This window comes from Lactuca serriola, chromosome 1 (assembly GCF_051521515.1).
Source record: "Lactuca serriola cultivar US96UC23 chromosome 1, Lser_US96UC23_V15, whole genome shotgun sequence".
Lineage (NCBI taxonomy): Eukaryota > Viridiplantae > Streptophyta > Magnoliopsida > Asterales > Asteraceae > Lactuca > Lactuca serriola.
In genome coordinates, this window is record NC_136408.1 from 28,789,457 (window position 1) to 28,861,545 (window position 72,089).

The 72,089-nt window shown below is 36.0% G+C and overlaps 1 protein-coding gene, 1 non-coding gene and 1 pseudogene across 2 annotated transcripts; 1 reads left to right on the plus strand and 2 right to left on the minus strand.

The window, feature by feature from the left end:
- Positions 1 to 5,389: 5,389 nt before the first annotated feature.
- On the minus strand, positions 5,390 to 5,493 carry LOC145080820 (small nucleolar RNA R71). Its single transcript, XR_013695402.1, has one exon. It is a non-coding gene; the product is annotated as a small nucleolar RNA R71 (small nucleolar RNA).
- Positions 5,494 to 49,189: 43,696 nt separating this feature from the next.
- LOC145079448 (transcription factor MYB44 pseudogene) lies at positions 49,190 to 50,352 on the plus strand (annotated as a pseudogene).
- An 11,513-nt stretch (positions 50,353 to 61,865) lies between these two features.
- LOC145052877 (uncharacterized) lies at positions 61,866 to 63,215 on the minus strand. Its single transcript, XM_079000796.1, has one exon. The coding sequence runs from the start codon at positions 63,213 to 63,215 to the stop codon at positions 61,866 to 61,868; it is 1,350 nt and encodes a 449-aa protein (XP_078856922.1).
- Positions 63,216 to 72,089: the final 8,874 nt, after the last annotated feature.

Here is a 72,089-nt window from a genome sequence, read left to right on the forward strand (position 1 = left end):
TCCAATGTTTCCATTGTCAATGTCCATGGAAGTTTGAGAAGTAGATCTTCCAATCAATTTTGCTTTACCAGTGCGTCAAATCATTATTGATTCGGCAGCAATTAGCAAATAGGTAAGATCAATAAGGGACATGTCACGGTCTGTCATATAGTAATCTTTAATGAACTCAACATATGAATCAGGAAGTGAATGAAGAACCCAGTCAATAGCCAACTTCCTTGACACAACGACTCCTAACATTCCCTGCATGTCAATGTGTGACTTCATCTCCAAGACATGTGCACACACACACCTTCCATCTTGGTGTTTGCTAGCCAATAGGGCTTGAGTGACCTTGAACTTTTCAAGTCTTTGAACTTGTGGGTTAGGGAGAACTATTGGAGGAGGTGGAGGAATTGAAGTTCCACTACAACATGAAGAAGGGAGTAATCTTTCACCTTGATTGTCTTGTGGAATATCCTCTTCATGAGGAAAGCTTTTTCCATAAGATTTGGGAAGACCATTGTTGTCTGACCTAGACATCTATAATGGGAGAAATTCAAGATAGTTGATTTAAGTCTTTAATATAACACCCAACATGAAATATTAAGGCTATGACCCAACACAATATTCTACAATTCAGAAGATGGATGTCGTAATCCAATTGTAAAATATTTGAAGGTAGGTAAATGACGGTTTACCAATTTCAACCGTGAAAAATGAAATTGATTATTAAGTTTTAAATGAATTGAAATTCCTAGATTCTTTGAGATTCATTGAACTTTTCAATGGCATGTTTAAATCTCGATTATGCCCTTCAAGTTTGTGACTGGGATGCCGAGGATAACAAATAATGTGTGAATAACCATGCAAATTAGCTTGACACACTTAATGTTACAAATCACCTAATCAATGTGTTGGTTAACCACACATGCTCCATTGATCTATGATTAACATCAAACTACCCTTTGCCACATACTGTCAGTCCCAAATTAGTGTGTCGGTTAACCACACGCGCTCCACTAACGACTTAACAAGGTGCAAAGTGCAATTTCATGGGTTAGCACCAAATTCACATATTTCCTAAGTAACTAAGATTAAGAATTTATAAGTTTTTAGTTACTTGGTATTTTCATTATACTTTTAATGAGAATTAATGTCCAATCCTACCCGTTCAGCTAACGACCATCCACCAGTCAAGGAAGCGGAGGGTGAGAGTGGACACCCATTAAACCACCATTTTATAGGCAATAACTTTATACCCCTTTATAGACCGGCTTCGTGAATGAGGCCTACTAACGGTAAGACTGACTTTTAACTTATACATATATAATATGTTAGACTTTTTTAATTTTATATAGTATAAGGGTGTATTTTAAACTTTTAAAATACTAGATGGCTTAATCTATTAATAAATTATACTCTTAATTTAATTAAACTTAAACCATGTCATTATGGAATTATTAATTCTCTTTTAATTAAACACTTTAATTAATTTAATAAAGTCCATAAGGTGCAATTGAACTATTCAAAGCAACTAGGTTATTAAAATTCAAAATTAAAATTATTTAATTAACTTTTTATGAACCCAAGAGCTGCATCTTTTGAAACCTTTCAATTACAAGAGTTAATGTTTTCATAATTTGAGACTTTTCAAATACCAAAACTTAAGGGCAAGTTTTGTAACTCTTGAAAACTTTTTATTTCCATAACTTATGAGTTTAATGACTATTAAAAATGAGACTTTTCATTTTCCATAACTTAAAGACAAGTTATGGAATTCATTAAAGGCATTAAGAACATTATTTTAAACAAACAAAATTATCTTATAATTTTCCTATGATCTAATTAAACCCATAAGTCAAGATAATTCACATCAACAATTTAGAAGAAATTAACCTATCATATAAACTATTACAAATCTTGAAATTTTGATAATTATCTTTTAATTGGATGAGGATAATCACTACCATATCATAAAAAACTGATTTTATGATATAAACAGTTTGTGGTAATGATCCTAATCCAATTCTGGCCAAAAAAAACCCAAAAAACTACCATCTGATGATCCAACTCGTCGAGCCCAACTATGGACTCGTCGAGTTCAAGACAAAATGCAACCTACTCGTCAAGTCCAAGCATGAACTAGTCAAGTACATGCTAATAGAACAGTTTTTCAGCTTTGAAAAATAAGCCATGCATCAAATATAATAGAAAACTATCATAGGCTGTGATACCATTGTTGGGTTTTGTATACTACAACATCCTATGGTGCACATACAACCCTATATGCTTTAGATCTATGTTTTCTATAATTATACATGCAATATTGTATCCAAAGCATAAAGCTTACAGCTAGCATACAATTGACATAAACAACATAAAAGTGAGTTATAGAATTACCTCTTTGTTGTAGCTTGTAGTTTTGGCCTTTAAGAACTTAGCACCTCAAATGTGATGCCTCAAATGGTTCACAAACACCATGAACAAATCCATACACTTGGGTTATGATCCATGTTTCATGTAGGCTAACTCTTCATGGATAGTTACATCAACTTAGCCTATCATGGATCAATAGCCCAAACAATATATATATATATATATATATATATATATATATATATATATATCACTGATTTACATACTCAATCCCCGTTAATTTAATTAGTCTCTTTTGATCACTAAATTAATTCCAAATTAATTCTTGATCAATACTAATTAAATAACATGATTTCATATTAATATATTAGAGCTTATAATATATTAATAAATCATAAATAACCTCTTCTCAAAAGTCCATCCTATCAAATTGCTCTAGTGAAGGCAACCTAAATGGACCATTCTACTCTCAGGTCAAGTACATATCAATTATAGTTATGGGCTTAGACACCTAATCCAACAGGAAGAACATGGGTGTGTGCGCTGTGATCAAGCCGGTCTCTTCCCTTTAGAACTGGAAGTACCTGGAACCATAAACAATAAACAGTAAAAATAAAGCTTAGTGAGTTCCCCAAATTATCGCAACCATACATACAATAGAGAATGTTATGTGGCTGATAATTGCATATTTAGTCTTATATTAAGTATAGATTTTTATCATTTATTGATTAATTAATTGCATATCATGGACAAAAGATACTTAAAAGTGTTTGAATTATGTTTTCAGTCCAAAAGCGAAGCTCGGAAGCAAAAGGAAGCATGAGAAGCGGTTGGGAGCTTGGGAGTTGAGCAAAGAAGAAAAATGCTAAAAACACAAGGTACTCGGCGAGTAGGGTCGACAACTCGGCGAGTCGCATCGAATATTTGAGAAGATAAAGACTCCTTGACTTACCGTGTACGGGAATTAAGGGATGGAATCGACAAGTCAGTCATGGACTCGGCGAGTCAGGGCGAATCTATAAAAACGACTTTTCAGATCAACACAAATTATTCTGGAACCCTTGGGGAGAAGCAAGCTGCGAATTAGAGTCAGAAGAGATCTAGAGAACGAAGATACAACCCTAAATCTAATCCCGAAGGAGAACTGAGGCAAATTTTCATCATTCTTACTTCAATCTATTGTTTTTCATCATGTTTGGACTTTTAAATTTCGTTTATGTGCTGTCAATTACCTCAATCATGAGCTAAAACCTTTAAGCTTCTGTTTGGGGAGACAATATTGAGACTATGGTTTGATTTATGGTAGGATTGATTTAATATTGGTGATTTTGTTGATTTTAGCTTGGTAAAGAACCTTATGTGTGACTGATAACTATTTTTCTGTTAATAGGAAGATAATTAAGCTGCATGAACATCTCTTAATTGTTTATCTCATATGATTTATGTGAACACTTTATTATACGATTAGGATTAGCGAATGTGAAACTAGAATTAATTAGAAAGATAGGTAAATTCATGTGTGAGCTTGTGTGATGAACCGTCAACAAGAGGTTAACTAAAGGACCAAATTAGTTAACCATTACAAGTATAAATTAACCCGAATAAATAACCTAGTGAATTGAATTAAATTAGACAACTGGCCACTGTTTGAGTTAGTTTGTTCTCTAAGGATTAATGCAGCGAACGTGAATCTAATCACTTGAATTGGTAGCCGATAGAAGAATTAATCCATTGCACTATTACCATAATATCAACCATAGGATCAATTGAGTTGAACTAAACAGAAGTTCCTTTCATTATTGAATTTAGTTGAATCTTTGTTTATCTAGTTTTTAGTTAGTTAGTCTAAGTATTAGTTAGTAAGTTTCTAGTCTTGTAAAACTAGAGAAAACCCCTTTTTATTACTTAATTTTAGATAAAATTAGTTTTTAGTTTTAATTATCCGTTCCCTATATTCGATACCCTACTTATTTAGCTTTACCGCAATTGATAGGTCCACTGCCTTTATGTGTTTATTCTATAAATAAAATTAGGATTAAAACTAGTTAAGTCAACACACATCAAGTTTTTGGCGCCGTTGCCCGGGAACGGTTCAAAAATTAAATCTAATTCCTAATTTTATCGATCCTTTGTGTTAGTTTTTCTTGCGCAAAGTTATTTTTAGTAAGTAGGTTAGGTTTTAGTATTTATTGGTTTTAATCATTTTATTTAATTCTGTCTAAATTTTTCTGTTTCATACAGCCTACTCGCCGAGTGCACTCGAAGCTACTCGGCGAGTTCACTGTTGTTTGATAGTTTTAGTTTTTATTTTATTTTTGTTCTTTTTACGCATTTTTATTGTTTTGTTTGCAGTTGTTTCATGACCAGAGGATCTAACACTCCACTGGTTCCTCCACTTGATGATCCGGAGTCTGCTTTAAAGAAGAACAAAGGAAAAATCGTTGGCGAAACCACTTCTTCAAAAAGCTCGCCTTTGAAGAATCTTAAAGCCGTTTTCAACAAGAATAAGAGCAGCAAATCAGGAGCTTCCAGCGCTTCTATAGCAATAGAAGACCCAATCAAAGAGGACACCGAATACGAAACCGAAGAAGAGGAAGAACCTACATTCGGGCACGAATCCAATTCCGGCGACGAATTAGCCATTATCATGGCTAACATCGATGAAGTCCCCATAGGGGAATGGAAGAAGAAGATGCGTGACGATACCGGCCCGGGACTTGTGCAACCCACAATTCCCACTACTACTACTTTCGAACTAAAGGGTCACATACTTGCTCAACTAAAGGAGATTCCCTTCTATGGAAAAGACCACGAAGATGCCTATAAACACTTGGATGAAGTCAATGATGTAGCTGATTACTTTAATGTTCCAAATGTGCATCGCGAGACCCAGCTACTTCGCATGCTTCCAGTTACATTCAAGGGTGCTGCAAAAGATTGGCTCAAGTCACTCCCTCCCGGATCCATCACCACATGGGCTAAGATGAAAGAAGAATTCATTGACCATTTTTGCCCACCTTCTAAAATAGCCAAGTTGAAGAAAGCTATTGCTAACTTTGAACAACCCGGAGAGTCCCTTTATGAGGCATGGGAAAGGTACAAAAGTCTACTAAGAAATTGCCCACACCATGACCTTAATAGCCAACAAGAAGTCTCCATCTTCTATGATGGGGTTAATGTTACAACAAGGCAATTACTGGACTCGCAAGGCCCGCTCACAAAGAAGGCACCCCCGGTGATCAAAAATTATTTGAAGAGTTCTCTAAACATTCTAGAAAATACCATAACCCGCAAAATGAAGTAAGTAGGGGGTAGTGAACACGGTTAACGATGACATGGCGGCAATGATGGCTAAACTAGACAATTTAGATAGGAAAATGACAAAGATGGATCAAACAATCCATGTTATTCGGGTAGGATGTGAAAATTATAGGGGACCTCACCTAACTAAAGATTGTGACTTGGATGAGAATGGAAACAAGAAGGCGCAAGTATTCTATTCAAGTGGTGACAGATACGATGAAAATTGGCGGAAACCCAAGAAGGAATGGCTCCCGTACGAAGAATACAAAAAGGCAAAGGAAGAGAAATACAAGCAAAAAGAGAGGGGTTTCTACCAAAAGGAAGAACTGGTTGTGGAAAGGAAAGCTGATTTGGAATAAATGTTTACTAGATTTATAGCTGCTTCAGAAAAGAGACATAATGATCATGATGTTGCAATCCAAGAAACAAGAACAATGCTTAGAAACCAACAAGCATCTATCCACAACATTGAGACATACTGGGGCAACTTGCTCAACAAATCAATCAAAGAAGACCGGGTGAACTTCCAAGTAAAACCGAGAATAATCCGAGAATGGAGAATGAGAATGCTATAACAACTAGTTTTGGGGAAATTTTCACTCCTCTGACCCCTGCACAAAAGGTCTCAACAAAAGAGCATGCAGAAAAGACAGAAGATTCGAGTTCAGCAAAACCCGTCACGACTCGCCGATTCCCTCTAATGGACTCGACGAGTCCAAGGTCTGAAGATAAAACTGTTGTTTCTTTAATGCCTTATAGGCTGCCTCTGCCATATCTAATTCGAGCCATACCTGATGAAAAGGATAAAGCGTAAAGAACTTTCATGGAACATGTTAAAGCCCTTCAAGTCAACATCCCATTTGCTGAAACGATGCTTCAAACACCTAAATATTTAAACTTGCTTAATGGTCTCTTTGCTGCTAGAAAAGATATGGCTGAAGTAGCGGAGTTAGTATTAGATTAGCTACCAGAAAAGAACGGCGATCCGGGAAGCATCTCGATTCCTTGTCAATTTGGAAATATACTTGCTACTCAAGCATTGACCGATTCGGGTGCAAGTATTAATCTAATGCCATACTTTTTCTTCAAGAAGCTGAATTTACCGGAGCCAAGGCCGATTAATATGAAGATCCATTTAGCAGATAAGACAATCATTCATCCAAGAGGTGTTTGTGAAGATCTTCTCATAAAAGTTGACAAATTTGTATTCCCCGTGGACTTTGTAGTGCTTGACATGGAAGAAGACCCCAAAATTCCAATTATTTTGGGGAGACCATTTTTGAATACCGCATGTGCATTGATAGATGTATGCAAGTCCACACTAACATTGAGGGTAGGAGATGAATCAATAGTGTTTAAGGCTATACAAGAGATTAAGCAAGATGAAACAAGAAAAGAAGAAGTTTCCTCTATTGATTTGGATGATGAATTGCTACAAAAGGAACTTGCACTCTTACAAGAAGAAGATCCAAATAAATTTCTACTGCCTTCTGGAGAAAATTTTGATGCTGAAAAAGACTTAGAAGAAATAGAGAAGTTGTTGGAGGGAACTGATCCGGAAGAATCAATGGAATGTGTGGAATACGCATCGACTCGCCAAGTCGCATCGACAGACTCGACGAGTCCAGTCGAAAAGTTTAGAAGTGTGGGCAACCTAGACTTGCTATTTACAAGTTCTTTCCCTGTTCTTGACATGAAGATTTTTCCAGATCCTTTGGAAGGTCCAGCAGCAAAAAGAGAAAGTGTTAAAAATTATTGTAACTTCCAAAATGTTCAAGTAGCTTGCCTTGATACGATGATACAAAGAGATGAAGAAAGGCGGCTTGATAAGGAGGCAAGCTTGGGAGAAAAGGAGAATGCAAAGGCTGGGAGTGATGATGCTAATAACTCATCCATTGAGTCACATGCAACCAAACCTCGAGCCCGAGTCTTTTCCAATTATGAAGTAATTACGTTTGAAGAAGGAGAAGTACAAAAGATGGGGCCAAAGAATGGAGTGAAGAAAAAGAAGGCGGGGAAGCGGATCAAGCAGGCAATTTAAGAAGATGCCACAGGGAAAAGGAAAGAAAAATTGAGACGGGCATATAAGAGGAAGATACACGCCTACAAGACAAAGTATAAACCGCAAAAGATTAGGCGTGCATTCCCGATGCAGGAAAATGAAGAAACGTAGATGGGAGGGAGACCAGCTAAAGACTCCTCAAAAAGAAGTGCTTGGCGGGAGGCAACCCGTTATAAGAGTTTGCTTTCTTTTATCTTTCTCGTTTTAGTTTTTGTTTGATTTTCTTAGGACTTTTCTGTTTTCATCTTCTAATTCATCAAAAATGTTTGCTTGAGGGTACGCATGGTCTGAGTGTGGGGTGGATTGAACAATATTTATTAATAGATGGCAAAATGATGTAATTTTTTAAATGTTTGCAAGTGACTCGGTGAGTTGGTACCCTGACTCGACGAGTCTATTCAAAATCCAGATAACCTTCCTTCGCGACTCGACTCGCCGAGTCTGACCCTGACTCGACGGGTCGACTTTAATTACTGAAAAAATAATAATAATAATAATTATATTTTTTACATCTGGTAAAACTAGGGTTTTTACCCTAATTTGAACATATCTCATCCATACTCGCCGTACGCCTCTTCTTGTTCTCTCTCAAGCACTCATCAAGTTCTTCCAATTTTCTTCAAATTTCTCAAATTTCATCAAGCAAGGTACTTAATTTCTTCAATATTACTGTTAAAGTCATGATTTTTAGATGATTAGAAGAGTCAATTTGATAGAACACCCGTTTTTTAAATTTTGTGAATTTTTAGGGTTTTGATTTTGGTTTAATTATGGTGTTTTGGATGGATGTTCTTGCACTAATACACCTTATGCACATTCTTGGACAAACCCTTGGACCAATTTTGAGTTTTTATGGGTGAATTTTCACTGACCCGTCGACTGACTCGCGCAGTTCATCAGACCCTCCGAGTCGGTCATGGACTCGACGAGTCCAGTCGGGAACCCAGGTAGATTCTGTTTTAAAGTGTTTCGGTGTTTTATGGATTGTTTGTTATTTTTTTTAGCAAAAACATGTTTTCACGGGGTCAAAGCTCTCGAGGAAGTCAATGAGATTTTCCTTGGTTGCATTTTCCACGAATCGACTCAAATTCATCAAGGACTAAGTGGAAGAAGAAACTTGCAGAACTCCAGCAAAAAGAGATTTGTGCCCCCAATATAATTGATTGGAAATGGTTGGGGAGAGTTCATTATGAAGAGGAGTTGGCTCCTTATATAATCAAGACGTTTGTACACAATGGAGTATCCATCACGTGTGATGGATGGAGTCGTGTCTTTCGTATTCAGGAACCGATCTATCGTGAGCTGTGCTTGGAGTTCTTTTCCACAATACATTTCCAGGGTGTGGATGATTATTATAATCCCGGAAGTATTACTTATTGTCTTGGGGGCGAAGTTCGTCATTGTTCTATGGTGGAATTGGCTTGGAGATTGGGAATATATGACTAACAATTGGTCAACACGGATGCATTTCGTACCTTTTTGGAGCATTGCCATAAAGCATTTCCGGAAGGGATCACAAGTTCAAGTTGGTGGAACACCATTTCTAACAAGGTTTGCATTCCGAAGTCGGCTTAAGAAGGGAGCATATGATCACCTACGCACCGCCTTATTCACCGTCTTATTTCAAACACCATTAACCAAAGCAAAGATGATGACAAGGTTTCTAACCATGATGTTTTCTTTCTTTGGAGCATCATTACACCTAAGAATTTTTGCAACATTCCATGGTGCATAGCTTTGTACTTGGCGGAGGGAGCGGTCAACGACCGCAAAAGTTCAAAATTTAATGGTGGCATGTTCGTGACACGTTTAGCCCACTCTTATGCGTTAATGAATAGTGGTTCTTGGAACTTGCTGACGGAGATCCCGACATCTCCCTTTAATCCTATTCTTTTTCGCAGGGCACGCATCATTGAGGATTATGGAGGGGGTCATTACGCTATCCCACATGACGATGTCATGATCGGACCCGAGGAACCAGGAAGGCGGGTTCGACCAAGACGGGAGCAAGCACGCCATGATCCACCGATTATTCCGGCCAAGGACAATGTTTCCCCGAAGTGGTTAAATGAGGAAGGGAGGAGATATTTAGATGATTTGGGTCGGATTTTAAATTTTACAAACCAATCTTTCATCCGATTATTTGAACATTTCTATATTCCACATGTAGATGGGGGGACAATTTCCATATGTTCCAAGTTGGGAAGAAAGGATAAGTGCAAGGCAAGGAGGAGCTGGTGGGAGCGGGGCTGTGCATGGCGATGATGAGGAAGAGGATGATAATTAGTTTCTTTTTTTATTTGTGTTTTGTTGAACAATTTTTATTTATTTTGTTTGGTGTGTTTTGAAGTCTTAATTAGGACTTAAAATTATGTGCTTGATGTTCTATTTGCCTTGGTTTCTTTCAGAATTTGGGTTAGGAAATGCTTGCATAAAAAGTCTAGAGAATGTGAGAAAAACATGGAAACAAGTCAAGAAAGGTCGACGTATTGAGTCTAAGTGTCGAGTCCGGTCCTAAAGGTTTTATGAGTGAATGGTTACTGAAGCAATGGGAAGTTTTTTAAGTCCACTAAAAGTTGGATTCAGGATAGAGTTTATTAATTTTCCACCCAGCAATGACTCGCCGAGTGCATTTGTCCTACTCGACGAGTCGCTGTATATTTTCACGACTTCAACATTATTGCGATATGACTCGACGAGTCGTTCATATGACTCGACGAGTTATTCATTTATCTACCACAAGGGCTGCTGAATTGATGCTGTTAGCTACACCATCTGATCACTTTATCTTTGTAATCAATTCCTGAAGACTTTACAGTATCTTTCCTGCACATTTGGAGCTACCCACATGCGATTTGATGTCCAATACATGGATGACTTGTTCCCATGTCTAAAGTCGATTGAAGTAGGAGCTTAATAGAAGATGATCAGTCTAGCGACTGCTACCCCAAGGGAGTTTGTTCCAATTCCCTCTATATTTTATTTTTATTTTTATTTTTCTTTTCATGCATTACATGCAATGAGGACATTGCATGAATTAAGTGTGGGGTAGGGGTTGGTTACATCTTAGTAAATTTAGAATCCTAATATCGTAATTTAGGTATATTTTGAAAACATTTTGCATACCAAAAAAGTTGCTTAGGACTTAATTTAGAAATTTTGGTAAAAGTAATTAGGATTCCATGTTGGAATTATGTTGATAATTGCATGAAAACTCAAATGTTTAGTTGAGCCTATATACGTTCTAGTGCATTTGTGGCTTCCTTATTCTAGTGAAATCATGGGACAAAAACACAACCTCGCTTAGCCCGAAGGATGCAATATGTTTAGCATCGTGTACCAGAAATGTATCCAAGAAAATTATTATCTTTAGCCAATAAAGGTTGAAGTTGAGCGCCCTTGCTTAAGCATGTAGGTTTTGAGTGAAAAAAAAGTGAGGTACATGTAAAAAGAGAGAGAGAGAGAGAGAGAGAGAGAGAGAGAGAGAGAGAGAATTACAAGAAAAATTGTGAGAATTTTGGAGCAATCAAAGTAAAGATCGAAACATCAAAATTCCAAAAGTTCAAAAGTAGAAGATACCAAAAATCAAACAAAGAAGGTGGTAAATTCAAAGAAATCAAGATCAAATTATCAAAGAAGTGAAGAATTCCAATAGCTCCAAAGTGGTATCGAAAAGTTGTAATTTTCTAGATTATGTATGCTTTGATTGCTCAACCAAAAATACCTTGAGAATAGGAGGTTTTCTGCGGATGGATTCGGAGGGATGCATAAAATGAGCATTGTTCGGGATAAGTGGGTGAATGTTTATGAGGATTGTAAGTATTTGAAATATTGGGGGGTTTAGGGAAATTTTAGACACAAATGAACGCATTGCGGTTTCGGCGTAATGGCTGGGTACGATTGGAGTTGTCCTATGTGATTCTAATGTACTAAAATTCAGTTTTGCATGGGGGCAAGCAAAATTCAAGTGTGGGATATTTTGATATTTGCATATTTAGTCTTATATTAAGTATAGATTTTTATCATTTATTGACTAATTAATTGCATATCATGGACAAAAGATACTTAAAAGTGTTTGGATTATGTTTTCAGTCCAAAAGCGAAGCTCGGAAGCAAAAGGAAGCAGGAGAAGCGGTTGGGAGCTTGGGAGTTGAGAAAAGAAGAAAAATGCTAAAAACACAAGGTACTCGGTGAGTAGGGTAGACTACTCGGCGAGTCGCATCGAAGATTCGAGAAGATAAAGACTCCTTGACTTACCGTGTATGGAATTAAGGGATGGACTCGGCGAGTCGGGGCGACTCTATAAAAACGACTTTTCAGATCGACACAAATTATTCTGGAACCCTTGGGGAGAAGCAAGCTGCGAATTAGAGTCAGAAGAGATCTGGAGAACGAAGATACAACCCTAAATCTAATCACGAAGGAGAATTGAGGCAAATTTTCATCATTCTTACTTTAATCTATTGTTTTTCATCATGTTTGGACTTTTAGATTTCGTTTTTGTGCTGTCAATTACCTCAATCAAGAGCTAAAACCTTTTAACCTCTGTTTGGGGAGACAATATTGAGACTATGGTTTGATTTATGGTAGGATTGATTTAATATTGGTGATTTTGTTGATTTTAGCTTGGTAAAGAACCTTATGTGTGACTGATAACTATTTTTCTGTTAATAGGAAGATAATTAAGCTGCATGAACATCTCTTAATTGTTTATCTCATATGATTTATGTGAACACTTTATTATATGACTAGGATTAGCGAATGTGAAACTAGAATTAATTAGAAAGATAGGTAAATTCATGTGTGAGCTTGTGTGATGAACCGTCAACAAGAGATTAACTAAAGGACCAAATTAGTTAACCATTACAAGTATAAATTAACCCGAATAAATAACCTAGTGAATTGAATTAAATTAGATAACTGGCCACTGTTTGAGTTAGTTTGTTCTCTAAGGATTAATGCAGCGAACGCGAATCTAATCACTTGAATCGGTAACCGATAGAAGAATTAATCCATTGCACTATTACCATAATATCAACCATAGGATCAATTGAGTTGAACTAAACAGAAGTTCCTTTCATTATTGAATTTAGTTGAATCTTTGTTTATCTAGTTTTTAGTTAGTTAGTCTAAGTATTAGTTAGTAAGTTTCTAGTCTTATAAAACTAGAGAAAACCCCTTTTTATTACTTAATTTTAGATAAAATTAGTTTTTAGTTTTAATTATCCGTTCCCTGTATTCGATACCCTACTTATTTAGCTTTACCGCAATTGATAGGTCCACTGCCTTTATGTGTTTATTCTATAAATAAAAGTAGGATTAAAACTAGTTGAGTCAACACACATCAGTGGCAGCCATAGTCTTACCATTATGCCACGAGCCATATCATGGGTCTTTCCTTCCCAAGTCGGGGCCAAAACCCTAGGTCTTATAGAAAAGTTCTGTGAGCCACTTCCTGCTCTTCCATGCAAGCATCACAAAACCACTAGCATACAATCTACCACTAATTATCTACCTAATTGCCAAGGTCCAAACCCTAGTCTTGCATATAGATTTTCTAGGAGCCACTTTCAGATATTTCATACAAATTCCAAGGGTCACCCCTTGGTCTTCCAATAATACCTAAGCCAATGGGACGGCAATGGTGCCTTCGACCCAGATTACATTGAGGAGACTCACCTAAAGCCAAGATAATCGGACACTCAAGCAGCTGCTATCGAAATCCTCTTACTAACAAGATCAAATAACATTCCTTCAATAATTTATTCTCGACCCAAACAAGAATTTTAGACCGATGCCCAAACCTTCAGGGTAAAAGTCCGTTTTAACCCTTTCCATTCTCTGCTAAAATCCAAAGTCCAATCCACTAACATCATAATTCCAAATCCCTTAAGTGGCACCACAAGGCCCAATAAGGCCTAAATATCTCAATTGAGCCCAAAACCCAACATAGACCTAACCGAGAAGGCCTAATATCCTAAAAGGCTCATAATATCCAACGGTCAACCCTGGTCAAACTTCTGGTTAATGGACAAGGCCAAAAAATTCAACACATCAAGATAACCAAACAGATTGAGTACGCCCTGCATACTCAGTTGGTACGCTCAGTGTACATCGGCTCGACTCAGTATGTGTTACGTACTAGGAGGTATGCCTCGTGTACTCACCCTGCTCCCATTCCACTTAGAAAAGGTCTTAATCCCTTAAGCCACGACGTCTAATGCCCAGATCTAGTTCCAAATCATGCCTTAATTCATAAAGTCGTTAAATTTGAGCTTTTTCATGGCTCAATGGGTCCCAAATCCAAGTTCTAACTTTACAACTTCAACAAAAGGGCTAATACACATGCATGGGTTGATATCAACTATCAAGATTACATTTTTATGCATTTGGGACACCTAAAACGTCCAGATCTGGTGTCCAAACTCTTGGGACAAGCTCAACCTGATAAAGACAAACCAAAGGGACCAAAATGTGCCATAAACCACCCCAAACTAGATCTATCCAAGGAGATGTCAAGATGAGAGCTTTTAACCTTTAATAGGATGAAAAAGTTGAATAACTTCTGGATCTCCAAGTGATGGTCCTTCAACAACCTTCAATCTCTTCAAAATGCTCAAGAACACTCCAAAATCCCTCACAAGAGCTTATGAACTCCAAGATGCTGGCTAGGGGTCGAAATTAGGGTTTAGGAGGTATGGAGGCTGATAAGAGGCAAGCCTCAATGAATAAAAGAAGCTTAAATAAGGGTAAAACTCTAGAAATTAAGGTTTCTATCTGAAGGGATTATGCCCTGCGTACCCCTTAGTATGCCCGACGTACTCAAAAGTCATCCTCGTCCCATCCAACCACTACGCCCTGCGTACTTGGTGAGTACGCCACACGTACTCGACCAAGCTCCAAAACACTTAAATGTCAATCGGTCATAACTCCTTCATTCCAAGTCCATTTTCGACGTTCTTTATATCCACAGAAAGGAAAGAGAATCTCTACACTTCTATCAACTCATCCTCGCCTTAAGACTTCCCAAACACAAACCCACATTTCATAAAGACCCTAACTATAAAATCACCAATATACTCTTGGGCTCCGAAACACAATCAAACACTCGGATCACTTAATCTATAATACCATCATCCCAAAAAGGGCTAGTTATCTCTTCCCCCAAGGTCTGAAGCCTTATGATAACTGATGATTTGATCCATGACCCCGAATAATGAAGGGATTTGAAACCGAGTGTTACACCCTTCAATCTAAACTTTTAGATTTGAAACAAAATTGGAGTGCCCTCTCCCTTAAGTCTATCATAGAGAAACAATTCCCAAACTTTGCAATTTGAAAATTGAAAACTTTGTTCCATATGAATAGTATTGCCAACACATACAATATTAGCATAACAATTATGCTCCCACTAGTATAACAATTATCCTTCCGTTAGCTTAACAATTACCCAGAAATCAACTGAACTTCTAGAAATTAATACTTTTGACTCTCTTACTAAAGTTCATATTTTTGATACGTGATGCTTCGATAGGTCTCCAACTAGACTTCTTAAGCCTATACACCTTCATTGGATAGCTTACATGTGTGCTTTGATAAGTCTCCAACTAGACTTCTTAAGCTTATACACCTTCTTAAGCTTATACACCATAACCAATAACCATGTTGATCTTTATCATATCTTTAAAATCTACTAGGAAAAGTGTTTTCTCATAATTATTCTCATAAATTAGAGCAAAATCCTTTTCCACCTATATGTGACATCCCCAAAATCTCGGCCAGAAAAGACCGATTTCATTTATGCTTTTTAAACATTTTCAGAGTAAATCCTTTTAATTTTAAAAGAGATGCGGAATTTGTTCCCAAAAACAAAACATAATAAAATAGATATTTATCAAAACATTTCACAAAGAAATATGATTTCATTTCATAATCAAAAGTCGGGATGTCATGTTCCGATACAGATCATAAAGCATAAACGATAACATTACAAGTCATTCAACAATATATATATATATATATATATATATATATATATATATATATATATATAGACTTGTAAACAAAACAAATTGATGATTCGTCCATCTTAAGCTCTTGCGCCACTTCCTGTAATACAAATAAACTGAGTGGGTCAGGCTTGGGAGCCTGGTGAGCATATAGGGTTTTCAACCCACAATAATTATTTAATTTAACAATTAACAATAAACCCGATTACCCATTCTCGTTATCCTCACTTTACGTCCCTAAAACAACATCTATTATAAGGGACCTAATCTAGGATTTTTCATCGGGACGGACATTACTGCAAAGGGGCTTCCTTAGTAATAAATATCCTAAAGGAAACCATGAGGGGGATAGAGTACACCGGTGAACACGTCGTTCACAACACCTACAGGTTATGAGCCTGCTAGTGTTCCACATGACAGTCTAGAATAGTCCGTGGTCGTCATCCATACTCTGCTGAATGACTAGAATAACACCAACAACACCGAGGCCTCTCATCTGTTTATTACACACCAACTATCTACCCATGTTCTACCCAACATATTAGTAGACAAAAATATACATTTTTATACATAGTTTAAAAACCTATATATCATGCTTTAATCAATACATATTCCACATAACAGATGAGGCACACACACATAACACGTATTTCATAGAGAATAAATCAGATCTATGAGATAGAAGAAAGTGAATATACATTCACACATATAACAACAAAATATATACATGTAGCACGTATTTTATATAAAATACTTCATAATATTGCATTGGAAGAAAATGGCTACACACTCACTTGATCTGAAGATGATCGGGCAGCACTACGGCTTGCAGAAGTAGTGTTTCTCCGTAGATCTGGAAGATCTTCACAAAAACCGGGCTCCTCGCAGGCAGAGCTTCGGCATGGGAATAACGCTCTTCGGGATCCTTGAGGCTTCGGATCTTTCTTCGGGGCTCGGGAATGATACCGGGGCTTCGGGGTATAAACGGCACGTAAATCGAGGCAAAATCTAGAGAGAAAAGGAAGAAGTTGTAACATGGGCGTTACACTAGATTTTATGGTGTATACATTCCCATTCATGTGAATCTATCATTTCCAACCTACAATAATAAGATAAGTTTAAGGAAAAAACCAAATTCAAATTTAGCTTGCCTTAATGGATGAACTTTGTTATTCTAAATTTCTTTCCCTCTAGTAGCACAAGAGCCTACCAGTGCTTTCGTGTTGTTAAGCAGCTCACCTATATTAATCAATATATTTTCACTAACCAACATGCTTTGTTTTTTGCAGTCAAATGAGAACCATAGAACTCATAAGCATTGCCAACTCAATTGGAAGGTGTACATAAACAATAATGTGTCAACTTAACACGATAGGTTGTCAACCTCAGGTCGTGTGCTAGTGATAACAAAAAGGTTTATTATCCACTGACTCTTGAAACTCTCAAGATCAATAAGACTCCCACTGACTTCTTAACATATAAGTTTCTCTCTCAAGGAATATTCCTTGACGAGCTAAAACAAATATTCACAAATACGTGTGGATTGCTAACAAGAAACACTTCATAGAATTGGTCTTAGTTTATCCATTATTTTAACCAAAACATCAGAACTTCCAATTCTAAATCTGTTACATTAAGAAAACATTATTACTCCACATTTCATGAGGTGTTATAAACCTACTTAGTATGAAATAAGTTTTCAAGATACGATATGTAGTGACTAGAGCATGGCTCTAAAACTTGATTGGAAATGAAGTATGCCTCATCTCTCAATTGAACCATTTTAACAATATCCGATTTCTCTTCTTAGCCATACAATTGCACTAAGATGTTCTTCGAGGATCAGTTGTGATATAGTTCCACAATCATTAAGATGATCATAAAACATGATGCTAAAGTACTCTCCTTTCCTTTTATATTGTAGAAAATCTTATCTTTCTACCTAATAAATTCTTCATATTCGTTCTACTACTCTTTCAATCCTTTTAAAGTATCAGGATTGTACTTAATATTATAAACACAATCATATTTACTGAAACATCAGTAAATCATGATGAATAGATTTTTCATCCTTTGTGGTGGATCTGAATAGTCCATATCAACATGTAATAGATCCATTAGTCCTTCACTCAACTCACATAAACATGTGATCAATGAATTATTCATAATCTTCCAACGATCAAGATTCTCATCATGCAATTCAAATTGCGTGACTCTAAGTTTCTATCCAATTAAAACTTGGGCGATGAAAATCTTTTTCTACTTAGCTAATTATGACACTACCAAAAGTGATATAATAAGAATCAAATCCAAAATTAAAATTGCTAATAATAGAAATGTAACCAACACTTTCATTGACGCAATTGTAAGAAAATATAAAGTAAGCCAACTAGATAAACCAAAATTTCACTTTTATTGATAATAAACGAAAAATAAGAACTTGTCCTTACAATGCATAAAATGAAAACTATGTTTCTATAAATCTCCTAATCAATCTATTAAATTATCCTAACTCCCAAGCAGTAGCTCCAAATTTTGATCATCGGACCATGTGACTGAAGTTCATCTCTCACGATCAGATATAACTTACTCTTCTTAAGCTTCTTTCTTTCTCTTGGATCCTACAATAACGTCAAAATGTGATCATCACATCATGTATTAAGAGTCTACGGATAGTAATTTGTTTAGATAATAGAGTTAGATGATGTACCTAAAGTAGAGTCACACAACTTGGCTTCACTATCTCTAAAATCTTTCAGGTACTTTGGGTAGCTTTGCAACCAATGTCCCTTCAATTAACAATAGAAACATATGGACTCTTTAGTGTTAACACATGGAACTATCTCAGGACTAGCCTTTCTCTTTACCATACGATCAAACAGTTTCACCTTGGTCAATCATTTTCCATTGGGAACAGAAATCTGTTTTGGACCACTATTGTCACTATTGTCAATGTCCATGGAAACTTTGGAATTAGACCATTCAATCACTTTTGCTTTGCTTGTGTTGTTAAGCATTTCTGCTTCAACAACAATCAACATTTGGTTCAGATCAATTAGGGTCATGTCGATATTCCTCGTATGAAAATTCTCAACGAACTGACCATATGAATTAGGAAGTGAAAGAAGAGAGAATGACACCCATTCTATCCAACTTGTCAATGTACGATTTCATTTCCAGAACATGCGCACACACATAATTTTCATGTTGATGTCAACATTCCAATAATTCTTGAGTAGTTTTGAATATTTCAACTCGAGGAAACGTGGCATGGGGAGAGTTACTGGAGGAGGAGGAGGAGGAGGAGGAGTTAGAGAAGCATGACGTCCAGTTCCACAATTTCCCAAAGAAGAGAAAACATTTTCACCTTGATTAGAAAGTGGAAGATCATCTTCAGAAGAAAGAGGAAAACCATTTCCAAAATAATAAGGAAGACCATTATTGCCTTGACTAGACATCTATAATGGGAGAAAAGAGAATGCAAGTTAGTTGATATTAATCCTTAATTATTAATCCATCAATTTTAAATTAAGGCTAGGATCCATATTTTTGATTCAAACTTTGAATAGGGATGTCGTAATCAAATTCGAATCTATTTTAGGTAGGTAAGGCTTTTACCAACTTCAATCTTATGAAACTCCTAGATCTTTTGAGATTCATTGAATCTAATCAGTGGCATGTTTAATCTCGGATTATGCTCTCACTTTTGTGATTGGGATGCCGAGGATCACAAACGAGATGTAAATAACCATGCAAACTCGCTTGACAACCTTGATATCATTTATCATCTCACATTGATGTGTCGTTTAACCATACATACTCCAACAACAACGATAATTTTTTGAGATGTCCATCATATCTCTTTATAGTCTCTATTAATGTGTCGGTTAACCAAACACGCTCCACTAACGACATATAAAGTATGATGTGCGTTTTCATGGATTAGCATACAAATTCACATTTTCCTAAAGTAACTAAGATTGGGATTTTAAATAAAAGGTTTTAGTTACTTCTAATATCATTATACTTTTAATAAGAATTAATTTGTCCTATCAAACTTGTTCGGCTAACGACCCTCCACCATACAAGAGAGCGGTGGGTAAGAATAGATACCCAATGGCGGTCATTTAATTGGCCATTTCCTTAAACTCTCCTTATAGTATGGCTTCGTGAATGAGGCGTACTAGCGGTTCGACTGACTTAGTCTTATACATATAGTAATAATTTAACTTTTAATTTTAAGGTGTATTTTAAAAATTTTAAAAATATTAGGTTTATATTTAAATTTCGAAAATTTAATAATTAATTTAAAAATAAACCAAATAATTAATTAAACATTTAAATAATCATGTAGGATTATCTAATTAAATTAATCAAATAATTTAATCCTCACCCCAAATTTTTGAAAAAATGGGTGTAGGTTTATCTAATTTTATAATTATTCTATTTAATAGATAAACTAAAAATTACAAAAATTAGGAAACCCAAACCACATATACCATTTTCAAAAAAGGTTTGCTTGGGGTGGAAGGTAAGGATTTCAATCCTCAACTTAAAATCGAAAACTTAGGGATCAAGAAACCTTGCCCTAAAATCGATTACTTGGGAGGCAAGGTAAGGGTTACAACCCGTACCCAATTCTCGAAAATTAGGGTCTAAGAAACACTAATTTCAAAATTCATGGCCTAGAAGGTTTAATTGCCATAAACCCTAATAGATCAATTCAACCATTATAGCAAATTCAATAGAAAACAAGCCAAAATCTGATACCACTAATTGGATTTATGTAAAACAAACAAAACTTAAGCTCTTAAGTGTGCATGCAACCCTAATCAAGATCTATGTTTTCTCTATTGAATCTATAACTATGAACATCAAAAGGAACCCTAAGAACCCTAGGTTATTTTCGAAAATACCAAATTAGGGTTAAGGATTACATACCTTTATTGTTATTGTAGCAAATAAAAATGAACACCTTCTTGTTGATCTCTTGGAAGAAAGCACCACAAGTGTCATGTCTCTAATGGAATCACACCCAAGCTAGCAAGAGGAAAACTATAGAGAGAGGATAATAGAGCCAAGATTTCATCCAAGGCTCTTAGAGGGAAGGCATGTGTAACATCTGGGATTTGCAGGTATTAATATTATTTATTTTATTGAATAATGGGTTGTTGTTGGTTTGGGCCAGGATAGTTGGGCCTTAAGCTTTGGGCTACAAGAGGCATTACGCGGGGCATACCATGCCTGGTACGTGCAGTGTACTCAAAAGGATGGGGAGGGAAGGCCATGTACGTACGCCCAGCATACCAAAGGGTATGCGCAACGTACGCGTGCAGGTTCTAAAACCCTAACTTTTAGGGTTTTATCCCTATTTAAAGGACCTTATGCCTTTGGTCCAGCCTCCCTCTCACCCTTATACAGCCACCACGAAAACCCTAACCCATATTTGTGTATTCTTGTGATTTGGAAGCCACTTGAGAGCATTTTAGTGTTGTTTTTGTGTTTAGAAGAGAAAGGAGTTTGAAGAAGGAGCAAGGATTCAAAGGGAGCTTGTAGATCCAGAAGATTAGCACCATTTCTGACTCATTTGAGGTATCAAGCTTCAAACTTGATCATTGCATGTTTAGATTTGATTTTGGGGTGTTTTGGATCACTTTTGGACTCCATTGTTGAGGTTGCTTGAGTCTTGATAGTTTCAGAACATAAGAGTTGTCCTGTTGGGCTCTTAGAAGCACTTAGAGTAATAAAAATCGGACCTTGATGGTTAAGCCACAACCATGCAAGTGTTTGATTGTCATAAAGCTTGTTAAAAGGACCAAAATCATGTTTTGACCCCAACCATGCATGCAAGCACATAAAGTTTTTGACTTTATGGATTAGGAGGTCTTAAAGGACCTGGATCTACATTTTGGACGTAAGGACTTAATGGATTAAGTCAGAAATGAATTCCCAAGGAAGCTGGCCAATACGCTAAGCGTACACCCTGGTACGCTGCGCGTACTGGGTCAACTTCCCGTTTGCGGTCAAGATGAGTGTATGTTGGGCGTACGTGCCAGGTATGTCGTGCGTACGCATGTAAAGTGGCTACCTTGGGCTTTTTGGGCTTTAGAGGGTTGGGCCTGGACTATTGGGCCCCGTGGGCCACTGTAGGGGTATAGTTATGGGCCTAGGAATTTGGAATTAGAAGTTTTGGTACTTTTGGGCCATATTGGGCCACTTGAGATTATTTCATTTTAGGCTAAGGACTTATTAGTATTGTGAAAAGGCCCATTTGAAAGGTTAGGCCCAATTTAGAAAATTGGGCCATTAGTGGGCCCTTAGAGAGCCTTTGATGGGCCATGGGTGCATTGGATTTAATAAGTTAGAATTGGGCCTTAGGGATGGTTTAAGTTATGCCAAGGGGGTAAAATGGTCATTTTACCCTAAGTAGTGTTATAAATTCTGATTGAGTGTCATTATGATTATGATAGCCAGGAGTCATTGGAGCAGCTATTAGAGATCCCTTTCTGTGAGATTCAACACTCAGCTTTATGAGGTGAGTTACCTTCTAGTAGAAGTGGGTCTAAGGCCACAATGTCGGCCCACTAGTAGGAGCGATTATGGATAATTGTATGCGTGATAATTTTCTGCTTTGCGCTATCTGATATGTTTATGTGATAGCCTGATATGATGTTATGCGAGAGTGGTAGTAGGGGAATAGTCCCCATATCTGGTCGATAGGGCCAAAGAGGTAAGTTAGGCACCCTGGTATGCTTGACAGTATTATTATGTTATGTTTGATGTGGTAGTAATAGGGGTGAAATAGTCCCTGTAATTGGTTGAGATAAATTGGATAGGTAGGTCGGACACCTCGGTATGTCTGATAGGGGTAGGTTAGGCACCCCGGTATATCTAACAGGGGTAGGTTGAGCAACCCGATATGCTCAGCAAGGTAGGTTGGGCACCCAGATATGCCTGGCAGTATGTGTTATGTATGGTATGATGGGGGAACTCACTAAGCTTTGTGCTTATGGTTTTCAGTTTTGGTTTCAGGTTCCTCTTCATCGAAGGGGAAGGAGCTGGCACGGTAGCAGCGCATCACACATATGATTTTCGCATTTTGAGATCCATGGGATTGTAATCTGATATTATTACTATTGATGATATGACTTTTGAGACATGTGATTATGGTTTTAAGGATTTATATGATATTGATGATGTTTTTCAGTAAACGGTTTTTATAAGTCACTTAATTAAAAACAAAAAATTTGGTCTTGGAAATTGGGATGTTACAGCATGGACGAAATTATGGGCTAGGGACCTTCTTATATAGTTGAGGAAACTTGGTTCCAAAGCTAGGGTTTAAGGGATATCCCTAGATCCTTTGCTTTGTGACCAAGCAACCCAGAACCCCTTATCCAAGGGGCCTTGGACGAAATCTCATATGGATTCCCTAGAGATTTTCGTCCAGCTCCTCCAAGGGATTCTAAAGCCTTCCTTTCTCAACTATTAATAAATAACAAAACAATCACTGTACTTTTAATTAATCCAATTAATCCCAAAATTATTTTCAATTAATTTCTGATTAATTATCAACTAAATAACATGATTTCTAATTAATATATTATTTTCATAATACATTAATAAACCATTTATTTAATTTATTATTCACATAATAAATTAATCTCTCTCTCTCTCTCTCGCTCTAAAAGTCATCATGTCCAATTGCTAGGTTTGAGGCAACCCAAAAGGACTGTGCTACTATCAATTCAAGTTTATACCAATTATAGTTATGGGCTTAGACACCCAATCCAACAGTCTCCCGCTTGGATAAGTCTATAACTATAATTGCCAGTATAACTTCCAAACTGATCAGCAAATTGTAGCTTCCAAAAGTTGAAGTCGGACTTTGGCCCAGTCAGTTACTTGTCCTAAGACAAGTGATCAAATATCTCTCCATTCTTACAAGATATTGTACGGACATGAGGCATGGATTTTAATCAAGCTAATTTTCCAAGATTTTGTTTCCTGATTTATGATTTGTGATGACGACATAAGACTTCTAATCGAACACATCAATTTAGTCTTGGCTAGGCCTAGCACTTATAAGTCAACACCGAATCACCGAGGGGCCCAAAGATATTGCTTTTCCTATTAGGTCAAAAGGAACGAATAAACTTTGACTTATATGCTTACACTATTTACTCATCAAATCATGCACAACAATATGTTTTATAAAATCAAGTTACTGATGTGTTTACGTATTATCAATGCACAACTAACTTGTAAACCACAACTCATATATCTCTATTTTAAGAATATAAGATATTATCGTCTCAGAATTACTCATGATAAAATCCATGAAGGAATTCTCTAAGCGTGGGTTTATCTAATACTCAAAATACTTATTTTCTAAGTACTTGTGAACATTATAGCAACCATTGTAATGTCTAATCTCCATAGACAATCTACAATTCAATTCATGACAGCCTTAATTCACTACTTACTTCTAAAAGTATGAGCGACTGTGGAATTTCGAATAATCAAATTATTGAGGAAGTAAAACATGCAAAGTGAAACACAATAATAACCTAATTAACTATGGTCTCAAAACTATTGATTAAAATTAAAATCTTATTATTTAATCACCATAATAACTAAGACTTTATTCATTGTATCATGTTTAGAGTAATCAACTAAAAACTTGAATTAAATATCAGTCATGTCATGTTATGAACATGCATACTATGTTTCTATATGGTCCTTCCTTTGTGAACAGATTGACTGGACACTATTCCAATGATGCTCATTTCACACTTCCAAATTCTTGTCACTACTTAGAATGAGTTAGAATTCCAAGCTTACATGCATTGTCCTTCTGTGATGTCGAGGCTTCAAAGTCACAGAGACTTAGGTGCTGTTTGTTTTTCTTAAAAAAACCTTTTTCAAAACTCTTACTGTCGCGCGACGCAACACACGTGCAACACTTTTAGTCCCGCAACAGTTTGTTTTTTAGAAGTCTTTGGGGCTTAAAACCTCTGCCCGTGTGCTTCTTGGGAAAGCACTTGTTGTATCTCTTCCCACCCCTTCAAACCTAAACCTAAAAAATCCAAAAAAAAAAAAAAAAAAAACATATGACTGTTTTTTTTTTTCAGAAATCGAACCACGAACAACGACACCTCTGCCCATCACGCATCGTCTTCTGCCCATCAATCTCCACCTCGCTGACGCCTCCTTCTTCCTTCTTTGTCTGGCAGTCCAACGATTCCTCACATGTATGTAATTTTTTTCTGTTTTCTATCGATTCCTCCTGAAATTGGCAATTGAATTCTTTTTTAATCATAAATTGGTGCTGATATCCTTTATTTCTGCATATATCTTGTTGAATCGCTCATAATTTGCACCTTCTTCTTCCTTCTTCATCCGTCTTCATCCGGCAGTCCAACTATTCCTCGCAGGTATGTAATTTTTTTTTTTTCTGATTTCTATCGATTCCTCCTGAAATATTGCAATTGGATTCGTTTTTAATCATAAATTGGTTCTGATTTCCTTTTTTTCTGCATATATGTTGTTGAATCGTTTATACATACATATATATATATATATATATATATATATATACATATATATATATATATATATATATATATATATATATATATATGTTTTTTCTTGTTTTTTTCTTTGTTGAAGATGATGTTGCTGAATTAGAAACTGTTGGTGATTTTGTTTTTTTAATGCAAGTTTATTGCTGAATTGTTATTGTTGTTGTAAGGTCACCTGTTATATGGTGAAATATCATAATTTTTGCTTAAATGTTTTTTTGAATATGCTAAAATCTTTGCTGAATTGTTATTTTTGTTGTATGTTGTTTGTTTTTCAACTATAATAGTGATTGTTTATTGCTGAATGGTCACAAATAAATGCTGAAATATCATAAATTTTGCTTAAATGTTTGCTGAATATGCTAAAACTATTGTTGAATATTCTAAAATATTTGTTGAAATCATAAATTTATATGCAAGTGTATGCTTATTTGCTGATTGTATTGTATAATCTTTGCTTATATGTTTTTTTATTCATGATACATTGTTGTTGAAATGTCATCAATTTAAGTTATTATTATGTTGAAATATCATTAATATATTTTGCTAAAGTATGTATTCCATATTTTTTTGTTATTAGCAATGGAAGATAAACATACATGGACTAATGAGTAAACAAAATTTTTATTGAATACTTGTATTGAAGAAGTACAAACTGTGGGTAGAAAAGGTTTGAGTTTGCACAAACATTCATGGAACAAGTTAGGAATAGCCATTAAGGAAAAGTATGGTGTGGATTTGAATCAAATAAAATTGAAAAACGCCTATGACAACTTTAAAGCCAAATACACAGGATGGTTATACTTGAAAAACAAAACTGGCAACCTTTACAATCCACAAACAAATACTTTTAACTTAACAAATGAGGAGTGGGAGGACTTTGAAAAGGTATATATATATTTACAAATATTTTAGATGTATTTTGTTTATACAGTTGCCATTTATTCTTATATTACTTTTGCTACATTGATTGGGTTTAGGGACATCCGAAAGCCACTTCTTTGAAAACCGTCCCATTATTGTTTCTAGAGCTTTGTGTAGAACTCTTTGATGGAAACAATGCCTCTGGTAATCTCAGTTATGCCACATTCCAAACACCATCGGGACATGGATCATCTTCTTTCTATGTCGCACCACAAAAGCTTATGGACGCCCCTTTCATTAACATAAATGAGGATGATTACTTTTCTAATCATACTAGTGAGCATTTTACTCAACCACCACCTTCTGCTGCTTTACCCTCTGCTGATTTACCTTCTGCTGCTTCACCTTTTGGTAACCCAACAAAAGGGCTAAACCCTCAACTTCTAGACCTCGAGCTCCTAGTGCCTCACCTGATCCACCTTTTTGTGCCTCACCTAAAGCTTCTATTATTGCTAATGATTTAACACTAGAGATGCAAAAATCTCTACGCCATTTGACTCAAGGTCCAATAATTCCCTAATGTTTAGAGAAGCTTGAGTTGCTCGAGTTAGGCCCAGTAGACCCTCTACGATTTGTTGCGTATCATATTTTTGGAGGGACAATGAATATAAGAGAGATGTGGTTAAATTTACCCAATGAACCACATATATTAAGAGGATGGATCGAGATGACAGCTATAAGTTTAGGAGTTTTAAAGGATGGAAAGATTATTCTTTAACTTTATATGTTTGAGTTGTTTAGGTTTTAATTGCATGTGTTGGAACTATGTGGTTATCTTTTTTGGTTATTTGCTACTTGAATCTTATTTGTAGTATTTGGTACTTGAATTTTATGTTATTTGTTACTTGAGATTTATGTTATTTGGTACTTGAGTTTTATTTTATGTTATGTTATTTGGTACTTGAATCTTATGTTATGTTAGTTGGTTCTTGAGTTTTATTTTATGTTATTTGGTACTTTTGTTGATTAATAGGTTCCTAATGGATCACGAAAAAAAGATATTACTTATAATTCTAATTTACTTGTACATCCGGTACTTTTGAAAAAGGGGTGTCAAATGAGTGCGAGACAACGATTCGAAAATGAAGGGACATGAATTTACGTTAGAGTTACTTCACTATAATCCTCTACAATGTGTTGAAGTGCTACGCATGTCCCGTGAATCATTTGTCCGGCTATGTGCTCATTTTAGAGTAAACTACGTGTTAAAAGATAGCAAACATGTATAGGTTGAGGAGAAGATGACTATGTTTTTTATGATGATCGGTTATAACCAACATTATGTGATTATCAAGCGGAGATTTCAACACTCAAAGCAAACAATTCATAAGTTTTTTCATGAAGTGTTGGACAAAATGTTGCTTTTTTCCTATGACATTATAGTACCAACCTCTTTTAATCCGAATCCAAACATTTTGGGACATAATAAGAGGCTACGACGGGTGTTCAAGCGAGTAGTTGGTGCACTTGATGGCACTTTGGTAGTTTGGTACATGTTGTTGTCCCTACAAACAAACGAGATTTATATAGAAGTATGGGAAAGACGATTGTTACCAAAATGTGTTGGCAATATGTGACTTCAACATGATTTTTACGCTTGTTGTGGCCGGTTGGGAAGGGATAGCACATGATTCTAGAATATTATCAGAAGCATTAGCAAATCCACATGCACCATTCCCGTTACCACCATCAGGTAAGTTTATGGTTATTTAAATAGTTTTATCTTAGTTTGAAAAAATGAATGATTTTTATTTATTTAGTTATTTATTTTTTCCTTTTTACAGATAAATATTATCTTGGTGATGTCGCCTATGCAAACATTGTTTTATGGCACCGTACCGTAATGTGAAGTATTGGCTTGGAGATTTCCGTCGAAGACGTGCATTGACGAATAAAGAAAAATTTAACCATGCACACGCAAAACTTTGGAACATCATTGAGCGTGCTTTTGGTGTCTTGAAAGCACGATCCCTATATTGAAGAGGATGACACCATTCTCGTTGGTTACACAACGAAACATTACCCTTGCATGTTTCACGCTTCATAATTTTATAAGAAGAGAGGGACTAAGTGATGAGTATTTTGCACGATACGATGAACCAAATGTCTTGGTTCGGAATAACAATGCAGTCGTTGATGATGATGAAGATGAGATTCCAACACATAGTATTGTTGCGGACCGTGAATATATGACTCATTTACAAGATGAAGTTGTCGAGTAATTGATGCAAAATATCGAATAAGAATTATTAAATTTTGGTTGTATGAAATTTATTGCAAAATGTTATTGTAAGACTAATTTTGTTGTATGAAATTTATTTCAATGTTTTAAGAGTACAATTATTAAATTTTTTGTGTTTAAAAACCATTTTCGGTTTATTAAATTAGTTTATTTTAATTTTTTAATGTCTCTGCAGATGTTAACAAAAACAAGCATGCTTTTTATTACAGTTTACAGTCGTTTGGTCAACATCTTCTGCTGCAGAGGTTTGTAGAGGTAGTTCGCAAACTTTTTGAATTTTTGTTTCAGAAAAACAAACAACACCTTAGCCAACGATATTACAGAATGTTCCATTGGAACTTTGTTACTAAAAACAATTCCATGGTAATGAAGTCTCAATATCATGCTACACTCCTTGAACATCTTTCCTGCATTAAAGTTTCCAACTCACATGGAGTTATCCTGAACTAGTACTATCTGCATAGATGGTCCTTAGGGTAGATCCCTAAGAGTAAATAAGTTAATGGCGATGGGAAATTGGGTTAATGGTTTGATTATTAAATATAATAATTATATTATTGTGGGTTGAAACCCTTATATACTCATCAGATTTCCTAACCTGACCCACTCAGTTTATAGTATCACAAGTAGCGATATAAAAGATACATTCTGCTGAGAGATTCGAGGAGTATTAGGCCACTAGTTTAATTACTGTAAGGCTTGTAATATTTCGTTATGCTTATGTTTATGTATTGACGATGACATCCCAATGTTTTAATATAAATAAAATACATTTCTTCCGAAATGCTTTGATAATATCATTATCATGTTTTTGGGAACAAATTTTTCAATATTATTCCTCATAAAGGATACTCTGATTTTTAAATAAGCATAAACAAATCGGTCTTTTCTAGCAGTTAAATTGGTGATGTCACTGTTGGTATCAGAGCATTAGTTTAAGCAAACTAAGCATTTGTAGGATTTCTGGACTTAAACTTAGGAAGCTAAGCGATGATCGTAAGGAATGTGTCTATTATATTTTAGGTAGTACACCTGAATTGACACAAACACTAACTTACTTTAGGATTAGATACCTAATTTCCCTATTGTTCTAAATGACTTTTGCTTGCTATATCTGTAAGATGCCTTGACATGCATTAGGTAGCCTAGTTAAATTGATATTACTAGATTTAAGGTCTATTTTCGACCTACAGTTAAGAAATTTTATGTGTTCAGGTTTCTAAACGTTTAATTACGGTATTAGAACTATCATATAACTTTTTGGAGTGATAAGGAGGATTAAACGCCTAAACCTTCTCTATCTATATTCTCATCTCGATACACCGAACACCTGTTTTGGTGTACAAAACTTCATGATAAGGACTCATAGCAGACTGGGAAAATGGAGGAAATGAGAAGGCTTACGATAGTCAATGATACCTATCAGAAGATATCGTAAGAGCAGTATCTGCCTTTAGAATGCATAATACATATGGTGTGGGAGAAGTACACTTTCGATTGGCAGAAAGAAATAACTTTTGGTATAATCCTTGAAGTTATCCCTCATCTGACATTTCCACCACTAACCAAGTTGAAGCAGAATTATTGTTGATGATACACATGGAAGAAGTCCTAGGGAAATTTTATGATTGTTTTGACACATTCGTATTTGTTAAATTGTTTTTGTGATAATAACTTAGTGGAATGTGAAACAATACTTGGGATGTGTATGAGTAGATGTGAAAGGTAGTAGAGGCCTATACTACCGGAAGCATATGACTCACACTTGGATCAGGGAAAGTCACAAGGTTATTAATTCTCTAAGTAATTGAGTTATTTTGTTCATTTCCATCATTACCTTTGTTTCGTTAATGACTACAAAGATAAATATTCCGACCTTAGTGGTCATATCGAATCGATTCCTACTAATCTATGAAGTAAAGTTCGACGTAGCGTCGAACTTTAGATTGAAGGAAAAGATAATCGAAGCGATCAGTAGAGGTATCGTGTTCGCCGTTAAGATTAAGCAGCCTGTAGCTAGAAATGTTACATGATAGAGTGTGATGAGATCATATTATAACACGAATGAAGGTATCTTTCATGCTAGAGTCCGACTCAAAGAAACCTAAGTCTAACAGTTGCATCATACGATAAGAGGTCATTAGAACATGACTCGTCGGTCTGGTACGGTAGTCGAAGTAAATATATTATCAAAGGTTAAGAAGGAGCAAAAGTCTCCAATAGAGAAAAATTTTAGAAGGAAGAGTATATGCAAGATTAAGTACCATCAACCGCCAAGAAGTCTAAGAGTTAGAAACTCATTAAAAAAGACATGAGAGTTACGGTTATCACCTAGGATGGAAAGATAACGTGCATATTCATTATACAAGCCTTGTTTTGTTGATGATTATGGGACGTAATCATCCTAAGGGGAAGATAGTTGTAACACCCGCAAATTCGGGCTAGTCGGTTTAGAAATAATAAGCGTCAAAAAGGACTTTTTAATAGAAGATTATTTATGACAAATAATCATAACAAACATTATAGTGTATGTGACAATAATTTCGTACATATAAAGAACGCTAAAATCCAACTTCGTATGAAGAAGTTACACTTCTTCGAAATTTCGCGATTAAACCGACACGACTCTGCGTATCGTAAACAACGATTTTTTGATAAATTAATTTTTAGCCTTAGCGATCTAAATGAAAGTCGTAGTAGTCATTAAATTGAAAGCATGCATATAGAGAACGTCTAAATCTAATTTCAGTAGAGGAAGTTATGATATTTCAAAGTTTCAACGTAGCAGTATACAGTTTAAAAATCGAATTTTAGATCAGTCGATTTTTAGCTAAAATGATCTAAGCGACAATTGAAGATCTCGATCTTTTTGGGTTCGACTTTTCGAGTATGAAGTTAAAAGTAAAAATGTTTTTTTGTTGTTTTTTGTTATAATTTGATTTTTTTTATATAAAAAGTGTCGTTTCTTATAAAGTGTGTTGTTTTTTTTTTATAGAAAATACAGTTTTTTTTATAAAACATATAGTTTCTTTATTAAATGTGCATTTTTTTATATAAAATGTGTAGTTTTTTTTTTTGTTAAAAAGTGTAGTTTTTATACGTGCAATTTTTATTAAAAAATGTAGTTTTTTTTTATAAAACATACAGGTTTTTGTTACTTAAGTGTAGTTTTTTTTTTCATAAAACGTATTGTTTAGCTAAATAAATTATCCAATTCGGTCCAAAAAATGAAACACGTTTGAGGACTCAAATCCAACATACCCTAAGCTGGTCCAATTTTCAGCTAACGTAATTCAAGGGTTTCGGGTTTCAAGTTTTCAGTCTGAGTCGAGTTCGATGTAGGGTTGAAGTGTTACTCATCCCTAGGAGAATAATCAATTTTAGATCCCTTTTATATTTGGGAAAATGACTTGTAAGGATAACGAAGTATTAGACTTGTACAAAAAATATTATTGAACTTTTTTTTGTGCACGTATCACCAATCAACTATAGCTTTTGTACACATATGACCATTAAACTTCACCTTTGTTCAAAAAATATCATTATGTTACCGGTAATAGTAGGTCACCAGCCACGTAACATGCCACGTGGCATGCCATGTGGCTGCTGACGTGGATTTTATTGTATATTATGTACACATTATACCATTAAACTATTTTTTGTACACATTATACCATTAAACTATTTTTTGTGTACATTTTACCATTAAACTTTTTATACACATTTTACCATTAATCTTATATAATTTATTCAAAAAATATCATTTCAAAAAATACATATTTTTACATAAAATGGGTTTTCCATCACCTATTGTTACTCGCTGATTTTGTAAGGTTTGAGGGAAACAGTTTGTTTTTTACAATGATACTAATGACTTTCTTTTACAACTATATTGTGAATTTATGTTGGTCATACATCAAGTGAAACCCACAAGGTTTGAACTTGAGACTTTTATCTGGAGCGGCGAAGAAATACTCAATTGTTCATTATTTTAGCTAATGTCTAATAAACATATTTTTATAAGTCATTTTCTTAGGAAACTACGTTTGAGGCACACTTATAAACTCATGAAACATTTTGTACATGTTACCTTATTATAATCATCCCTCTTCTTGATTATGGTTGATGATTAAAAAAGTGCATTGAAATTATGTCGTTGTTTACCGATAGGAAAATGACTTATAATGATAAGTTTACTAAAATTTAGAAAATCAGTAAAATCCACATCAGGTGACGGGAAACCTACTTTTATGTAATGATATGTATTTTTTGAAATGATATTTTTTTCAATAAATTATATAACATTTATGGTAAAATATGTACAAAAAAAAGTTTAATGGTAAAATGTGTACAAAAAAAAGTTTAATGGTATAATGTGTACAAAAAATAGTTTAATGGTATAATGTGTACATAATAAACAGTAAAATCCACGTCAGCAGCCACGTGGCATGCTACGTGGCTAATGACCTATTATTATCGGTAATATAATGGTATTTTTTGAACAAATGTGAAGTTTAATGGTCATATATGTACAAAAGTTATAGTTGATTGGTGATGTGTGTACAAAAAAAAGTTCGATGGTATTTTTTTTTTACAAATCTAATAGTTTGTTACCCTTACAAATCATTTTCCTTTTATATTTTTACATATCTTTTATGTTTTTAGATTATGTTTTTATATTTATTATTCTTAAAGAAAGGAAAACAATATGGGAGCCAGGCTGGCATACTGAAAGTCCATGGCTCCATGCTTTCTTTTCTCCCCATGCCGTACACTCTCTTCCCCTGCATTAACTTCCATGTCGGTGATTTGAATTCCTTCCGATAAACCCTTGCCATGATATGCCAACATTTTTCTGGTTGTTTAAATACTTTCTATATATTTATAGTTATTTCATTTATTAGTAACTTTACATTTACATTTAATGAACGGCTTTTAGAAAAATAAATTAAAACTAAACTTACTAAATTTTATATCAAACTCCTTTATAAAACAAAAATGATGGTTAAGATAAAATTAGATGGTGTTTTTTTGTATGTTTAGCATCTAAATTTTGAAAGCTTTTGGTTATTAGAAAAAAAAATGATTATATTAAAAAAGATGGTTATATAGAACTTAAATTTTTTAATTTAAATAAAAGGCTTCTAATTAATTTATTGTTTTTTACTATTTATAAAAGGCATACGTACTCATGGTTTGATCAAAATTATACGTTTAGTCCCTAATTTTTATTTTGCATTCGGACGGTCCCTACAATATGCTTATGTTGCATATTTGGTCCCTGTTATACCTAAAAAGACAAAATTACCCTGAATAATTCTTTTCCTTAATTAATTTATTGTTTTTTTTACTATTTATAAAATATTTATAAAATAAAAAAGTAACATGTTTATGCCCAGCCTCACCTTTATCTCCTAACATTTCTGCTACACCCCATTCATCGTGACTTTACAGCCACCACATCCTCCGATGGAAATCCCTTTATCAAAATCACCAACCACTGTTGCTTTCTCCGGCAAACTCCTAATTATGCTAAAACCCTAGAATCCAAGCCTCATCCTCCATCGCCGACCCACCTCTTCTCCCCTAACCCTCGATTGCATCTAGTTTCCTCTCCTTCTACTCTGTCTACTCCCTCTTCACCGTCTCCATTTCTTTGTTGGTTTCAAATGTCGATTGAGGGTCGTTAGAAGTGCACATGCTAACACTTCCATGAAATCTGGTAAATTTTACTCCTCTGCCATGGAAGATATCCATATGTGCGTTCTTTCTTCACTCAAATGAAATGAAAAAGATCCATCCACCAACATCCTTCTTCTCCTTTCTCTGTTCGAAATAAAGTCATCACAGTAAAACCAGATGCAAACTCTGATTTAGGGTATATGCTTTTTTTCTTAGATGTGAAAACTGATTTTGCCTCAATTTTGATTAGATTTGGGGTCTGTGTTTTTGTGTTTTTCCTGGATTGTTTAGATCAGAGTTTTCATCTTAGTTTTTTTTCCATCATAATTTGCATCCAACGTTTGTTTTTCTGGATTGTTTTTCTGTTGGTTTTAGTTGATGGCGGAGTGTCACACCCCCAAACCGGAACGGCGGAAACGTTCGGGGGCGGATGACTTCATGTGGTAATGTAACAAATGAATACATAGTAAAGAAAGCAATACAACCATCATATATATAACTGAAAGTTTACATTGTTAAAAGGTACATGTTCAAAACCAATTACAATATGATGCCAAAATATGAATTTAAACTGGCGCCGCAGCGTCCCTTCTTCAAAAGCTGTTTGTTACCTGTAATTACTGAATCCCTGGGACATACAAGTAGTTTTGAAAGAGTAGATCAGCATTTAAGCTGGTGAGTTTCATAAGTATTAAATGACAATGTTTGTATGAAATGAAATGTTTTGTTCTTGTTTGTTTGCTTCTAGAAAATCCTATATTTTCTACTAGTATAAATGTAGCCTTCTCTCAAGACCAATGTTTGTTTCTAAAAATGTATGTAAGTATAAAATTTCCAATACGTCTGAAAAACCCCGTAAATCAATGTGTTTTCAATACTCCATGTGAGTTTTATAACCATGCTATTGACTAGAAATGCCTATACACAACGTTCTTCAGGCGTTGGAATGTTCTGACGTTTGTCACCCCAAATGGTGGACTGTAGCTAACAGTCAGGGCGCAGGTTGTCAAGCCCGTATAGATCTATATACAAACACCATGCTCCCCCTCCAAGGGATTCTGGTATATAATATAGGACTTGAAATGCGTACTCGAACGTACGTGAAGTTGATGTCTCACAAAACTTAGTATAAAACAGATTTACGTGAAAAAAATGTTCGTTTGTTCTTGTATATGAAAGTAAACTTCTTGAAATAGTGTTTCTAGTATGTAAAAGTTTGTAATGCTCTCGTAAAACTATACATATTATAGTTTTCTAAAAATGTGTCTCGTTTGCATAGTAATCCCTAGTAAAATGTTCACTTGTTATGAAAAGTGTAATTTTTGATGTAGAAGACAAGTTTGTAAACAAAACATATATATGTATATTTTCGATGTAGAAGACAAGTTTGTAAACAAAACATATATATGTATATTTTCGATGTAGAAGACAAGTTTGTAAACAAAACATATATATGTATATTTTCGATGTAGAAGACAAGTTTGTAAACAAAACATATATATGTATATGGTTATATATATGTATAAATTTTAAAAGATGATTTGGTATGTTTCGTAATTGTTGTTCATATTCTTACGTTTTTATTAGAAACTTTGCATGAAATAATCCTTAAGTTTGATACTAAAGACCTTTTTGTACTTATCACTTTTGTAAAAATGGCAATTAAACATATTTAAATGATTGTGTTTTAACTTCCTTAATGTATAAACATTGCTCAAAAATGTTAGAAGGTGTTAATAAATCTATAAACCACTTTTGACAGTTTTACCCTTTACTGTCCCTGTTTTTAGAAAGCTCATAGAAAAATCCTCGTAAGTCAAAAACTGAATCCGTCACCTCTGAGAGTTTATAAAATGAGTCTACTTTGTTCCTAATTTTTATTATGATTTTTAGTGGTCTCAAACTAGTGTGAAAATGAACATCTTCACATACTGGTCCGAAATCACTTTTGAAATGACAGGCAGTTTTATAAAAATCACCATAAATTGTAGAAAAATCGTATGAACGCGTGCGAGTAGTGATTAGAAAGGTATAAACTTGAACTATTTGCATGTTGTACAGTTTTGAAAGATATTAAGTTTAAGATGGTCAAAACAGTCTGTGAACAGGACTCAACTTTTCTGTAGAAAGCTGTCATTTAAATTTAAGTTATGTTTAGTGTTCTAACTTGTATTCCCCCCCTTAAAACTTGAATAAAACATGAAAATGTAGGGGTATGAACTCACCTTATGTGAATACTTGAAGAATGGAAGGTTGAAGATGAAATTTTGGTTGTTGGTTTGATGCTCCAAAACAACCACTCTTTTGGCTATGTTTCTGTCACGAAATTTCACAGCAAAAGAGCAAGAAAAAGGGTAGTTTACTCACTGTTTTGAATCAATACTTTTGAGTATCATAACAAGTAACTCCAGGGGTATTTGGTGGTAAAAATATCAAGCAAAAGGAAGGTGTAGATGGGTGAAATGGTGGCTGAAACACAAAAGGGACAACAACCCTTTAGTTCATGGTTTTGATGGCTTTGGAAGGAAGTTCTTGTGCTTGAAAATGAGATGAAGGTTGAGAGTAATTCCCTGGAGTATTGGCTGGTCAAATGAGGGTAAAATGAAGATGAAATTTCGTGATTATGAAGGAGGAAAGAGTGGAAGAGGATAAGGGGACAAAACCTAGACTAGCTTGTGATGGGATGTGAGTTTAAGTGATGTGATCTTGTCTAGCCACTTGCTTGGGTGGTTGCTTAGAGATAGAGTTAGTTAACTAACTAACTACTAGTTATTTAGTTAGTTAGGAGTTCTAGTTAAGGAGAGGGAAGGTCTTAATCTCGAAAATTAGAAGATGGATTAATAAGCATTCTTAGTAAAATGCCTTAAGTGATTAAGCACTTATTAGTTAAGTTGGCACTTATCTCCACCAATTCTCTTATCTTAATTGATTTAGACATCATAAAACTTACATGAAATCACTTTAATTCATGACCCATAACTAGTCATTCACTAGATAATAATACATATATACAAATACATACATGTATACTTAGTATAAAATAACAATGTAGTTTTTGTGTATTTGAACTTTAATGTTTATGTTTTATTCTTTTTATTCAAAAACACTTAAATACATTTTAATTATACCTTATAATAATTCATTTTATATTTTAATTTATTTAAATATAAAATTTATTAAGCAATGTATAATTTCGTGACATTTAACCGGTTAACCATATCGTTAAACACGTTTTGTTACTTTGGTTCGTATATTTGTCAAATTTAGATCCTTCACATCTATTAAGCAAACGTTTTACATAGAACCTAACTTACTTATCAACTAGAGACATGTTGATACAAAAATTAAGTTTGTTGCGTTTAAATGATGTTATATGCTAATTTCACAAACCGGTGATGGTTCGTAGTCATACATCATAACGAAATTTATCAATAGTTACTTGTTTTATATTTCACAATAACTTATTTAAATAAAAGAGGTTAAATTCTTTCAACCATTCTTAATAAAATACTCATATTGCTTAATAATCAAAACATAGCATCGCACGATCGTTCCTATTTTTAACAATTGTTACATTCTCCCCCCGTTAAAAGAATTTCGCCCCGAAATTCAACTTGTAGACGGGATATCACTAAACAATTGGGGGTGTTTCTTTTTTTTTAATTTGATTCTCGCATTCCCTAGTGAATTCACGTCCTCGCTTGGCGTTCCAACGGGCCTTCACTATGGGTATGCGGCTTTGTTTCGTCCTTTTGACCTCCTGATCCATGATTTCCACCGGTTCTTCGATGAAGTTTAGACTCCCGTTGATTTCAATTTCATCCAGTGGAATAACAAGAGTCTCATCAGACAAGCTCTTATTCCGATCCTGGGATGCCTTCAATCATTCACGGGTTTGAACAATCTTCTCTGTAGTTTCTCGTATGATCTGGGGGCTGGTGAGAGTGTTGTTAGGAACTTGTCTATTAGCTATTTGTGTGTCGCCTACCTCATCCCATCAAAGAGGTGATCTACACTTGCTTCTGCAGAGAGCTTCGAATGACGCGACCTTGATGTTAATGTAATAGTTGATGTTGTATAAGGATTCGATGAATGGTTCTTCCTCTTTGTCTTTCAGTTTGAGGGTGATAAAAAGGACTTCTTTAACGACTATTAAAAGCACGAGGCGAATCGCCTGTCCCTTATCCAAAATGATAGATAGTGGTATACTATGCAGTCTCGCAATTTTCTTGTGATATGCTCCTGTCAGCTTTTCTATTTTTCTTTGTATCCTTGGTCGGTAGAAAGTGTGTGGGTTTGGTTGATTTGTCTACGATCGCTCAAGTGGTAGCATGTCCATCCACTGTCCTGGGTAACTTGTCATGGAGTTCATGGTATGACTCATAACTGATTCCTCTATCATCTCTTTGTGTTTATAAGTCGTATATAATTAAGATTGAAAAGACAGTCGAATCGGTGATTCTATTCTAAGCCCACATCCAAACAAGGAAAAGGATTTAAAGCGGAATTACCAACCCTAAGTCCATAGAATCTTAATTATATAGGGCTCCAATATATACACTTAGTAATCATAGATTCACTAGTATGGGTCCATAGTCTCTACTTGAGTGGGGTGATTAACTTGGGTGAGATGGCATTTACAACAACCCTTTTCCGCAACTACTGCACCTAGGTTGATTTTTGAACTCGCGTTGTCGTACAGATGGTATTCCCAGGAGATTTTCTGGGAATATATCGAGAAGGTTATGGGCTTTTCAACATCCATGATGTTTTTCTCTTCTTGTTTCTTATCCACAGCACGGGCTAGGACGGCGTGGTACCTCATGTGTAGGTACTTCTGAGTCTTGTTGTAAAAGGTGAGTCGGGGGATTGTGTCCGGTTTGTCGCCATAGACAACGAGGGTTCTATTACTCGATGGGTTTAGGCGAATGGACTTTTCGTAATATATGATATCGGTATGGTGAGGAAACTAACTAATACGTTGTTAAAATGAAAATGTCGTAAATTTTTATTGTGACCGGTTTTAGGATGATTTGAATGAATTGGTTGATTTAGTGTTAGAGTGCACCCTATGTACACGTCTCTAGTGCTTTTGATTATTCCAATTCTACTGTAAATATTTCGTTTAAGTTTTTGAGGTTTTTGGTTGAGAAATTGATTAAATCTACTACTCACAATACTCCTCTCCGCGTTGCTATTATATAGCATCCATGCATATGTGCTATCGGGAATGAACGTACCAGAATCTCAGTGGGGTCTATTACTGCTTTCCCACGCTCTGTTGCTAAAACACTTCCGACGCTCCTGAAATCTTTGTTTTTAGTCTCCGGGAACTCCTTATGAAATGCCCTACTTCTCCACATCTGTAGCAAGTCCGACTCATCCCAGCTTTTGTGTTCTGGTTGGTCTGTTGAGCCGGCACCCTACAGAAATTTGTGGTATGCCCCTTTTTCATTACAGTTCTTGCAGTGCATTTCCCTGCACTTTCCTTTGTGATGAAAGCTACACTTGATGCATTTTGGCAGGTTTCCAACATATGGTCTTGTTGGCACTGAGGTAGTAGGGATGGTGGTGGTATGGAATGTCACTGTTTGTTGTCTTTTGGTAGATCCTTGATTTGGGGCGTCGTTGCAGGAACATACTCGGGGTGTCCCTGGTTGTTATTATGATTGGAACTTTCGGCGCCGTTCTCGCTTTTGTTTGTGTTGTTAGCGCCGAGGTGTGCCATGACTGCCGTCACGACGATTGTTACCGCAATTTGAAATGCTATAGGGTCTATTTATAGAACTAGTATTGCACCAGTATGCTGATTACCTTCATGTGTCGGCATGATTCTATTTCGCGAGTGGCCTCCTCTGTTCTCAGTTCTGTGATGACTGTCTAGGTTGTAGCTGTAAGGGTTCTTTGTCCTATAACGACTATCCCCTTTTCTAAGGAGTGTAGGTGATCTGTATTGTTCTCTTGATCTGCTTGCCGGTCTATGGGTGCTATGGCACTAAGTACGGTGCAGTGAGTTTATGTCGGTTGTGGATCATCGGTTGTCCTCTCCAGTCTATATGTGTGGCTAGGTAGTTAATTATGGGTTGCTTCCTGAAATGAGAGGTGGAGGTTCTCACACCCCTCTTGATAGGGTAAGGTTTATTGATGGTATCTCCCGGACTTCTTTCACCATCTGGTCCCTTCTAGGAAATCTTCTTCCTCGTATTTCATTTATTGGTACTCTTCGAAATCTTCTTCTGGATCCTTCTTGATCCATCTATTGGCTTCGGTGGCAGGATAGTAGGGGTCTATGTGGAGATGAAGTTTAGCTGAGATGCCTATGCGAGAATAGGGGTAAGAAGCATATGAAGAATCTAAGTGTGTGGTTCTATTGTAACGCAAAATACTCCTATAGTATTTTAAATTCTTGTGTTTGATTCTAGTAACGGTTTGGTAAGTTTTGACTTGTTGCTTACTACGATCATTCCTCGATATACGTTGGTCCAATCTCGGGCAAATATAGTTGATCACGCTATATTTGTCCAAAATCTGATTACATATATAGAGTCTTAATCGTAGTTTCAACTTGTCTAAATACTTGTTGTATAGTTAGATATCATGAAAATAATTTGTTGTATGCATGTAGTTGTACTTAAATGAACTATCAATTTAAGTTAAGCGTAACGCTGTTTAAGCGTAAAAAGAAAAATGTTTTGTCAGAGAGTATTAGTCCCTTAAGCATTTATAGTTTGTATATCTTATGTGGTTCGATATACTTAGTTCACTATAAACATTGCTCTGATACCAATCTGTCACACCCCCAAACCGGAACGGCGGAAACGTTCGGGGGCGGATGACTTCATGTGGTAATGTAACAAATGAATACATAGTAAAGAAAGCAATACAACCATCATATATATAACTGAAAGTTTACATTGTTAAAAGGTACATGTTCAAAACCAATTACAATATGATGCCAAAATATGAATTTAAACTGGCGCCGCAGCGTCCCTTCTTCAAAAGCTGTTTGTTACCTGTAATTACTGAATCCCTGGGACATACAAGTAGTTTTGAAAGAGTAGATCAGCATTTAAGCTGGTGAGTTTCATAAGTATTAAATGACAATGTTTGTATGAAATGAAATGTTTTGTTCTTGTTTGTTTGCTTCTAGAAAATCCTATATTTTCTACTAGTATAAATGTAGCCTTCTCTCAAGACCAATGTTTGTTTCTAAAAATGTATGTAAGTATAAAATTTCCAATACGTCTGAAAAACCCCGTAAATCAATGTGTTTTCAATACTCCATGTGAGTTTTATAACCATGCTATTGACTAGAAATGCCTATACACAACGTTCTTCAGGCGTTGGAATGTTCTGACGTTTGTCACCCCAAATGGTGGACTGTAGCTAACAGTCAGGGCGCAGGTTGTCAAGCCCGTATAGATCTATATACAAACACCATGCTCCCCCTCCAAGGGATTCTGGTATATAATATAGGACTTGAAATGCGTACTCGAACGTACGTGAAGTTGATGTCTCACAAAACTTAGTATAAAACAGATTTACGTGAAAAAAATGTTCGTTTGTTCTTGTATATGAAAGTAAACTTCTTGAAATAGTGTTTCTAGTATGTAAAAGTTTGTAATGCTCTCGTAAAACTATACATATTATAGTTTTCTAAAAATGTGTCTCGTTTGCATAGTAATCCCTAGTAAAATGTTCACTTGTTATGAAAAGTGTAATTTTTGATGTAGAAGACAAGTTTGTAAACAAAACATATATATGTATATTTTCGATGTAGAAGACAAGTTTGTAAACAAAACATATATATGTATATTTTCGATGTAGAAGACAAGTTTGTAAACAAAACATATATATGTATATTTTCGATGTAGAAGACAAGTTTGTAAACAAAACATATATATGTATATGGTTATATATATGTATAAATTTTAAAAGATGATTTGGTATGTTTCGTAATTGTTGTTCATATTCTTACGTTTTTATTAGAAACTTTGCATGAAATAATCCTTAAGTTTGATACTAAAGACCTTTTTGTACTTATCACTTTTGTAAAAATGGCAATTAAACATATTTAAATGATTGTGTTTTAACTTCCTTAATGTATAAACATTGCTCAAAAATGTTAGAAGGTGTTAATAAATCTATAAACCACTTTTGACAGTTTTACCCTTTACTGTCCCTGTTTTTAGAAAGCTCATAGAAAAATCTTCGTAAGTCAAAAACTGAATCCGTCACCTCTGAGAGTTTATAAAATGAGTCTACTTTGTTCCTAATTTTTATTATGATTTTTAGTGGTCTCAAACTAGTGTGAAAATGAACATCTTCACATACTGGTCCGAAATCACTTTTGAAATGACAGGCAGTTTTATAAAAATCGCCATAAATTGTAGAAAAATCGTATGAACGCGTGCGAGTAGTGATTAGAAAGGTATAAACTTGAACTATTTGCATGTTGTACAGTTTTGAAAGATATTAAGTTTAAGATGGTCAAAACAGTCTGTGAACAGGACTCAACTTTTCTGTAGAAAGCTGTCATTTAAATTTAAGTTATGTTTAGTGTTCTAACTTGTATTCCCCCCCTTAAAACTTGAATAAAACATGAAAATGTAGGGGTATGAACTCACCTTATGTGAATACTTGAAGAATGGAAGGTTGAAGATGAAATTTTGGTTGTTGGTTTGATGCTCCAAAACAACCACTCTTTTGGCTATGTTTCTGTCACGAAATTTCACAGCAAAAGAGCAAGAAAAAGGGTAGTTTACTCACTGTTTTGAATCAATACTTTTGAGTATCATAACAAGTAACTCCAGGGGTATTTGGTGGTAAAAATATCAAGCAAAAGGAAGGTGTAGATGGGTGAAATGGTGGCTGAAACACAAAAGGGACAACAACCCTTTAGTTCATGGTTTTGATGGCTTTGGAAGGAAGTTCTTGTGCTTGAAAATGAGATGAAGGTTGAGAGTAATTCCCTGGAGTATTGGCTGGTCAAATGAGGGTAAAATGAAGATGAAATTTCGTGATTATGAAGGAGGAAAGAGTGGAAGAGGATAAGGGGACAAAACCTAGACTAGCTTGTGATGGGATGTGAGTTTAAGTGATGTGATCTTGTCTAGCCACTTGCTTGGGTGGTTGCTTAGAGATAGAGTTAGTTAACTAACTAACTACTAGTTATTTAGTTAGTTAGGAGTTCTAGTTAAGGAGAGGGAAGGTCTTAATCTCGAAAATTAGAAGATGGATTAATAAGCATTCTTAGTAAAATGCCTTAAGTGATTAAGCACTTATTAGTTAAGTTGGCACTTATCTCCACCAATTCTCTTATCTTAATTGATTTAGACATCATAAAACTTACATGAAATCACTTTAATTCATGACCCATAACTAGTCATTCACTAGATAATAATACATATATACAAATACATACATGTATACTTAGTATAAAATAACAATGTAGTTTTTGTGTATTTGAACTTTAATGTTTATGTTTTATTCTTTTTATTCAAAAACACTTAAATACATTTTAATTATACCTTATAATAATTCATTTTATATTTTAATTTATTTAAATATAAAATTTATTGAGCAATGTATAATTTCGTGACATTTAACCGGTTAACCATATCGTTAAACACGTTTTGTCACTTTGGTTCGTATATTTGTCAAATTTAGATCCTTCACATCTATTAAGCAAACGTTTTACATAGAACCTAACTTACTTATCAACTAGAGACATGTTGATACAAAAATTAAGTTTGTTGCGTTTAAATGATGTTACATGCTAAGTTCACAAACCGGTGATGGTTCGTAGTCATACATCATAACGAAATTTATCAATAGTTACTTGTTTTATATTTCACAATAACTTATTTAAATAAAAGAGGTTAAATTCTTTCAACCATTCTTAATAAAATACTCATATTGCTTAATAATCAAAACATAGCATCGCACGATCGTTCCTATTTTTACCAATTGTTACACGAAGGTGTGGTTGTCGTCACTGGGTTTGAACATCTAAAATAGGGTTGTCTTAATTTGGTTGGCTGATGGAAGTGTTGGCGGAGGAGTTGGTGTTTGACGTCGCCAAAGGTGGTGGTTGTGGTTGACAGTTCTTTAAGTGGTGGTGGTGGTGGTAGGACCTTATATCTATAAACCCATATTAGTTCATTTTTTTGTAAAACTAATAAATAATAAAAGAAATAATAAAAACTGGAAAAGAAATATAAAGGGCAATATAGTCTTTTAATTTCAGTGAGGGATGAAGAGTGCAACAAAATAATACTATAGGGACGGTCCGAGTGCAAAATAAAAGTTATGGACCAAACGTGCAATTTTAACCAAATCATAAGGACGATTTCAGTAATTTACTCTTATAACTATATTCTGAGAGTTTTTTAATCTTACGATTTTTTTATATTTTATAAGCTTTTACATTTTAATTTTACGAAATTTTATATTTTTAAAAAACTTTAATCTATTTTTTTCCAAATAAAAACTTCTATATTAATTAAAGATATATTTTTAACGTTTAACTTCTAGCTATCGGTTATTAGTTGATTTTGTCAAACATATAATTTATGTACGAATAAAATGGTTGAATATGCTATAATATACTTATGGTAAAAATGTTATATATAGTTTGTTTTTAATCAATTAAAATAAAGTAAATAGACTTAAATTTTGAGTGCGTGGTTATTTTTCTGATTTTTGTTTATGTTATATAAATAAGGGAAAACTACAATAAAGTCCCTACATATTGGCCTCATAATCGATTTAGTCATTATATATTTTTTTATTCAATTAAGTCTCAAATACCGGTAATCGTATTCAATTTAACCCTTTGACCCGATCAACAGGTCATCCAACTTTCAAAACTTACATTTTTGGCCTAGATTTCAAAATTTATTACAAATTTTTTCCAAAATTTACACTTTTGGCCTAGATTTTAATTTTTTTTTTACAAATTTGATCCAAAATTTACCCTTTTTGCCTAAATTTTAGAAATTTATCATGAATTCATCCTATTTTTAGTTTTTTTTAACAACTTTTATGTTTTTTCTTTATTAACTCATATTTATACAAAAAAAACATAGTTTCACATAAAAATCTTATTTTTTCTACATAAAAACTCTTTTTAAAAAGTTTTTGTATATAAAATATATACTTATAAAAATATGTTTGGATTATTTGTGTGATTTCTCTTAAAAATCAATTAAAAAAAATTAAAAGTAACCCTAAATTATAGTTTGTCAAAAACTAGTTACACTCATTTTAATATTATTTATTTGTTCTTTAATCACATTTATAGGAAAAATAATGTCAGTTCTTAATTGTAGTTCATAGAAAAAAAACCATTTTATTAAAAAATTTCGACATCATGTTTTTGAGTAGGTTGTGATATTTTCCTTGTGAAGCTCAACTCAAGCATGTTTCAGGTGTTTGAGTAATTTTTTTAACCAAACTCATGTGTAAATTCTTTAGAACTTTAGTTAAAGTATTCTATTATGTTATTGATAGTTATAATATTTTATATATTTATGTTGCTATTGTATTTTTGGTCATTTCTCACTCCCATAAAAACATGTTTATCGATAATAAATTGCAACCGGTATTCCATATAACAGACATTAAAAAATAAAGGAAATACAAGATTATAAATAATCCAAGTAAGAAGAGGTTGATTGACAGTAAAAAATCATAACCTAGATCGGACATGTGCAATGAATGGATATGTTTTTTTAGATAATATATTTATTAAAAAGTTATAAAAAATATATCAAAGTTATGATTTTAACTTTTTTCTTATAAAAATCTTACGAATAAAATATAATATTATTATATTATATATATTTTAAACTTTCATATATAAAGTAACTAATTTAAACTTTCATATAAATGTGATTAAAGAACAAATAATCCAAACATGTTTTTATAATTTAGGGTTACTTTTAATTTATTAATTGATTTTTTAAGAGATATCACACAAATAATCCAAACCTATTTTTTATAACTAGATATTTATATACAAAAAACTTTTAAAAAAAAGTTTTTATATAGAAAAAATAAGATTTTTATGTGAAAATATGTTTTTTTTGTATAAATATGAGTTTATAAAGAAAAAATATATTAGAAACAAATTTTGAGAAAAAAAGTTATAAAAAAAACTAAAGTTATGATGAATTCATAATAAAATTCTAAAATTTGGGCAAAAAGGGTAAAATTTTGGACCAAATTTGTAAAAAAAAATTAAAATCTGGGCCAAAAGTGTAAATTTTGGACCAAATGTGTAATAAATTTTAAAATCTGGGCCAAAAATGTATTTTTTGAAAGTTGGATGACCTGTTGACCGGGTCAAAAGGTTATATTGAATACGATTACCGGTATTTGGGACTTAATTGAATAAAAAAAATATAAGGACTAAATCGATTATGAGGCCAATATGTAGGGACTTTATTGTAATTTTCCCTATAAATAGTTACTTTTTTTAGACTAAACTGCACAAATGGTCCCTGTGGTTAGCTGAAAATTACCACTTTGGTCCAAAAAAGTTTGGACTAGCACCAAATGTCAAAACTTTTCATTTTGTTGCGATTTTGGTCCAATTTTTATTGATTTTTTTATAATGACGATTTTGCCTTACATTTTTCTTTTTCATTTTATTTATTTACTTAAAATACTTTTCCAATTAAAAAAAAAGAAAATCTATCTCTCTCACTCTCTCTCTCAAATTTCACAACAAACCCAAAACTAAAATATACACCACCTGATGTTGCTATTTCTTTGCTTGAGACCACCATGTTTCTTTCTTTTTGACAACGACCGATGACCACCTTGCTCCATCAAAAACCACCGCCATCCTCCATCCTACCGTGACTGTCGAAAAAATAAAGACAAAGGATGGAGATTGCTGCTTCCATTCCAACATCCACCATCGTTTCCCCCTCCGCTCTCTTTTGTTCCGACAACCAGCCACTGCCCTCCGTTTCTTCTCTCTTTTTCTGTTGACCGGAGCAAGCCCAAAACACCCCACTGTCACCTCCTTCGACCACCACATCTTCCTCCATCACTGATGCCACCCACCTGCAGACTACCGCTCCGACATCCACCCACCATCGCACACATTACCACTGAAGGAAGAGAAACACAACTCAAAAAGCAGTTGGAAACGCCGACTGCCACCACCTTAGACGACCTACTCCGCCATCACCAACCGCAACCACCATCTCCGGCTGCCACTGCAAATCCCAACCGGACATCCCCTGTCGCAACAAGACACCACCACCCTTCTCTTTCCTTTTCCGAACTTCATCTATTTTTTGGGTTTAGAAATCTTGGTTCTCTCCTTTTCTTGAACATACACATAAACAATATTTCTTGAAATTGATGGTTTATCTTCAGTTTGCAAGTCTAAATGAGTTTCAAGAACATCATGTTCATATTTGGGTTTAAGCACATATCATGTTTAGATTTGGGTTCAAGAACAAATCCTTAAAACAGATCTGGAAACATGTTTTTTGAAATGATCTTCAATAACAAATATTTGAATCCCCAAATCAAATCCTAAAAACATCTGGGTTCAAGAACAAATCCAGAAAACAAATATGTTCACCCCTTTCTTATCAAAACCCTAACTTTGTGGGTTTTCGATTCTGATTTGGGAAGATTGCCATCTAATCCGTGTACAACAAAATCTCTACTGTAGAACATGGCATGAACAACAAAAGTGGTTTCAAGATCTGTTTTTCAAGAACAAGAACTGGTGGTTGTTTTTGGAAATCAAGAAACACGTTCAAGAACGGAAATGAAAAAAATCGAAGATTTGCCTCATCTAGCCGGATCTCCCATTTATTTACCATCTTTGGCCCGGTGACTAAGCTCCCGTCCATGGAAGTCACCTTCGGTGCTCTGTTCCTCACACGCATTTTGTTCTAGTTCCTTTTCTCGATTTTGTTCCAGATGTAAGCTATTGAAGGGTTTACTTATATGGTGATATATGATTATGTGAGAGAGAGAGAGAGAGAGAGAGAGAGAGAGATTTTTTTTAATTGGAAAAGTATTTTAAGTAAATAAATAAACTGAAAAAGAAAAAGGTAACGAGAAAATCATTATTATAAAAAAGATCAATAGAATTTGGACTAAAATCGCAACAAAATGAAAAGTTTGGACATCTAGTGTTAATCCAAACTTTTTTGGATCAAAGTGGTAATTTTTAACTAACCACAAAAACCATTTATACAGTTTAGTCTTTTTTTAAAAGACAAATCTACCCTAATAAATAAGAATGATTTAGCCACTTGTCATTCTCCTATTCAATTGGCCACATGTCATTTTGTCATAATTTTGAGATATATTTATTTTCCACTTGTCATTTACTTCATTTTTCATTTCCAATATATCATTAATTTAGTTTCCATAAATTAAACCTACAATAATGACTATTAATTTCAAATTTCAAATTCTAAATTTTAATTTCAATTTCAAATAAATTTACAGTTTAAACATTTATGTTTAACATTTTGTTATAATTTACCCATTTAGTACACAAATTTGATAATTAAACACATAATTTTAATTAATTTATTTTTTGCATGTTTTTTTCTCATAATTTTCAGTTATTTTGAATTTCAAATTCAAATAAAATTTTCATTTAATCGTTTATATTAACATTTTATTTTAATTAACCCATATAATATACGGGTCTCACAACTAATATAATTATATAAAAGAGACCTCAAGGCGGGAGAAAACGTACAAGAAGAAAACGTACAAGAAAAGATTCAATTTACAAACTAAGAAATGGAAGGACAATGAAAAAAAAATACTTATAACAAAATGATTATCTTGGTCATTTCTCTAACTAAATAAATAGTTTAATTTTTTGTTTTTCATAACTCTGTTTTCATGCATGTTTACAGCCATCACGCACTCGCAATTCAACACGTGTCCACTGCCAGTTGTATAATCATAACTGCCTTTCCGGTTATCGCCTCATCTTTATCTCCCCATCTTCTCCCCTATATAAAACCCCCACTCTTCTTTCCTTCAAATTTCTCGAATTTTATTTTCTTAACCTTTTACTCACCAAAACCCCGATAATCTTTCCCATGATAACCGATCGGATTTAGGGCTTTTCATTTTCTCCACCAGATAGATACAAAGTTATTCCAATGGTGGTAGTTAAGAATGACACGGATCGGATCAAGGGTCCATGGAGTCCTGAAGAAGACGACCTCTTACAGACGCTTGTTCAAAAACACGGTGCTCGGAACTGGTCGCTCATCAGCAAGTCGATTCCTGGTCGCTCTGGTAAATCCTGCCGCCTACGGTGGTGCAACCAGCTGTCGCCGCAGGTGGAGCACCGTCCGTTTACGCCGGAGGAGGACGAGACAATCGTCAGGGCTCACGCGCGGTTCGGGAACAAGTGGGCCACCATATCACGGTTGCTCAACGGCCGGACAGATAACGCCATAAAAAACCACTGGAATTCAACGCTCAAGCGTAAGTGTTCGTCGATGTCTAACGATGATTTTTCGTTCCTCGATGGGCAAGATCTGGTGAATTATCAACCGCCATTAAAGCGGTCTGCTAGCCTCGGACCGGATAGCGGTTGCTCTGCGTTGTTTCTGAACCCTAACAGCCCGACCGGGTCTGACGACTTTAGGCATTCGAGTCATCGTCTTCTGAACAATGGTCCGGTTCTGAATGATCCACCGACTTCGTTAAGCTTGTCCTTACCTGGATCTGAACTGAGACAAAAGTTCCTAGAGGAAACTCCGGCACCGCCTCCGCCACAGGCGACGGCGCTGCAAAGTGGTGGTCCGAATTATGAGTTCTTCAACCCGGAATTAATGGCGGTGATGCAGGAAATGATAAAAGATGAAGTGAGGCATTACATGTCTGGGATGGAGAAAAAGGGGAAGTGCCAGAAAGCTGAAGGTGTTATCGAGAATGCTTTGATCAATCGTATGGATGTGAACAGAATCGAGTAGTAGTGATTTTGATGAAAATATAGAAAGTGGGTTGGTATTTGGTAATTGCCATTGGTGATGATGATGATAAGCTTCGATTGAGTTATTAGGATTTGGGGTAGTTTGATTTGCATATCTATAATCAGTTTTTTGTTCGTATATACAAATATAATTATGGTGAATTGAATTCTTTCGAAATGGAAATGTTTTCTTTAATACTTTAACGAAATTTAGGAATAATTTAATAAAATGTTCGAAAATGGTTGATTTCTAAAATGAGTGAGCAATGGTGAATTCTTGGGAAAATGGAAATGTTTTCTTAAATTTGTTTTATTTTGTAAAATACTTTTTTTTGTGAAAAAATATTTTGCAGCTTAACGTTCAAAAGCAACCTTCCCGCAAGTTATTTCTTTATTTTGAATGTTTAACGAGATTATTCATAAAATAATTTTATAAATGGATAAAGATTTTAAAGGATAATATAATTTATATTATATTTATTTATGTTTTTATATACATTTAAATATTTATATTCTTTTATATATTTAGTTTCTTATATTTTTTTATATTGTACACCTATCATCATTGCGAGATCGTGCATGGAAAATCAACACGTGTTCATACTATTTGCATTTGATACGTTTGGTTTTCTCGCACCGGATGCGGTAGAGCTTCTTAAAAAAGTACAACGAATCATGCATAGTAATGTTATATATCGTAGATCTTCGGATGTAGTTTTTAAAAGAATTAGTTTTACCATTGAAAAATGCTTAATGGCACAACTTGTTGCCCATTTGTCATCTCACTCATTGTACGATGACAATTGAACTTGTAGTTTAAAAATCTAATGGAAACCAAAACTTGTTGACTAAAAAAAAATACAAAATAAATATAAGTGCTTAAATCTATTTACTTATGTTGCTTTTTAAATCATTATCCATTTTATAAACATATGCATTTTGCAAAATTTGTCATCGAAAATCTTGAATGATTATTTTATAATTTAATGAGGGTTACTCATTTTCACATTTTGTCATAAAATCTTCATTTTAGTCATTTAACCACTTTTAAAATTCATAATTTTATATAACAACTAACACCTAACAGCTGGTATAGTTAAAAACATTTATGTTGGAATTTTTTTTCCCGTCGCATACCTTCATTTTTTTTCTTTGAGCTTTGAGATTATATTCATAATGAACTAAGAAAATAATCAAAGTGGGAATATAATGGAATCAACAAAAGTAAAATTGTAAAAGTGAAGGGACAAGTCGTCAAAATGAAGAGACCATGAAGGAGACCAAAACATGCCCTTAATAAGTTATAATAGACCTATGTCTACATTTAACAAGCTAAAGATATAAACATGAAAAGACTATTAACCAAATTATATATGAATACTGAATATCGTTCTATAGTGACATTTATGATGGTTAAAATCACATTGTGTAATATATTGTTATATAGTGACCTAACAACTAAGATCATTATGATGGCTAATTTCTTTTTATATATCCTTTTATCTATGTTAAAATATTATTAATTCTATTAAACCATTTAACATGAATATAAGAATGAATAGAAACAAAATATTAAAAAAAAGAATATTGCCATGTGGTTTTGTTTAGGGGTAAATGTGACGGGGTTCACAATACAATGGTTTAGTATGTTTATCACTATGATCATCATTGTCCAAACAATGTGATTATTCAAATTTAGAAATCGAATGGTGCGGTTAATGTAACAGTACGATTATGCAGTTAGTTTATATAGTCATGTTTGTAGTTTTTAACAGCATGTGTTTGTTGTTGATTTGGTACATTTTTGCGGTTTTAAGATTCAATTACTTTTTGGTAGTTTTTAAGGCGTTGATTTTGTATCTTTTTTGATAAAAAACAGTTAAGATCTTAAAAACACTACCAAACACTACCAGAAGACATAAGTGATATTTAGGAATATGTTAGTTTTGTAACATCCACATATCACGCACTTCTATTATTTCTTGTATTTTTATAAAAGTGGCTCATTTGGTCCCTTGGAGAAAAAGGCTTGTGATTTTGGTTGTACGCACGATGTATGTAAGAGTAGGCGCAACGCACTCATGAAGCTTAGGAACGCGGAAGATCAGATAGTACGTTGGGCGTACGTGTGGTACACCGTGCGTACTAGCCCAATCTTCAAACCCGAATTTTAAGGGTTGCTCCGTATTTAAAGAACATGATGTCCCCACTTGATTATCCTTATCAGCCACCAAACCCTCCCTAAAACCCTAATCCTGAGTTGAGTTGCTTGTGTGAGTTTCTGTAGGTTTTTGAGTGTTCTTGGTGCTTGTAGTGGAAGAATGAGACTAGAGAAGAAGGAGTGGGTGCTACCAAGCTTGCAGATCCAAAAAATTTTCCTCTTTGTGCATCATTTCCAGGTATAAAGTCTATACCTTGACAAGCTTTTCATTAGATCTTTATGGTTGAAGTTTCATGAACTTTTGTCCCCAATATTGGACCTTTGTGAGTTTGGAGCACTCCAGGAAATTGTAGCTGTCCTTTCATGCATTTTAGGACCTATAGATTCATAAAAATGGTTGCTTGATCATTCCCTTTGGCTCATGTATGAGTAAAGTAGCTTAGAGTGTGTTAGAAGCTAAAGATTGTTGCATTGGGTCCTTCCTAGCTATGCAAAGGCTTAAAACCAACGACTTTATGGGTTAAGACATCTTAGAATAGACAGATCGGAGGTTGGGTTAGTTGTCTTAAGGGATTAAGACACTAAGTTGGTGGAAGTAGAGGCAGCCGGAGTACGATGGGAGTACTCCTGCTACATCCTACGTAGCCGGTTCCACTCCTGATGGATTTTGATTTCGTTGTAAGCCCCTCTTAAGAAGTGGTACGTACAACATACTCGATGTGCAGTTGACTTTTTTTGACTTTTGACCTTTGGTCAAGATTTAGGGTTTTAGACCATAAGAAGGACAAAACAGTCTTTTTACCCTTAAAAGATTTAGTTGTGGGATTTGGACTCGTGAGTGAGTTTTGGACCTTAATTATTAATTAGCGTTAATTATTTTTTTGATTAGGCGGAGTCTAAATCCGACAGTTTCGGTATGAGATTTACTTGTCGTTAGTATCAGGCGAGTCTCCTCACTTATTCTTACCTGGGTGGTAGAACAATTATATCTTTAATGACCAATTGAGTCTAACTGTTATGATTATGTTATGTTGTTTATATGTGATTGAGACTGCTGATAACCTCTAAGGTTGTTGATAACCTACAAGACGTGTTGTTAGCCCACTGGGACTGCTAATAGTCCCCAAGGTTGCTAATAACCCACGGTTGTTTATTTATGATGTACTGTATGTGGTATCTTGGAGAACTCACTAAGCTTCGTGCTTACAGTTGTTGATTTTATATGTGACAGGTACTTCCGAGGACCACAGGAAGGCGAAGGTCTGATTGTACACACTCGCTAGGAGATTTACTATTGGGACATTTTATAAACTCTGATATTTGTAATACTGGTTGTTTTGGTATAATTATGTATTTGATAACTTGGTTTGTGAAACCTTAACTTTGGTAAATTAAAAATGAAAATTTTCGGCTAAAATTTGAGGTGTTACAATTTGGTATCTGTTAGGTGTGTCAGACCCAACAAATAAAGGGATACAATAGACTCCAAATACACTACTTTAAGGCACTAAAAAGTAGTACAAGGCAAGCAGGGTCGAACCACAGAGACACGGGACAAAAGTCTATACCTTTTTGCACAAGGTACTTTGGTCACAAAGGGGGTTTGTTTGCAAAAGTAAATAACTAAATAACAATCTACTTTAAAAGCATACACAAAATGAAATAGATTTGTAAACAAATTGATTGAATGGTTCTAGTTCTAGTTCTCAATGTTGTTGTTCAACTTGATTATGACTTGATGTAATTCAAGATTGCTATTCTATGTTGGTACTAAAAGATATTAACACGCTCTAATAACTCTCGCTTGCCAAATTATCTAACCAAAACACGCTCTTTGATTAGACCTAGCCTTACTAATTCAACCTAAACACGCTCTTAGATTGTATTGAAAAACTGCATTAAGTTTTGCACAAGCTTCCCAACAATGTTCATTTCTTCTCATACGCTCGGAAGTGTGAAAACATGTGATTTATGTTTTACAATAAGAAAACTTATTGCTTGTTACCAATTATTAACTCAACAAAACAATTAGGTGCCCTAAAAGTTAATTAACTGCACAAAAATTCAATTCATGAAAGTGGCCAATCAAACACAAATCAAATTCAAGGATTTTAGTTTAAATAAAAACATAATCACTAGAATAGAATCACAAATCAAACATCAAATCATATGCTTCAAGTCATGCAATCAACATGTTTTGAACAAGAACTAGAAACCAGGGTTTCTTAGCCACACATGGATAAGAACAAATCAAACAAGAAAAATGATGGAATTGAAATGTTTAATGCTTACAAAAATGAAATCAAAATGTTTGCAATGATTAAAGTCTCCTCAAAATCTCCAAGAATTCTCCCAAAATCGCCCTAGATCGCCAGAAACTGCTCCCAAAACCATTATGTCCTTCAAATGACGTATCCTCCTCTTTTATTAAAGTTCACGTGACTTGCCATAAGGCCATGCGTTTTTAGCATGGTCATGCCTTTTGCCCATGTGTTTTTGGCATGGCCCATGCTTTTTGCTAAAATTCCAAAAAGTCTTCACTATTGGCTCCATCTTCAGTCTAGCTTCACCACGCGTCATGTTGCTCAAATATGAGATGATAAAGGACAAACACGACCCGTGTCAAAGTGACAAGAACCGCGTTTCAAACGTAATCCTTTGCTATGATGATAATGCAACAATGACTCGGGTTATGTCTTCATGCTTTCCTCCATGGAATGACCGGTTCATCTTCTCTGCATGCTCCAAAGCTCCAAGAATCCAAGCTCCATGCATCCATGCATCCAATCTCCATGCATCCATGCATCCAAGCTCCACGTTCCATGCTCCATAATGGCTGCAAAATAAATCAAAAATAGTGAAGTACCAGAAATTCTTAATGAAATATGCAACTACCCTAATAATCAACTAAATGCAAGAATTATGAAGTAGAATGCTATAAAAAGACGGAAATAAACATGCAAAATAGGTGCATAAAATGCACCTATCAAACCTCCCCAAGCTTAGACCTTTCTTGTCCTCAAGAAAGAACAAAATTGAGAATCAACCTAGAGAAGACGATAGACGACTAAAAAGAAACTAAGATGAAAAGAATGGAAGGAACGAAAAGGACTAAATGGAATTAAGAATGCGTGCATGCAATAAAAGAAGAACTAAAGAAAATAACATATGTACAAAAAGATATTTTTTTTCAAACATTAATGCAATGAACAAAACAAACGAACATATTCAATCCAATTAACCTCATTATGTCATACAGTCGAAGGTGTACCTGTCGGGCCTTAAGATAACGTGACATTAACCCCACAAAGATTTATAACAAGTAAAACCTGTTACAACACTTGTTCACTTTTATAGGTATTGGGTTAGCACATGGAACAAATTATGGTCTTACTCTCGTGAAAACATGTGATGCAAAATATGCTCATTTTCATTTTTCAAATCATGACAATGATCGACTCCAGCTATTTGTTGACTAACAACAATCTTTTTCTAAAAAATATTTTCTAACAATTCCCTAATATTTACCCAGATTGGTTACATGTTTCAAACCACTTACACCAGTCAAAGTAATTTACAGTCAGTCCCAATGTTTACAACCAAACATTTTTCAAACACATTATTCGATTAAACTATAAACATAAATATATACAAACTATCTAATTATATTTTTCTACAAATAAACTCGTGGCTTTCTTTGAAATCCATGTAACGGGCTTCCAACCAACACATCCAAATCAGACGACATTAGTGTGCTAGATTTAAAGAGATCCCTCGGGTTTACTTGCCCGAACCTCAAAGGCCACATATTAGCTTTATTTGTTATTATTAAGTTCATGACTTTCTATGGAACCCATGTAACGAATTTTCAACTCAATCAGTCCCAAACTATTCAGCTTTAGGCGATTAGGTGTAAAACACCCCTCGGAGTTTACTTGTTCGAATCCCAAAGGTCACAGATTAACTTAATAATATTTTTATTTATTTATTTATTTATTTATTTATTTATTATTATTATTATTTTTTTATGATGCGGAAAGATAAAGATGTTGAAAACGGAAAATCTTTTTATTATTATTTATTATTATTTATTTTTATGAAATTCATGTGGAGACTAACTAGAACCTAATGTACAAAGACCCCTCCCCAAGCTTAAGATTTAGCATCGTCCTCGATGCTCGGAGAGGGTAGGGCAATCTACTAGCTGCGAGGGGCCCAACACTGCATGAACTGCATGGCTTGTTGTACCGTTTGTGTCAATTGTTGAACGTCAGCGCGAATGTCAGCAACAGCTTGATCAAGGTGATCAAAACGCCTTATGTATATGTCGTGGTACTGAGTCGCCCGCCGGGTGTAGAAATAACGTGCAGTCTTTACTGGGGCAGCAGAAGTGGACCCCCTTGCAGTAGGAGCAATGGAGTGAGCGGGAGGAATAAGGATGTCGTCTTCGTGGTCGACGAATGGCCGCTCAGGAGCTCTCGGGATGGGCGCGAGGGCGCGCAGGATGGGATTTGCAGAAGTGTTCTTTGGTAGACACCACTGAGTCTGAGTGATGTCCTGCTGGAGTTGAAGAGAGCTGAAATCCCCAGCAGGAACTCGGAGGTATGGCTCACCTTGCACCAGCCATGTGATACTACCATCACCTTCTTTACAGAAGAAAGATGAGGCTACAAGGACATTGGATGTGATGGTATTAGTGCCTTGTGTGATTTTCTCGAGGTCTGGGCGCTTGCTCTCAAAAAGCTCGGCACAAGCAAGGCGGGTGGCAAAATAGGAGATAATCCCGCCATAATGAATAGGGCCAGAATCGCTGGTAGAGACCTTAAGAAGTTTGGAAGCAAGGAAGGCGCCAAAATGAGGTCTCTTCAAGCCGGTGACCATGCACCAAAGAATTTCTAACTCCATCTTACCGGCTCTGCTAACGTCTTCTTGGGGGAAGACAAGGTCAGCAATAATTCGGAGAGCCACCCTTAAGACTGGATGGATGATATGAGATGCTTTGGCGGATCGAGCCTCATACACATCAAGTCCCGTGATTTCCTTCCAAAAGGCTTTGGCCTGGGCTTTAAAAAGATTATTTTTCTCTCGCATGTAGCCTAATTTAGGACCATATGTATTGAATTTAGAAATCCCAACAAACCCATTAAGATCGTCTAGACTCGGTTTAAATTGCAAACGCATGAGACGGAATGAAAGACAATCGGCATTGTCATTGAATTCCAAAGATTGTAAGAATTCAATGGTTGTGTTTTTATACGATTCCATTGTTGCCAAAGTGAGAAGTCTCTCCCAACCGATGTTGCTAAACAATCTATGGACGCCATCATAAACTCCTAGTTCTTGGAGAGTGGGAATATCTACAAACCGTTGTTGAGAATATTCGCGGTCCTTGAGGTGAAGGAATCGCTCACGGTGCTCAAGAGAGTTGTGAATGATGGTGGTGACACCATATTTGGATTCCTATTTTTCTTTTGGTTGTGGGTTTTTCATTTTGGCATGATGACAAACCGGATTTATGACAAATGGGTGGTCCCCAAAAATGATAACACAACTAGACAAGCACAAATGAACAATTATATGAAGCACAAGAACGGATTCACAATTATTCCGACCACACAATTTTAAATTCAATGCGTAAAACTTGAGATATGCAAGGAATGTACCGTTTAAACTCTTGGATTTGAGGTGTTGGCTTGTATTATTCACTTCATCTTCAACCTCAAGAAGGCTTGAACTCTTCAATGGTGGAATGTCCAATTGGAGATGAAAGCTTCTAATCTTCTTTCCAAAAGCACCTCCCCAAGCTTGGTCTTGAACCCTATACAAGAATTTTTGAAACCCAATACAAGAATTAATTCAAACTATACAAAACAAGAACTAGGGTTTATAAAGAAAAATTCAATTTTTACCCATTGATTGATGAATTCGACCTAGATGATGAATGAAGTGAAGTTAGGAAGCGATAGTAAAATACCTTTGTGCCTCAATCTTGGATTAATTGGAGAAAAAAATCGAACCCTAGCCTAGGGTTGTGGGAATCGGCCGAGAATGGTGAGGGGAAGGAAGTGGGGAAACACGACCGTGAGAAGAAAGGGAAAAGAAGAACGCACGATCGTGAGAGTTTGAGGACGAGAGATTGCGATCGGTGGTTTAGATGTTCGATTCCTTGGCCATGAGATTTGGAAGAGTGCGATTTCAATCCAAAGGTGTGGCCATGAGTTTTGAGATTTGAGCGTGCGTACCTTGTACCTTGTGTTTCTCAGGAGCTATTCTACAATATTGCACGACCGTGAGTTTTTTTTCTTGGGAGAACTGCTTGTGATATGGACGCACGGTCTAGCTCTAGGGCCGTGCATTTTTTTTCTTTCAAGCCGTGCTGTAGGGTTGAGGCTGTGCGTTTCTAATCTGTTGCCACAATTCTCGATGACACGCACGGTCTAACACCTAAGCCGTGTGTTTTGGCCCTTTACCCATGCGATTTCAAGCTAGCCCATGCCAAAATCTTTTTTTTATTAAAAACCTCGAAGTGGCAGCACGGACCAAAAATTATGACCATGCGTTTTAGCATGAGCCCGTGTGTTTTTGGCTTACCCCGTGCGTTTTCTTTCTGTTAACATGGAATTCACAATTTTTTTTTGTTTAACCAAATTTTCTTTGAGCGTTAGATAGGAAAGTTATTTGTGCGGGACCCTCGAAAAGACGTAAAAACTTGCAACACGGATGAAATAAATCAAAATAAAGAAAATAGAAAGAAATACTCCCGAGTTGCCTCTGGGTTAGCCGCCCTTGTTTCAAGTCTTTGGCTCGACTTTGCCTTTTAGGTTCACTCAATGTAGTCCGGGCATTCCAAGCTATCAACCTCCATGTCTTTCTCTTGAAAACCTTCATAGAAAACCTTTAATCTGTGGCCATTAACTTTGAACACTTTTCCAGTTTTTTTACTCTTAATCTCAACTGCACCATGATCAAATACATTAGTAACAATGAACGGTCCCACCCACCGGGACTGTAACTTACCGGAAAACCATTTAAGTCGAGAGTCATAGAGTAATACCTTTTGACCAATCTCAAAGGTCTTACGGGAGAGGTAATTATCATGGAATGCTTTGGTCTTGTCTTTGTAGATGCGTGAACTCTCGAATGCTTCATTTCTTATCTCTTCCAACTCTTGGATCTCTAACTTTCGATGAACACCCGCGTCATCAATCTTCATGTTTAGCTTTTTGACAGCCCAGAAAGCTTTGTGTTCCAGTTCAACAGGGAGGTGACAAGCTTTGCCAAACACAAGTCTATAGGGTGACATCCCAATTGGAGTTTTATATGCAGTTCAGTATGCCCAAAGAGCATCTTCTAATCTCAAACTCCAATCTTTGCGGTTTGTGTTCACTGTTTTCTCAAGTATGGACTTGATTTCTCTGTTTGACACTTCAGCTTGTCCATTTGTTTGCAGGTGATAAGTTGTGGACACCCGATGTTGGACTCCATACTTCTTAAGAACTGATCCAAGAGTTTTGTTGCAGAAGTGTGTGCCCCTGTCACTGATCAAGGATTTTGGAGTTCTAAACCTACATAAAATGTTAGCCTTGACAAAATCTACAACAACTTTTGCATCGTCAGTTCTTGTTGCCTTTGCTTCTACCCATTTGGAAACATAGTCAACAACCAAAAGGATGTATAAATTCCTAAAGGATGAAGGAAAAGGACCCATAAAATCAATACCCATATATCAAATATTTCACAAACCAAGATGGGGGTCAAGGGCATTTGGTTTCGGGAACTCAAAGAACCGGTCATTTGACATCTCTCACAACTTTTACAAAAAGTGTAAAAGTCATGAAAAAGTCGGGGCCAATAAAATCCACAGTCTAAAATTTTCCTGGCAGTTCTTTGAGGACCAAAATGCCCTCCACAAGCATAACTATGACAAAAGTTGAGAATAGATTATACCTCATGTTCTTCAACACATCTTCTTATTACCTTATCTGCATAATGTTTCCAAAGGTATGGTTCATCCCAAATGTACCTTCTCGCATCTTTCTTGATCTTATCTCTCTGTGACCTCGTGAGGTCGGGTGGGAACTTTCCCGTGACCATGAAGTTGCATATATCCGCATACCAAGGTGGTGTTTGGGTAGCAAACAAGTGCTCGTCCGGGAATGTGTCATGGATGGGAGTCGCATCTTCGGGTTGAACTATTCGGATCAAATGGTCGGCGACTAGGTTCTCTTTCCCGCTCTTATCTTTGATCTCAATATTGAACTCTTGCAAAAGCAGCATCCACCGTATTAACCTCGGCTTCGAATCTTTCTTGGTAAGTAAGTGCTTTATGGCTGCATGGTTCGAATATATGATCACTTTAGTTCCAAGGACGTATTGCTGGAACTTCTCTAGCGCAAAAACAATAGCGAGCAACTCTTTTTCTGTTGTGGTGTAGTTGCATTGTGCACTATCAAGGGTCTTTGATGCATAGTAGATGACATGGTGTGCTCAATCCACCTTTTGACCTAATACTGCCCCTACAGCCGTGTTGCTTGCGTCACACATGATCTCAAATGGGAGATCCCAGTTAGGTGGTTGGATGATTGGAGAAGAGGTGAGTAAATCCTTCAAACGATCGAAGGCATCCTTGCATGGTTGAGTGAACTCAAATTCAGCATCTTTTTGGAGTAGTGGACACATCGGCACTGTAATCTTTGAAAAATCTTTAATGAACCGCCGATAGAAACCTACATGGCCAAGAAACGAACGAACTTCTCGAACATTTGTCGGGTAAGGAAGACTTTTGATAACATCTATCTTGGCTTTGTCAACTTCCAAGCCTTTTCGGGACACAATATGACCAAGAATCAATCCTTTGTCCACCATGAAATGACATTTTTCATAGTTAAGCACAAGATCTGTGTCAATGCACCTTTGCAAAATTTTTGTTAGATTCCTCAAACATTCCTCAAAGGAGTTTCCATAGACTATGAAGTCATCCATGAAAACTTCAATGATGTTTTCAACATATTCATAAAAAATGCTCACCATGCATCTCTAAAATGTTGCAGGTGCATTGCATAGACCAAAAGGCATACACCTATAGGCGAATGTGCCAAAGGGACAAGTGAATGTGGTTTTCTCTTGGTCTTCCAGGGCTACCGGAATTTGATGAAAACCCGAGAAACCATCCAAGCAACAGTAATGAGATTTACCCGCCAATCTCTCTAGCATTTGGTCAATAAATGGCAAGGGAAAATGGTCTTTTCTCGTTGAGGCATTCAACTTTCTATAGTCAATACAAACCCTCCACCCGTTTTGCACACGGGTTGGCACCAAATCTCCCTCAGAATTCTTGACAACTGTGACCCCGACTTTTTTTTGGGACTACCTGAACGGGGCTCACCCATTTACTATCTGAGATAGGGTAAATCATACCTGCATCCAAAAGCTTCACGATTTCTTTCTTTACCACCTCCATCATGGGTGGATTCAGTCTTCTCTGTGCCTCTCGAGTTGGTTTGAAGTCCTCCTCCATGAGGATCTTATGCATGCACAAGGAAGGGCTCAAACCTTTTATGTCTCCAATTGTCCACCCAATAGCTTTCTGATACTTTTTTTTAGCAAAGTCACCAACTCATCTTCTTCTACAATGGACAGCTTGTTAGAGATAATGACAGGCAAAGTCTTCTCTTCCCCAAGGTACGCATATTTCAAATGATCTGGAAGAGTCTTCAACTCTAGCTTAGGTGCCTGCACAACGGAAGGAAGAAGTTTTGTGTTAGAAATGGGCAATTTCACATTGCTATTTTCATACCTCATTTTCTTCTTTTCTTCCATGCTTTCCACAATTTCCAGCAACTCTTCATCTAACTTGAAATTTTCTGCAATCTCTTTGACTGAATTGTTATCAAAATTCCTGCTCAAAACTAACTCCAACAAATCATGGTTAGTCAACTCAAAGCACTTTTCAGTCAAAGGTTGGATTATATCAACAAAATTTATGCAATGAACATCACTTGGGTACCTCATTGCTTCATAGATATTGAAGTTGATGACATCCCCATCGAATTCCATGGACAATGTACCATTGTAGACATCAATTTTTGTTCTTGCTGTTTTCAAGAATGGTCTACCTAAAAGTATGGAACTCGAAGATGGATGGTCATCATCTCCCATATCAAGCACATAAAAATCTGCAAGAAAGACAAGTTCATTAACTTGCACCAAAACATCCTCTAATACACCTTTTGGGTGTACTATAGAACGATCTGCAAGTTGGATGATCACCCCTGTTTTTGTTAAAGTGCCTATGCCAATAGATTTATAAAAAGAGTATGGTAAAACATTAATTGAAGCACCTAAATCTAACATAGCACGGGGGACATACAAGTTTCCCAATTTGCAAGGAACGGTAAAAACACCTGGATCCTTGCACTTTGGGGGCATCCTTTTCTGCAAAGCTGCAGACACATTTTCACTTACTTTCACTATCTCATTACCTCGCAACTTCTTTTTAGATGTGCAAAGTTCCTTAAGGAACTTAGCATATCTAGGTACCTGTTTGATTGCATCTAAGAGAGGGATGTTGACTTCAACTTTCCGGAACATTGCCATGATTTCACTATCTTCTCTCTCTTTTTTGTTGCTTCTCAATCTTGATGGAAAAGGTGGTGGTGTGATCTTTGCTTCTTTCTCTTCCGGCTTCTTTTTCTCCACCATTTCTTCTTTCTTTTCATCCTTCTTTGGTGGTTCTTCTATCACCAACTCCTCTTCTTCTTCTTCTTTGGGCATCTTCGGGCCGTCATATTTCTTTCCACTCCTCAAGCTAATTACACAAGCATTATGCTTTGGGTTCTTTTTAGTTTGAGGAGGTAGCTTTCCTTGATTCTCCATCTTGCTCACCGATTGAGCAAGTTGTGCCATTTGTTGCTCAAGATTCTTGATGCTTGCTTTGGTCTCTTTCTAAAAACTTTGGGTGCTGGTGGCAAGGCTTTTGACTATGTCTTCTAAGGACATACTTGAGGATCTGACTTGTTGAGGAGGAGGTTGTTGTTGCCTCGGTTGGTAACTTTGTTGTGGGAATGGAGGCCTTGCTTGGTAATGGGGTGGTGGTCTTTTTTGATAGTTCATGTTTTGGTTGTTGTTCCACCCTTGATTTCCTCGGGGCTGATCATAAGTTCTTTGATTATGCCCAGAATAGCCTCCTATAACATTTGCTTCTTCATATTCTTCTTCTTGCAATTGAGGACACATATCAGTCGGGTGTCCCACTTGAGTGCAAATGCCACAGGGACGGGGTGTGGATTGCACACCTTTGTCCTTAGCAAGAATCATTACCATCTTAGTCAACTCGGATAGTTGAGCTTCAATTTAAGGAGCGTGCACCTCTTTTACACCTTGAGGTGCATCTGTGTACCAATCTTCATCTTGACTAGTATGCTTTGAATCCTCCGCCATGTTTTTTATGAGATCCCGAATCTCCGTTGGGGTCTTATCAGTCAAAGATCCTCCACTTGAAGCATTAAGAAGTCTTCTTTCCCAAGGAGTCATGCCTTTAATGAAGTATTGAAGGATTTGATACTGACTAATACCATGCTTTGGGCAATGTGCACAAAGTTTTTTGAACCTCTCCCAATATGTATGAAAGGCTTCTCTCTTGTGTTGTTTGATCCTAATTATCTCTCTTCTTAGGGCTGAGGCTTTCATTTCTGGGAAGTATTTGTCTAAGAAGAGGCGTGCAAGATCTACCCATGTGTTGACCGTCCCCGGTGGAAGGTCATAAAGCCAATCTTTTGCTGAGTCTTGCACTGCGAAGGGGAATGCCCTAAGCTTGATTTGGTCTTCAGTGAAATTGTGTGGTTTCATGCCAACACACACAACATGGAACTCCGTGAGGAACTTGTGGGGATCTTCATTTTCTAAGCCTCTAAAGGTTGGGAGTAAGTGAATGAGACCGGATTTCAATTCAAGGTTTGTGGCTGCCGGATAGGTGATGCAAAGAGGTTGTTGAGTAATCTCTTGCCTCGCCCATTAGCGAAGGGTTTGTTCGGGTGGTGGATTTGGAGGTGGATTCCCTCTATGGTTGTCTCCCATGGTATGAGTAGTGGTTGAAGTTTCTGTGGGTGTAGTGTTTGGGCTGTAATGAGTAGGTGAAGAGGGTGGAGTGGTATTTATGGATGAGGATGGTTGAGGTGAAGGTGATGGACTTTCTATTTCGGATGCGGACACACTTGAGAGGGGAATATCCTCCTAAATGTTAATGACCGGGGGATTGGATGATGAAGAAGTACCGGAAACTGGTTGCCTCTTACGAAGCTTGGCTTGCTTCCTTAACTTCTTTGCAGTCTTCTCTATCTCCGAGTCAATTGGCAGTGGTGTACCTGTACGAAAAGATCTAGGCATAAACAATTAGTAACACCGTGTCCCCGGCAACGACACCAATTTGTTAGGCGTGTCAGAACCAACAAATAAAGGGATACAATAGACTCCAAATACACTACTTTAAGGCACTAAAAAGTAGTACAAGGCAAGCAGGGTCGAACCACAGAGACACGGGACAAAAGTCTATACCTTTTTGCACAAGGTACTTTGGTCACAAAGGGGGTTTGTTTGCAAAAGTAAATAACTAAATAACAATCTACTTTAAAAGCATACACAAAATGAAATAGATTTGTAAACAAATTGATTGAATGGTTCTAATTCTAGTTCTCAATGTTGTTGTTCAACTTGATTATGACTTGATGTAATTCAAGATTGCTATTCTATGTTGGTACTAAAAGATATTAACACGCTCTAATAACTCTCGCTTGCCAAATTATCTAACCAAAACACGCTCTTTGATTAGACCTAGCCTTACTAATTCAACCTAAACACGCTCTTAGATTGTATTGAAAAACTGCATTAAGTTTTGTACAAGCTTCCCAACAATGTTCATTTCTTCTCATACGCTCGGAAGTGTGAAAACATGTGATATATGTTTTACAATAAGAAAAATTATTGACTCAACAGAACGATTAGGTTCCCTAAAAGTTAATTAACTACACAAAAATTCAATTCATGAAAGTGGCCAATCAAACACAAATCAAATTCAAGGATTCTAGTTTAAACAAAAACATAATCACTAGAATAGAATCACAAATCAAACATCAAATCATATGCTTCAAGTCAAGCAATCAACATGTTTTGAACAAGAACTAGAAACTAGGGTTTCTTAGCCACACATGGCTAAGAACAAATCAAACAAGAAAAATGATGGAATTGAAATGTTTAATGCTTACAAAAATGAAATCAAAATGTTTGCAATGATTAAGTCTCCTCAAAAGCTCCAAGAATTCTCCCAAAATCGCCCTAGATCGCCAGAAACTGCTCCCAAAACCGTTATGTCCTTCAAAATGACGTCTCCTCCTCTTTTATTAAAGTTCACGTGACTTGCCATAAGGCCATGCGTTTTTAGCATGGCCATGCCTTTTGCCCTGTGTTTTTGGCATGGCCATTTGTCTTGACCATGTGTTTTTGGCATGGCCCATGCTTTTTGCTAAAATTCTAAAAAGTCTTCACTGTTGGCTCCATCTTCAGTCTAGCTTCACCACGCGTCATGTTGCTCAAATATGAGATGATAAAGGACAAAACGACCCGTGTCAAAGTGACAAGAATCGCGTTTCAAACGTAATCCTTTGCTATGATGATAATGCAACAATGACTCGGGTTATGTCTTCATGCTTTCCTCCATGGAATGACCGGTTCATCTTCTTTGCATGCTCCAAAGCTCCAAGAATCCAAGCTCCATGCATCCAAGCTCCACGTTCCATGCTCCATAATGCCTGCAAAATAAATCAAAAATAGTGAAGTACCAGAAATTCTTAATGAAATATGCAAATACCCTAATAATCAACTAAATGCAAGAATTATGAAGTAGAATGCTATAAAAAGACGGAAATAAACATGCAAAATAGGTGCATAAAATGCACCTATCAGTATCAGAGCCATGGTTCGAGGGATTTGGAACCTTTGGGTGATTCCAAACTCAAACTATGGATCTGAATTTTTTTGAAGAACTCACCAAAGAAATGAAGACTTTTACAAGAAAAAACCTAGAGAAGTAGTGTGTACAATCGATCAATGCTCGAGCGGTAGTTTCCCAGAATACCTCAATTAGTATTATGAGTAGTGTAGAGCATATATATATATATATATATATATATATATATATATATATATATATATATATATATATATGATGAGCTAATGAATTGCATGCTAGTTAGTGATGAGCTAAGGAATCTTATAGGAATAGTGTGGTAATGTTGCCTGATTTGTGATGTCTTAGCCTAGGAGTTCATTCTTATGAGATTGAATCTGTCTTTACTATTTTCTTAGTGTATGCTACATAATTCTACATAGTTAAGATTTTATAGCCTCAGAATGCCTGATTTAGCTTTTCTTTCTGTTCCTTGTTTGGTTGTGGATTTAAGGTAGGATTATTTATTCGAATGTCTATTGAGTCTCGTATTATGTACAATTGGTATACACGAAGCAAGTAACGAGGAAAGCGGAGATCTTGTGAGACAGAGCAGTGATGGGAGCAATCTAGAGTCAGTGTCTAGATGCTTAGTTGTGGTTCTAAGGAACCAGAAGGGCAAGTCCATAACTAATTTGAGGAGGCAGAGTCCTTAGGTTCATGAGGGGACGACTCGAGACAAATACAGGTTAGTGTGGAAGGTAGTATTGGGCCCATACTACTAGAAACACTGGATCCGTATACGGCTCGAGGAGTACCCTCAAGGAACTAAAGGGCTTGTAGGAGTGTGTGGGTGTCGGTATATGCGTTTTATCCTGGTTTCTGATAGTTTTTCTTATGTGTTTTAGTATGGTGGTTAACCAAGGTTTAGGCTCCAGCGACCACGAGAGACTGAGTGCCATCGATGCTGAGATCTGAAGAATTTTTTCCATGGAGGTGGCAGAAGCAATCACAAAGGCTATTTTAGAGATGTTTGGGTCTATCAAGACCACACTGATTGAGACTTTTGATGAGCGATATGCTTCTCTCATTGAGGATGTTGTTGTCGTATGTAACACCGTGTTTCGGGTCATTTCATAATTCGGGACCATGACCCGAAGATCAAGTATCACAAGGCTTCAGGATTTGGTAACGAGAGGTTTAAACCCATTTGGATGTGGGTAATGTAGATTGTATGATCTAAGAGTCCGATTTGTGAATTAGATTCAAACTGTAACATCCCAAATTTCAGAAGTATAATTTAAGGGTTTAAAGTGTAATTTTGAAGAAGGGACCCGACGAGTAGGTATGCTTACTCACCGAGTTGGAGCGGGTTTTGGGTCGCGAATTAAGTGACCAACTCGCCCAGTCGGAAGCTGGACTTGACGAGTTGGTGCTGGAATGAGAAAAACCCTAATCTTAGGGTTTGCACCCTATTTAAAGGACTTTATGTCCTTCTCTCAGCCTCCTTATTGCCCTTGAGAGACAGAAGACCTTAGCTCGTGTGTGTAAGGCCATTGGAGGGAGATTGAAGCTTTGAAAGGTGTTCTAGTGGAAGAAACTTGAGGATCAAAAGGGCTTGCATCAAGAAAGTAGTGTAGATCTAGAATCTACTGAAATTTGGGCACATCTTGGAGGTAATAAGTTGTTACCTTTCCTTTTTTGCTTCTAGATCTTTTCTAGAATGAGATTTGGGGCCATTTTGGTATGATTAAGATCAATTTCGGGTTTGGAGTTTAGATCTGAGGTTGCTACTTCAGATCTAGACTTGTGTTGGTCCAGAAAGTCATAAAGCATCAGTCATTGAGTTGTTGGTGAAGCCCCTTTGTCTTAGATCCTAGCCCTAGAGTGATTTGGACCTTTAACTCCTTGGTTTCACGTAAAGTTTTCCACTTTACGTGGGGGTTAGGCCCTAGAAGAATAGATCTACAGTTTGGAGCCCCTGCATGGCTCGAAAAGCCTTTGTATGGATAAAGGACTGAATAGACCCGGCGAGTCGCATGGGTGGACTCGGCGAGTCATATGAAGATGGGCATGGACTTGACGAGTTGGAAGAACAACTCGGTGAGTCTGTTGAAGATTGTCGTGGACTCGGCGAGTCTGTTCTTGGACTCGGCGAGTCAGGTCGCAGAACCCCAACCTCTTTTGGTTAAATCCTTGGATTAGTGAGTCGGTTGGCGATTCAGTTAGTTGGACAGGATGGGAGTCAGAGATCGTTGGACTCGACGAGTCTTGGGGCGACTCGGCGAGTTAAGTCGTGCTATGAGAGTTTTCTGAGTATGAGAACTCAGCGAGTCTACGGGATGACTCGGCAAGTAGAGTCAATCAGGAAGGTTGACGTTGGCCAGGACTTTGACTTTGACCTGTTTGACCTTCAGGGGTGTTATGGTATTTTGGATATTTATGTCATGGTCCATTGATGGCATTAGGTATTGGATTTTGGAGCAGTGCTTCAGGTCAGTGCTTTCGTGGTTCGGTTCAGCAGTTGCAAGGTGAATTATCCTCACTATATCAATAGGGTCTACGGCACCAAGGCCGGCCCTTAATCGGATGGGAATCCAGGTATTTGTTTGATATATTGTTGAGTTTCTAGATCTGCATCATGGTTTGAGGATGGTGTTATGTTAGTGACGTGGTTAAGGTCGGTATCCTGGTATGTAGGGTAATGTTATGTTAGTGACCGGTTAGGTCAGTATCCTGGTTAGGATGTTGCTATGCTGCATGATCTGATAGATTCGTTGTTTGGCTGAGGATTTTTATGTGATTAACTATTTTATGTGCACATGGTTGTTTGGCTGGGGTTGGGTTGTGGCGGGTCCTACTTTGTGTTGTAGGCCAACATACCCAGGGCGGACCGAATAGACCGAAGGCCCAACGAGCAGTCCGGATACGTTGAAGGCCCCAAGAGGGTGGTCCAGACATGCCGAGGCTCGGAGAGAGGACCAGACCGACTGAAGGCCCGGTGCGGGCGGACCAGTCATACTGTAGACTCAGAGAGTGGACCAGGTGGATTGAAGGCCCAGTGCGGGCGGACCAGTCACACTGTAGACTTGATATGCATGGTTGTTCTGTATTGTGATATGATATGAGTATGGTTGGTATTTTGGGGGTAACTCACTAAGCTTTCGGGCTTACGGTTGTAGTGTTTTGGTTTCAGGTACTTCAGGAGATCGTGGCAAGGCGAAGGCGTGATCGTACCGCTCCTCATACTTCATGATTTTGTGATTTGGTTCTGGGGATACTCTGATGTTTAAACTCTTTTGAAAACAAATTGTAATAACTTAATGGCTTTTGGATGAATTAAAATGTTTTAAATTGGAGCCATTTTTATGTGTGTTACACAAAAGGTGAAATGGTAAGTAGTTTTTTAGACTTCTTTTATGAATTAGGAATTCTAGTTCGATGTGTTTTAAGTCAACATTAATTATATAGGGTTGTAGAGCTCCTCAATACATTTTCATGGATATAAAGATCATCGACATCGGAGTTGAAACGAAGAAGTTATGATTGTTTGAAGTTTGGGAGGTTTTAGACCAAGCTGAGTATGTTGGGCGTACAAGGAGGTGTACGTTGGGCGTATTAAGGGAATCCTGAGTACGTTGGGCATACCAGGAGTATGATGGGTGTACACAATCAGTGCCCAAACCCTATTTTTGTGGTTTGAGCCCTATTTAAGCTCCTTAACTCCTAAAACCATTCCATTCTCAGCCTCCACCTCTCCAACACCTCTTCCATGAAACCCTAACCCTAGTTGAGCCTTGTGAGCTAAAAGAATGTGTTTTCGAATGCTTTGGAGTATGCATGGTTCACCTTGGAGAATAAGGAACTTCTTGGAGAAGTGTTTGTTGCATTGGAGCTTATAGATCTAGACTCTTTTCACATTGATTTATCTTCTAGAGATATAAAGTTTGAATCTTGATGATGCATTTGTTAGATCTAGCTAGTTTTGGGTGTTATGAGCTTTTGGACATTTTAGTGCATAAAGTTTAGATCTTGAAAGTTTTTGACCTTGTTATGGATAAAGTTTCCACCTTTATCCATCTAATCATCATTGTAATTCAGATATGAAGGTTGGAGACTTGGACTTAATGGATTAAGTTGAAAAAGATGCACTTTGGGTCCCATTTGATGCTTAAAGGCTAAATCTTGGTGGTGTGGACCATTCTAATGGATAAAATAGGAAACTTTATCCATTATGGAGCTTTTTAGATCCATAAAATGTGATCTTGATCCTTCTATACCTTCCATGAAAGTGCCATGATATCTTAATGGATTAATAAGTTAAGTTTTTAGCTTTTGCACCTTTTCTAGACATGGAAAGTCATAAAGGTGGAAACTTTATGACTTAGAATGATGTTGTGGGACTAGATCTGGGTGTTGAATGAAAGGACTTAAGAGATTAAGCATTTAATGGAAAAATGTCATTTGGCCGAGTACATCGGGCGTACCTTCGAGTACGTTGCACGTACTCGTATGGGTTCCCGATTCTGGACGGTGAGTATGCCATGCGTACGAGCCAAGTACGCTAGGCGTACTTAGCCTGAAGTTTGACTTGTTGACTTTAACTTCCGTTGACCGTTGACTTTTTTACCAAGTTTGACCTTGGGTCAAATTTGAGGGTTTTGGGCTATTAATTAAGATTTTATCTGGTTATGGTATTAGTGGATTTGCGGGTGCAAGCAATGCAGAGAAGGGATCGTTTCGTAGTGTTTCAGGGTTCTTCCATTCAGGTGAGTCTTCTCTCAATGCTCGTGAGTTGAAGGCACTAATGCTGGCTCACTAAATTATGTATGTAGGATGCTAGCCGTCTTTGTGACTCTCGCATGTTTGTATGTGCCTATGTGGTAGAATAGCTATATTTGTGATGACCAGATGGGTCTAACTGTTATTATTATGTTATGTTATTTATATGTGATTGAGACTGTGGATAGTCTCCAGGGTTGCTGATAACCCACCAGGCGTGCTGTTAGCCTCTGGGACTGGTGATAGTCCCCAGGGTTGCTAATAACCCATAGCTGTCTATTTGTGTTGTGATGTATGTTGTATTTTGGGGAACTCACTAAGCTTTGTGCTTACAATTTTTGGTTTACTTGTTTCATCTTTTCTTATATTTAAGGAGGGACAGGGCTAGATTACATCGCATCAATGGGGGGCTTGTGTACTTGATAACTTTTAATGTTACTCTGATAAATGTTTTAAGATATTGCACTTGTGATTTAAATAAATACTTAAAGTTTTAATCGAAAATTTTGGGTTGTAATTTGGGGCGTTACAAGTTGGTATCAAAGCCTTGGTTTGAGGGTTTGGGTTTAACCTAGTACGTTGGGCGAACAGGTGTATGATGGGCGTACTAGGCAAGTATGATCGCGAAGATTCAACTTGCTACGTTGGGCGTATCAGGAGTCGCTAGGTGTACGCGATCAGAACCCAAACCCTAATTTCAGGGTTTTGAGCCCTATTTAAGCTACTTAACTTTCACAAACTCTTTCCATTCTCAGCCTCCACCTCTCCAACATCCTCCCTTGAAACCTTAACCCTAGTTTGATCCTTGTGAGTAAAAGAATGTGTTTTTAAATGCTTTGGAGTGTTCATGGTGCATCTTAAAGAAGAAGAAGATCATTAGAGAATTGTTGGTTGCATTTGAGATTGTAGATATAGAACTTGTTCACCTTGATCTTTCTTCGGGAGATATAAAGCTTGAATCTTGATGATGCATTTGTTATAGTGATCTGCTAGACCAATGTATATAACCTTATATGATAGGATGTTGTAGTAGTGGTATATTGGTTATCATCTAGTGG

Excerpts from the sequence above, each read along its gene's own strand:
- LOC145052877 (XM_079000796.1), bottom strand. The coding sequence starts at position 63,215 with ATGGCACAACTTGCTCAATCGGTGAGCAAGATGGAGAATCAAGGAAAG.